Source organism: Carya illinoinensis, chromosome 2 (assembly GCF_018687715.1).
Source record: "Carya illinoinensis cultivar Pawnee chromosome 2, C.illinoinensisPawnee_v1, whole genome shotgun sequence".
Classification (NCBI taxonomy): domain Eukaryota; kingdom Viridiplantae; phylum Streptophyta; class Magnoliopsida; order Fagales; family Juglandaceae; genus Carya; species Carya illinoinensis.
Genome location: NC_056753.1, coordinates 15087338 through 15159426, shown reverse-complemented (window position 1 = coordinate 15159426; position 72089 = coordinate 15087338). Strand labels below are relative to the sequence as shown.

Genomic DNA, 72089 nt, shown 5'->3' with positions numbered 1-72089 from the left:
CTCTTTTTTCAGTTTCTGGGTGTCCATACAAACCAGTGAATTTCCACTCCAACCCTCCATCATTCTCACTAATTTTGGCATCAATGTGAAACAAAGAGTAACTTGTTATAGATAACTTTATTTCCTTCCTCCATAATAATGCCACACCACCCTTCCTTCCATCACTATCCACTGCAAAACAGCATTCAAACCCAACTCTCACATGAACTCTTTCCATCTGTCTACTAGTCAACTTTGTTTCCATTAAAAATAAAACCACCGGATCTTCTCTCCTAACTAAGTCACAGAGAGCTCTAACTCCTCGTGGGTTCCCAAGCCCACGAGAGTTCCAGCTTATAGTTTTCATTGTTCTCGGCGGGGCTGCTAAACAGCCACCACCGTTGTGCTTAAACTGAGATCCTCACTTTCAACCATATCTCTCCTACTACGTTTTTTAATAGAAGAAATCAGTTGAGTAGAAGAAGCCTTCCTCTTACCTTTCACTTCTGTTACCAAAGACACTCCAGTATCTGCATGAGGTGCGTGACACATTCTGACCCACTTTCTAATAGGCCTGCCCCTCTTTAATTTTGGTTGTGTTTCGACCATAGCCTCCTCTCCTATGGGCTGAAGCCCACTTGTATTAATCATCATTTGTTCAGCCACTATATTAGTATCTTCATATGATGGATACTGAACCTTTTCCATTCTTTCATGCTTTGAGGAATCCTGCTTAGTTGGCATATCAGTTATAACACCCGGAGTCATCATAGCCATATTATGACATGCTACGTTATCTCCCATTAACTCCTCCTCCCGTAATTCATGCATAACAGAAACATCAAATAACTCATTCTCTTGTAACGTCTCCTTGTTCTCCTCTCTCTTCTATGTTGATTCCATACCTCCCAGCTGGACACCAGTGGCCTGTCGTTCACTCCCTGATGAAACTTCTGGTGTAGACTTCCGATGAGCTGAAGTCTGAGGTTCAGTACTCTCCTTCCCTTTGCGTTGCAATGATCTAGCACGTAGCCAAGGCCCAAATGGTAATTGATCAGCAACTTGTGTCTCTTGAGGGCCAGCAACCTCACAGTCTTTAAGTTGATGGCCAAGTTTGCCACACCAGTAGCAAAAGTTTGGCAAGCATTCATAGACAAAGCGGATCCAACATATACCATACTGACCCAGATTAACTTTGACACCATGCATAAGGGGCTGTGATATATCCATCTTGACTCTAATTGTCATGAATTCTCCCCATGCAGCCTCGCCTTGTTCACCATCAACCTCCTCCACAGTTCCTATCTTGTTACCAATAAGGCGTCCCACCTCCTCATTCATTGCATTTAACGGCATCTCATGTAATCTAATCCAGAAAGAAGCTTCTGAAATTCTAATTTTAGTTACCTGTCGATCACCTTCCAGTCGTTGCAACAGAACCAAGTTTCGATCAAATGACCAAGGTCCCTCACGAAGAACACGTTGCTTATCACGCTCGTCCACAAACTCCACCAGAGTAAGCTTAGGCCCCAAATCCTTAAAACTCACTTTATGAACTGGTTGCCACACTTTCCTCATCATGCTCTTGAGGGCCTCACGATTATAATACCGATCCGACAACAATGACATCACTAGACAACGTTCACCACGTAGAATATTTGGTTCCAAAACATTAGGATCCACATGAATCTCACTTCTCTCTTTCTCGGATAGAGACATATGTTGGTATAAGGATTCAATCTCATCTACCATTGAGACAGGAGACAAAAGAAAAAGAAGAAAAAACCTGCACTGGGACAGGGGAGAGAACCTCTACGCAGAGAGGATAAGAGTCTACTTTTTATGTGCACTACTAAAAAGGAGATTACCGAGACGGACATTCTAATTCCAAGAAAGTGTTCATCACAACATGCCTCAAGACTGATTTTCTCTTTCTAATTTACTTTTATTATTTAACTTATTCTCTAGTTTACAAAGTGTTCGTACACACATATATAAATAAATATATATATAATCCATATTTTCTCAACAATAAGAACTTGATGAGAATCTTTTTAAAAATAGGTACTTCAATTTCTACACAAAAGAAAGGCACTCTCTAAAAAAAACCTAATTCATTATTAAACTCTCCCAGCTCGTTGAATTTGTTTCCATAAACAAAATTAAATTTGATTTAATCATAAGAGTGTGTTGCTAGTCCTCCAGTATGCAATGGAGTCCTCTCGTGATAATTTTTTTTTTTTTTTGGCAGGCAGAACTTCACTATCTATCCATACAAAAAATTGAATACAGTTTAAGCCGTCTAGATGATAAAATATTTTTCTTTTATTAAAACGGCTAGACTTGAGAGAAAATTTCCTCCTCATCAAAGGGATTCTTGTTCATCCATGAGGAATTAATGGGGATAAATATTTGCCTATGAAAGATCTTAATCTTTCTTTCTGATCATATCTTCGTTTATCTTTATAATATATTTCCTACCTCCTCGTAATCGAAGTCAACCTTCCTCTGATATATATGATAGAAGTACAGATTGTACAAGGGCCAATTTACATGGACGGATTTTTATCATTGTTGTATCTGTTGTGTTATGGATGTGTTTTGTACTCTCGTCGATGGCTTGATCAACAACCTGTATTAAGAAAATAAAAGGGGCTCGGTGTGGTGGAGGACACCTCTATAAGTCAAAATAGAGTGTGTAGAGTGCTTCAATTCTCAGATTGTTAAGAAATTATCTCTGGAATGTGTTTTGACCTTTATTTATATGATCGAATGCTTGAGTGGAACGACAATCGAGTGCTTGAGTGGAATGACTTGTAGCTTGACATACTCTAATCCTTATTGGACTATGAACTGTTAGGGCCTCAAATCTACTGTCAGACAAAGGAGAAATTGATACACTGGACAAATATCTTGGATGGGTATCAAGCCTGGGATTGCTTTGCCCATTACGCTAATTAATCGCCATTAATGATGTTTGGACTCAAATTTCACATTAATGTGTTTTGGCAGTTGGAGCTACAGTTTTTGCTGAGTAGGCTCTGTTTTGGGTTCATGGGCCTTTGAGATGTGATTCTAGCCCCTTTCCTTTAAGCGAATATTTGACCTAACATAGTGTATCTCTTAAAAAGAAGTAGGTTTTCTTGGTCCATGTAAATTAGTGCATGTAGAGTGTATGCTTATATCATAGAAATAGGATGAGAGTGAGATGAGGAGTAGTTTGTATCTTTTCAATATGCACAAGATACCTCTTTAATGTTGTCTCTATTTGTCTTCAAAAGTTGCCTATCCTTATATTTTTGATGTGATAATTGTTAGCCTTGATAGTCCAACGTGCATAAGAAATTATTTTCTTGTCATATTTTGGAAAGCTTATCAAATCTTGAGATAGAATATTCTTATTTTTATTTTCCTTTTTAAATTGCATAAAAAATTCATAACAAGGTTGACTATTCATAAAAAATCTCACAATGCTTGATAAGACGTGTTTCGCAACCTAGAAACCGTGTCCACTCTAAGGAGTCTCGTCTACACCTTGGGTTGAGAAAGCTTGGTCGACCTCTTTGACTAAGGGAAATCACCGATGCTAAAATTAGTTCCCATGTATTAATAGTTGAGAGGAAAATTGATAGCGGCTAGTAAAGACTTTTTTTTCCTCTTACCATTGGATCATTTGCTTCTTGCCTTTTGTATCCCTCACACTCCCTAGGGACCGAGTCCCATCTACTGTAGGCCAATAGTCTTTCGATTGACCATCCTTAGGGGGGTCATACTACTGCATTTAATGTGGTAAACCTTCTGGACTCTGAGGCCATTATGAACTGTCTCAGGCTCATTCTCCCAAGCATTCATATCCGTGCATTTAATGCAACGTCCCTTGCCATGGGTCTAGGTGAACTTCCACTTCGAGGATGCAGGATGTACATCCCGCGCGGATGCCCTTATTGAATTTAATGTGATAACCCCTTTAAGGATCTGGGCGAATCCTCCATGACATCGTAGGTCTGGCCTTCGAGTTAACCATGAGGCCTTCCTGTGCTGCTAACTTCAGATGACCCCTTGTGGCCTCGTCATGATGGCCTGGTCCAATGCCCCAACCGAGCCCTTATTTCTTGGCATGAATTTTGGGTTCAACAGTTACCCCTCAGATTCTTGTCGCGCATTTGCATGATGAAAGTCTCATTAATTACTTTTCATCTCTCTCCTCTTTCTCCTCTTCTTCTTCTTCTTCTTCCATCTTCTTCCTTTTTTTGTTGGATGGCACCTACTCATTGTCGTGTTTATTTCCCTCGTATAGAGTAACCCCCATTGATTCATTTTTCCCACATTCTTTCAAACTACCAATTTCGCAGACTGTGCACGCCTCACTTCGCGATTGGTGACACATGACCCCTTGGGGAAGTCGCGCATCCCCAATCCTCACTCTTCCTCTTGGGATTATATGTACGGTCACCCTTTTATTTCTTCCTACTAGTCCCACTGGCCTTCACAAGGATCTCTATCCCACCTTTCCTCCATACCGCTAGTTGCAGTCCTGTGCCAGACTTACTTCCTTGAGCAATGCAACCGTTAATGGCTTCCAACCACTCCTCCCATGGGAAGGTCCATGGTGGCGCCTATGGTGGGACCACCAAGGAGACTTTAGATTTTCACCCCAAGCCATCCCGCAAGCAACACAATGAACCCAACAATGCCAGCTTTCCTAGAGAAAGGGAGTTCGCAGGACACTTTTAGTCTGCTATCACCACGGTGTCGAACCTTAACCTCGTGTGGGACTAGTGCAAGGTCCCATATTCTGTTAAGTTGATTCTATCGGGTCCACACTAGGGCATAGTAGACCTAGAAGTGGCCCTTTATGTCAACATGTTCTCAATGGGGCTGTAACTTCCTTTCTACCTTGCCATTCGCTAGGTTTTGGATTACTTCAGTTTAGCCCCATCACAGCTCCTCCAAATGCTTGAAGGATATTATTTTCATGATGGGTGGCATGGTGCTTAGTTAAAGAGCCCACGAACAACGAGTATCTGCACTTCACAACCCAAGAATATATCTACGCCCACGATATTTGTTTTCCACATATTAAGGAGTGGTACATGAGGTTCTTCTTTGTCTCTGGGATGGTAAGAGAGTTTTTAGCGGACAAAGCGAGACAAGCAGAGTTTTTGGTGCATGCCATATGGGGAGGTGTTTCAAATGCTATTTCCCTCGACCCCGTTCCCACCCCCCCCCCCCCAATCTCTCTAGAAGCAGATTACATGGCCTTGGTTTATTTGTGGGTTGGGGATAATCTAGATACCACTTGGTACGGCGCCCTCCTTACCAAGAAGAACATCGAATGTTTCCTAATCTCCCTGAACCAGTCGTAGTTCATCGGCAACCATCCTTCAGCGTTTAGGGAAATCTCCCACCTAGTGCTCAGAAAAGGCTTGCTTCTCCTTCTTTGAAATGGGAGGGAAGAAGCCTTGTTCAAAGTAGGCAGATCCTGGTGGTCCTAGGGAGATTCAAGGTCAGAGTGTTTGGAGGCCATAGCCACCAATTCCCATGGGTCCTCTTCGGCCTTAGGTGCCTACTATGCCTTTGCCACTAAATGTATCCTCTGCTCAGCCCACGCTACCTCCTTTCAACCGCTTGTCAGAGATACTCAACCAGGGAACTAAAAATGTCAGGGTGATGACAGACTTAGGCCTTTTTAAGCCCCACCACTCTGAAACTACTCGGGGATTAGATCTCGGCTGTGAGTCCAGTTCCTAAGGTGGTCGTTCCGAGGTCCACCAGCTAGAGCTACCTTCTCCCCCTATTGCCCAGGTGCACATGAAGATGTTGGCATTGCAACCTAGTGACCTCGTGGGAGCTGCTAGTGAGGGGGAGAGCAATGTGGGCTTACTACACCCTGTGGCTTTTCTCCCATCAACAACGTGCCAGGATCGATTTGTGAGGCACTATTTAAGAAGTTCAAGACTTCATCGGCTAAGTTGACCATGTCGGCTAGCAGCTAGGGTTAAACTGCCCAACGAGCACCCTTTTTCTAGAGAGCCTGGTGGTTGTATCTGGAAAATCCTCCCCATCTACCCAATTGGCTCCTACTTAGACCCCATATAAAGTCGCTCCTAACACCCATAGTCTCCATCGGTGTTTCCCCAGGCTCCAGGTCCAGTGTAGGGAATGTAGGGGACACCGGGCCCTCTTCTCTTGGTTCAATTTCCTTCCACGAGAAAGGTCCTTTGGAGGGTTTGTGAGATCAATGCGCAAAAGAGGCGGAGCCTACGTTGTCCCCCGTCATCTTCCCTCTCCCACGGTCTTGTGAAGGATGCGCTTCTCCCCCTTTAGGCATATCGATGACAGGGCCAACCTCTCGAGGGTGTATGGCGACCCTCAGGAGGCTCTTTCCACATCCACCCCAAGAGTGAGCAAGACTACAGACCCACTACTTAAGGGAATTGTGAAAGCCCTCCAAGGCTTCTTGTCTTTAGTGAGTAACTTATCATCTTTTGCTTTTCTTTTCTTTTTTTCCTATGTTTGTCCTACTTATCCCCCTTGGTGTTTCAGGGAGTCTAACCGTTGGCTTAATGGATTTTTTATCTTCACGCTAGTTTAGAGAAAGAGGTCCATTCTCCCTTGCCTACATTGAGGGAGCTACACGGGAAGTGGAGCAATCGGAAGTAGAGAATGGGGAGTGGGTGGCCACTTGTATGAGTCAGATGCTCTCCTCCATCGCCAAGAAAAGTAGTTGGACGAACTGTTCTACAAGTTCAGAGACAAACAGGAGAAGCTAATCTTGAAAAATTACGAGGTTGATCTTTTGATGGAGGAGTTGGACTATGTGTGTGGTGTCAGTGATGGCCTGATGAATGATCTGACTAGGGGAAAGCCCACAAGCACTGGTATTTGGAGACAGCTCTACAAGCCAAAGCCTTTTACAAACTCTAGGGGGGGTTTCAGGCCCACTGTAGTGAGGCCATTAAGAGGGACGCTCGCCTTGAGTCCACCATGGAGGAGCTCGCTACCCTCCGACGAGAGTGATTCCGTCATGACCCCACCATGGCCCTATATAAGGGGAGCTAGCTTCATCTCACAAGAGATTATTCTCTTAGAGGCTGAATTTGCATCTTCTCAAGAAGAGGTTGTGTAGCTCTCTCCCCAAATCCGGGCAGCCCTTGATTGCAAATTGTTGAGGGCCCACCTACTAAGTCGTTTGGGGACCGACTTGTATACACTTCGGTTGGAGTCAGTGCGGCCCGACAACGATTTCTACCAATATTAGACTCAATAGGTGCCAACTCGATTCCCAATGCCTTATTGCCTCCAGCTGGAGATCCCAAGCCTTAAATTTCTGGGCATTTTGTTTAGGATCCAATGTTTTAGTTTGTGTACTATTTTCTAGAAAATTATAGTTTCAATCAATTATTTTGTTTGGGCCATTCCTTTTTAGTTGCATTTGTATGGCCTTTGTTCCTTTCACTTGATCTTGACTTGTTGTTAAATGTTTACCTGCCATTTATTTTCACTCAAAACCTACCGTGTACTCATTGAGCTTTAAGAAAGTAGTGTCACCCATGTTGGATGGAGGGGATTGATACCCTAAAGAAAGTGGCTCGACCATATTGGCTAGGATTGACACCTTAAAGAAAGTGCAACCATCCGTGGAGATTCACCGGGTACTCAACTTTGGTTCGGGAGGAGGAGGACTCGACCGCACTGGCGAGGATCAACATCTGTGGAGATTCACATAGTGCGAGTGTAGTGACCAATTGGCCTTAGTTCGGTAGGAGATGGACTTGACTGCACTATCTAGGATGGGCGCCTCTAAGAAAGTGGTGTCATCTTTGAGAATTGCTGGCTGCGAGTTTAGTACCACTCAACTTTGGTTTAGAGGGAGGCAGACTCGATTGCACTAGCGAGGATCAACGCCATTAAGAAAGTGGGGTCATCCGTGGAGGTTCATTAGGTGCAAATGTAACGACCACTCGATTTTGGTTAAGTGGGAGACAGACTCAGCTACATTGGAGAGCATTGGCACCCTTAAGAAAGTGGTGTTATTCGTGGAGATTCGCTGGGTGCAAGTGTAGCGACCACTTAGATTTGGTTTAGCAAGAGACAAACTTGACTATACTTGTGAGGATCGACATCCTTAAGAAAGGTGTGCCATTTGTGGAGATTATTTGGGTGTGAGTGTAATGACCACTCGGCTTTGGTTCAGCGGGAAATGAACCTGACCTCACCGGCGAGGCTCTACATCATTAAGAAAGTGGTGCCATTGCTGGTGATTTTTTGAGTATAAATTTAGCGACCACTCGACTTTGGTTTGGTAGGAGATGGACTCAACAGCACAGGCAATTGATAATATCTAAAGGATTCAATTTCATTATACTAGTAAGCTACACCACAAAACTTAGCGAAATACTTCTCGAGGTGCTCAGCATTCCATGGTCAAGGTAGTTCCTTTACTTCACTATCCTTAAGGTAGTAAGATCCAAGTCTGTGACTAGCCACAACTACGTATGGCCCCTCCTAGCATAGGCCAAGATTTCCTTCTATTAATGTCATTGCCTCGGTTTCTTTCAACACCAAGTCTCCAACCCTCAATGCTCTGGGTCTGACCCTTCGACTGAAGTACTACTCTATCCTCCTTTTGTGGGTGACCATCTTGATTTTTGTTTCTTCCATTTTCTCTTCCAACAAGTCAAGGTTCTCTTCTAGCCTCCGACCATTGGACTCCTCGTTGTAGTGCTTAACTCTATAGCTCAGTACCCCTATCTTAACCAATATTACTACATCACTTCTACAACCCATGGGCCTGTTAGGGTCTTTGCCATAGTCCAATATGCCATCAAGACTCCAGAGAGTTCTTCAGACCATGCTCGTCTCTTATCCTTCAGTATTTTCTTTAGAATATCGAACACTATCTTATTGGTGGCCTCGACTTGAACGTTAGCTTGGGGGTGGCCTTAAGAGGAATATTTGATTTTCATTCCAAGTTTTATGCACCAGTCGTAGTAGTGATCAAAATCAGACTGCCCCCCGTTATTGGAGATCAGGTTTCGAGGGACCCTAAATCGGCATACAACTGATTTCCAAAGGAACTTAGTGATGCTAGGCACCATGATAGTTACCAAAGCCTCTAACTCTGCCCATTTTGTGAAGTAATGCACTATGTCCACAATGAATTTTACTCCCCCTTTGCTCTGGGTCATGGATCCCACAATGTTGATCCCCACTATTGGAAAGGCTATGATGTCGTTATATGATGTCGTTATCAATGTCAACTCTTTTGGAAGACGATAAGGCATGGGCGCATGTAGCTAAAATTTTATGCATTTCCTAACAAACTCCTTTGCGTCTCCAAGTGCGCATGGCCAATAATAGCATGCTTTAAGGATCTTTCTTGCCAAGGCCTTCCAACAAGAGTGATTCCCACACATAGCTTCATGTATTTTCGCCATTACGTACCACACTTCTTCTGCTAAGATACACTTTGTGAGGGGTGTAGGGGAAACACTTGTACAGTACTCCGTCTACAAGATGTAGAATGAATCGAGTTGCTCAATTTCTTGCCTTCCTATCCTTCCAATTTTCGGTGGGGAGTTCTCCATTGGTAAGACACTTTGCGATGTCTAATGCGCATTCAGGAGTTCCCAAACTCACCCCCCGAAACTTTGCTCCCATATAAGGGGGTTTCCAACATCTAGATTTCTACTTCCCAGGGTAGGTTTGTCTCGTCCATGCCTAAGGTGACCCATGCTAGCTTGTCTACTTTCCAATTATCTTTTAGCGATACCTGCTTAATAAGTACAAGAAGCAACTCCTATACTTGTTGTAGATACATCCTCTATCTTTCTCTTTTTGTCTTGTACTCACCCTTTACCTGGCTTGCCACAACCTAGGAGTTGACCTGGACGTCAACCTCTTTTGCCCCCAGCGCCTCTGCCACGACGAGCCTTGCCATTAGAGCCTTGTGCTCAACTTCATTGTTGGTGACTTTGAACAATATCTTTATCACGTAATGGAATTCCTTTTTTTTTTTGCATCAGTCACGATGTGCACGCCTACCCTACCCTACCGTCTGAGTTGCAGGAGGAGCTTCCAACAATGACTCACTAGGGTTTTCCAATATGAGGCACCCGTATTTCTTTGAGGAAGTTGGTGAACTCCACCACAAAATCCACCAACACTTGCCCCTTCATGGTGCTCCAAGGAAGGCGTTTCTATTTCAAATTTTCTCAGTTTGATCAATCAATTCACAAGGCATCCTGACATATATGGCCTCCTCAATGCCTTTCCCAGGGGATTTTCCAGTAGCATCTTGATTGGATGGGCTTGGAAATAAGGCCTCTATTAGTAGGTCTTTAAGCAGATAGCAGGTTTTGGCTCCCTTTAGCGCACGGCTCGTGTAGCACATTGGTTTCTAGGCGTTCTCACTTTCCTTCATCAGGATAACTGAGATCGCATAAGAGGAAACTTACATGTACAAGTAAAAGGTTTCCCTATGCCTGGGTTGACTCAAGAGGGGCAGGTTGGACAAGTACTCCTTGAGTCTCTCGAATGCCTCATCACATTTGCTGTTCCAGGAGTGGGCTTTTCTCAATACTTGATAGAAAGGCAGGCACTTGTCTCTTGATATGGACTTGAATCGATTGAGGGCGATTATCTTCTCAGCTAATCTCCATACTTCACCGAGGTTCCCAAGCACCTCCTTGTTGATTATCGCCTTGATTTTCTTGGATTGGCCTCGTGGGGCATTTTGATATCATGAAACCCAAGAACTTGCCAGAATTCACTCTGAAGAACACTTTGTCAAGTTCAACTTCATCATGTACTGCTGCAGGATAGCGAAAGCCTTGCATAAGTCCTCCAAGTGATGCTGGAGTTTCTTGCTCTTCACAAGCAAGTATTTCACGTAGACTTCCATGTTCCACCCAATCTGATCTTTAAACTTGCGTCTTACAAACCTCTGATACTTGGCATTGATGTTCTTTGCTCCGAAGGGCATCACTTGATAACAATACAAACCCCTATCCATTATGAGTGAAGTTTTCTCTTGATCACCCAGCTCATCCGAATTTGATTGTAGCCGGAATAAGTGTCCACAAAACTTAACGTCCAGTGGCCTACTGTCAAATCAAGTCAAGTCAGGGGGAGGCTGTCCTTCCGGCATGCCTTGTTTAGGTCGGTAATGGAATCTTTTATACCTATTGTGACGCCACCAAATTCCGTTTGGGATCGGACGGACATTTGAAGCGTCGAGACATGCAACACAAGGTTACCTGCCACCGTTCATGACATATAAGATGCAATGTTCCTAACATACATCTAACATTATGCAATATTCGCAGGGGATAAATTTTTTTCTTTAACAATACTATGCACCAAATTGAAAATATCTCAAACGCTTAAAACATACTTCATAGATAAAGACTCATTGAAAAACTAAGATCACAGCACTAATCCAAACTGTTTACGATCCAAAAAGTACTGGAGATGCAACTCCATTGTACAAGTAGTAATTTACGTTAACTACTATATTAACATTGACGTCGCATCGTCGTTCAGTCAACTATATCTAGTTGGTCAGCTCCTGATTTCCCTTACGTCCTGTAACAAGATCTACCATTCGGGAGGAATGGTAGTTGGGACTACCACGGTGAGATTTGATTACAAATCTCAATAAGTTAACAAAAACTCCCACACAAGCTAATGATGCATGGATGACAGTAAAAACATGAAAGTATAATCAAATTCATAAGTAATTAAAGCATAACTTGATATACAACATAGCATAATTGAAATAACTTAAATTGAAACATGAATTGAACTTGACTTGACATGAACTTGATCTGAAACTTGACTTAACATGAACTTGCTCTGAAACATGACTTTTACTGCTTAAATACATACTCCACAGTTGTTGTGGCCCCATGTATTCTACGTGTCACAATGCAGTTAAATACATATTCCACAATTGTTGTGGCCCCTTGTATTCTACGTGTCAAAATTGATGTATCTCACGTAGTGTATGCGTCACAATTGCTGTGACCCCATACTTCGTGTGCCACAGTTGTTGTGGACCTCACGAAACTGAATGTAACTCAAGATGAAACATGACTGGAATACAAAAGGACAGAAGACTTGACGTAACATAACGTGACTTGAACATAACTTGAAAGACATGACCAACTTGAGATAGGGTTATATCGTGACATGACTTAAACACGTAATACACAATATTTCATAACATGATATCACATGTAACAGAAACATAATTAACCTGACATACTTGTAACAGTGAACATGACATGACATACATGTAATAGATGGCATATTTAACATTATGTACTTACAATATATGACAAAATATCTTGTGTAACATATGAAACTCATGACAAAATAAATTCTGTGTAACAGAGAAATATGTGATAACTTAGCATGGCATGGCATATATGATAACACACACACATACATTGTAGTTCCTTTACTTAGCACATATACACAGTAGACTGCTAGTAAGTTAAAAGCTAACTTACCTCGATCTCCACATTTCTTATAAAACTTCAAGCGCGATCACGAGGAACTGTAATTAATGATTCTAAAAGTTAGAAATAAATCACTAATAATTTGAAATATGGAAAATATTAACTTAAAGAGTAAAATTTCCATTTTACCATCTACATGTAGGAAAATGACCGTTTTACCCCTAACTTAAGGATTTTGCATGCTAACTCCAAAAGTTACCAAAATTTACATGCCTCATAGAAATTTTATCCTAAACTCAAATATCAATTTATAAAAATTTAAAACTAATCACAACTATTAAAACTCTATAGGGCCGAAATTCCCTTATGCTATTTCCATTGATTTTTGTTTCTAACTTGTTTTGATTAACCTTTTGATCTATGACTTATAAAGATGTGATCTTCAAACCAAACCATCACATCATTTAAAAAGATGTCCTAAAACATATATAAGCTTCTAATTCAAGATCACATGGTTAAACATTAACCAAAACATAAATTGAGCCAAGAACATCCACACTTTGGCCTATACGAACATCTCTTTGCATAATATTTTATATCTTTGAAACTAACTTCAAATATCTTCAAAATGATATTCTAATATGTATCTAAGAGGCTTAAAATCCTCTAATAAAATTATCAAAGCCATTGGAATAGGTTTAAACCACCAAAGATTTAAACTTTCTCAAAACAAAAACTGTTTTTCCTCTTCCAGTTTCTAAGTTTCTAGATCTAAGAAAATCTTTCACCAAAATCTTTAATCATGCAAAAATCCTCAACCAATAATCATATACACATGTTAACAATACTCCAGAAAAATTTCGGACCAATATCTATCCATTAGCTTGGTCAAAAACTTCAAACTATAACATATTTTTCAGTTTATCTTCCAGAATGACCTTTCTAGAGTTTAAACAATATTTGACTGATGAAATTATCTTCAAATGGAACAAATAAGATATCCATGTAAACTAGACTAAAAAACAAACAACTTGTATGAAGGAGACTTTATGATAAAATACTTACAAAAGTTTTGAAATGGGCATGCAAAAGAACACCTAAAAACTGTCTGAGAGAGTGTTTGATGTTCATGAAAGGTGTAAAGGAAAAAGATTTCGTGGGGAGTGGTTGGAGGTATTTATGGACAAAATATGGAAGAAGATGAAGTTGGAGTGAGAGTTGAGTGTAGGTCACTCTTACCCGGAGTGAGAGTTAAGTGTAGGTCTCTCTTACCCAATAATATTTACAAAAATCAACTCAAGATATTTTTACCCAATAATATCCATGAAATTAGCTTAAGATATTTTTATCCAATAATATCTACAAAAATTAGGTCAAGATATTTTTATCCAATAATATCTACAGTTTTGAACAGCCGTTTCGTCCGAAAATATGAAAAAGAGTTATTGCGCCATAAGACATTAAATAACCCACCGAGTCTAATGGCACAAACCATAATACATTTAGACACTTCTAACTATCTCCAATAATCAAAAACACACTTCTGATACCATAATGAGTAATAATACTAACTATGTAATTAGACTAAAACCTATATGATTAATGGATTCGTGAAAACTTATAGGGTCTTTACGAGATTCCTAAAGCCAATAGAAATTCCACAATTGAATTTCTAACGGGCTGTTACACCTATTGCTTTGTTAAAGAAGAAAATATTTTTCAAGGTGGGTAGCATTCTAGTCCTTCTATTTCTAAAATTAACACTATTCTTAAACCTTGGAAGATGGGGTGTTATAGTTACTAGGCTTGCCACGCTATAAAATGCGGTATCTATTATTGATACTAAACTGGTACCTACATCGTTGTTGTGTTTTTAGTGTATTCACTTCAGAGACAAATTGGTTTACTGTGTAAGTTTTTTTTTTAGTATACATACGATTTGCCGAGCTTAATAGGGTAAGTCCCACTATTGTTTTTGTCAGTTGACTGTCGAGATGCACAACCCTACCACAAGGATAAACATGGTCTTTATCATTTCTTTTAATGCATATGCCAAAGGTGTTTTCTATGTAGTTTTAAAAGGTAAATAAAAAGGGTTAAAACTGATAGAAATCTCAATAAACGATTAGAAAACACCGAAAGCTAGCCTATTAATTTATGGTTTTTTTGCCCCCCTAGCTGGAAAGCTTATTTGACAAGATAATAAATTACGCGAGCAAATAGGGACATTCTAGTAATTCAAAATTTTCAACATTTAATTCATTGTTATATGGTGTGTAGAAACCCCATTCTTCTCATGATCCCATATAATGCAAGCAGGCCTTACATCATTACTGATCAAAATTTTCAACATAGATTCTGCTGCAGCAGGTGGTAACAGCCTTCTAACCTTTTCTATATTCCACCATCTTGTGTTCTCATCAATAAGGTCTTCAACCATAAGTGTTTCATCAATATTTGCTTGTATCGAATGTTGCAACACTCTATATCTAGGTATCCAATGATCTGTCCAAACCTTTATTGACTTACCATCCCCAACTCTCCATCTGCAACCCCTCAGCATATCATCTTTTGATTCCCATATACCCCTCTAAACGTATGAAAGGCTAGATCCCAGCCTTGAGTTATTAAAATAAGAGGAAGGGAAATATCTTGCTTTATACAACTTATGCAGAAGTGTATTTTCATCTGTCATGATCCTCCAGGCTTGTTTTGCAAGAAGAGCTTGGTTAAAGATTTTCAGGTCTTTAAAACCCAGCCCTCCTAACACCTTTGTCTTACACATTCTCTTCCATTCTACCCATATAATTTTTTGTTCCTCCTGCTTCTGACCCCACCAAAAATTTGCCATTAATTGTTCCAACTCACTACAAAGAGTAGCTGGTAACTTGAAACAGCTCATGGTATAAGTAGGGATGACCATTACAACAGCCTTTAGCAGCACTTCCTTGCCTCCCTGGGATTAGGGCTGTTCATCCGGGCCGGATAAAATCCGGCCCGGACCGGAATCAGGTATAACCGGATTCCGGTTCAGGTTTTCGGCCCGAGTCAAATCCGGGTCGGTACCCGGATTTGAAAAACCGGATTAATCCGGTCCGGGTACCGGATTTTAAATCCGGACCTGGGTTTAAAACCCGGTACCCGGCTATATAAATGAAAAAAAAAAAAAAACCTAGCCGCCCCCCCCCCCGTGACAAAATTTAGACCCCTCTCTCTCTCTCTCGCCCGGATCTCTCTGTTCTCTATGTCGTTTCTCGCCTTCTCTCTCTCTCTCTCTCTCGATCGAGCGCCGAAACCACAACCATCGCCGCCGGTGTTATCTGAGGCCAACGTCCACGACTCCATAGAAGAGTTTTCGCAACTCTCGGTACTTTCCTCTCTCTCTCTCTCTCTCTCTCTGTGTTTTTTGAGCATTTAGATCTCTTCTCCATGGGGGGAGGTTCTTTCGTATCAAGAGTGTTTTGGGGAAGCCGAAACCCTAGCCATCGTCGCCGGTGACTAGCAGAGGCTGCCGTTTGGCTAGATCTGCTATTTTCTTTTTGGGTTTTATTTTTTCGCCCAGATCTATAACCTGTTATGTTGTGGTAGTGCGTGAGTAGTGTTTTGGTTGGCTAGATCGGCTCTTTTATTTTTGGGTTTTATTTGTTAGAGTTTTGTTTAGTTTAGATTCTTTGTTGTTATTATTTTGTTAGTTGTAATTGGTTGGTTAGATCTGCAGAGTAGCATAGGATTGAAGATTATAAGGCATGCTACAAACGTAAAACATTTTTTCAACTTTCTGCTTCCACCCTTTGGTGGTGGTTGCAGTGAGCATGAACCTGTTTGTTTTTCTTTCTATTGTTCAGTATATTTTGGTGCATGAGAAATTACTAGATTCTATGCTGATCAACTTTCTGCTGTTTGTTTATCTATATATCATGTTATGTATTGACTCTTATAACTTCTAATTAGGATTAGGGAAGTGGGCATTTATGTGTATACCAGAAGGTCATGTTCATCATTTGCTTGGGAGAAGAAGTGTCAATATCATGGAATTGGTTACGGTTTCTTTTTACTATTTTGCTAACTGGGTTTCTTTGTTTCAGGTGGTTTTCGGTTAGCTTGTTTAATTTGCTGTTAGGGGATACGTATTGTAAATCTGTTTAGGGCGTTTAACATTTCTATTTGCCTTTTTTATTTTTGGTTGTGGCAAGACGGGAATGTTTTAGATATTAATAACATTAACTTTAGTGGTTGTTTCTAGTTGCTTCATCGTTATTCTTTACTGGGATAGCCTACTCTCTGCATTTTTACATTGTAGTATGCTTATTGTTTATGATGGCTATGTTTTAAGGAAAATCTGAAGGAAGTGATGCAGATTATGATGTGATCAGCTTGTAATAAGTGAATGAAATAATCTGTTGAAAAAAATCTAATAATGTTGTAGTTGTTAAAAGAAATTATAGCGGATCTCAATCATCCTTGTCACAATTATTATCATAGCTAGAACACAATATTCCCTAATTTTCCTTAATATTTTCCCCCTTCACATGTTCCCTTGATGAAAGTGAATCAATTGCAATTAGTTATCTGGAGTTTGTTGTCTTGGCAAAGAGATAAGTGTTGTATACACTACAATTTCCACTAGACTTACTTCATAACTATCAATTATTGTAGGAAGAATTTACCCCAAATCTCCATTAGTTGGTTTCTTTGTATTGTTCTTTTTTACTCAATATTTAGTCGAGTAAAAATGGTTACTGAAATGTTTAGTTCTGCTTACTGATGAAAAAATAGATTTACTAATCAAGTTATTGTGATTTAGATCAAAATTAAGTCAGTTATGGCTAAGATTGTAAATAGCAGAGCTGAATACCTCAACAACCAAAAGATATTACCTTGAATCTTAGTTAAATGGACTTGGTTTCTTTGGTACTATTAATATTAATTCTTAATATTACATGTGAATCATGGACCACAAGTCTTGGCTTTGGAGGAAAAAATCTTTAGACAAGACAATTGTTTCAGCTGAAAGAGTTGTTGTTCCCTTGAGGAGAACTGAAAAAGAGGTAATGGAGGCTTCTCTTGATCATCTACCTTATGTTCTATTAACAAATTTCTTTCATGTTGTCTCACTTTTCATCTTTTGTTCTTCAATTTACCATGGAAGATTCCACATCTACATTTTCTATCTTGCGCATGCCTTTTCTATTTTCTGACTTATTTTTTTCTTTCCCATTGTCTGACCACTTGTGTGAGCACCTCATAGCCCATGGCATTTTAATTGGTGGAGGATGTGTTAAATGTGATTATAATAAATCAGTCATGTTTCTTTTATTAGATATGTATATTTCCGACACCACATGAAGGAGGACCAGAAAGACCTGTGAAAAATCTCAATGAGAAGTTAGCTTCAGTCCTCCTTGATTGTCATGCTAAAGATGACCTTGTGACAAAACATAGCCATCCATGCAATAATTTGTTGAAAAAAATCTTTATTAATCAACACTCTAGCTTGTTCTATTATAAGTGAATGAAATAATTTGTGTTTTTGTGAAACTGCAACAGATTTGGTAGAGTATAATGAGGTATTGTGAAATGAGGGGCAAGGACCTTTTGGATGCAGGTGTAATTACACCAGCAGATCTCTATGAATGGATGAAGGCAAAGAATATTGATGAATCAGCCATTATTGGCGTTGGCTTAGTTGTGTTTTGTATAAATATCAAATAATGTAATTAGTTAAAAAGGTAATTAGTTTTATTTTATTTTATTTTTGGAAGTTTGATTTATCTGTAATGAGGAATGAATGTTGATCCGACAGGGCTTATTAAGAAATTTTTTTGGAATGCTGTCACAATGTTTTTTTGCTGAAAAAAATTTAAGAATCAGGCTTTGTTAAAAAAAAAAAAAAAAAAAAAAAAAAAAAAAAAAAACCCGGGTCTAGGCCGGAACCCGGATTTTCGGGTTGTAAAAACCCGGATCAATCCGGGTTCCAGCCCGGGCCCTAACCCGGGTGTATCCGGGCCGGACTCCGGCCCGGATTTGGAATCCGGGTTCCGGGCCGGGTATACCCGGATACCCGGTCCGGTACCCGGTTGCCCAGCCCTACCTGGGATAATAACTTCTCTTTCCACCCCTTCAGTTTATGCCAAACCTTATGTTTAAGATTTGAGAAAGCTTGCTTCTTCCCTCTTCCAACCATAGGTGGTAGGCCAAGGTATTTGTCATATTGTTGAAATTGTTGAGCTCCCCATAAGTCCATAATCTCTTGCTGGTTACTTGGATTCACATTCTTGCTAAAAATCATTGAGGTCTTTTCTGTATTGACCTTCTGACCAGATGCCCTTTCATAAATGCCAAGTAGATGCTGTATATTCAAACAAGTCTGTACATTTGCTCTGCAAAATAGCAAACAGTCATTTGCAAACATAATATGGTTCAACTTGGGCGCACCATAACAAATCTTCAAGCCTTCAATCTGTTTTGATGTTTCTGCCTGCTGCAAAAGAGTGATTAACCCCTCAGTACATAAAAGGAATAAGTAAGGAGATAATAGATCTCCTTGCCTAATCCCTTGAGTTGGAAACAAAGGGCCTTTTGGTTCACCATTCACCAATATGGAAAAAGAGACAGACTTAACACACCCCATAACCAACTTAATCCACTTCTCATGATACCCCATTCTCTTCATCACAATTTCTAAGAAACTCCATTCCACCCTATCATAAGCTTTACTCATATTAAGCTTTAATGACATAAATCCTTTCCTTCCACTTCTTTTCTGTCTCATGAAATGCACCAACTCATAAGCAACAAGTATATTATCTGTTATCAATCTACCAGGGACAAAAGCAAATTGTGACTTGGAAATAATAGTTGGCAAGATCTCTTTAAGCCTATTAGCTAAAACCTTTGAGATCAATTTATAAAGGACATTACATAAGCTAATAGGCCTGTAATCTGTAATCCTCTCAACCTGTTTTTTCTTTGGAATCAAGGTAATATATGTATGATTTAAATCATTAGGAAACTGACCTTGATTGAGAGCTTGCAGAATTGCTTGAGTGACATCCTTGCCAATAACAGACCAGTATTTTTGATAAAAAAGAGGTGCCATTCCATCAGGACCAAGAGCTTTATTGGGATCCATTTGATGTAGAGACATAACCGCTTCCTCTTCCCTGAAATCCTTCACTAAATTCTCATTCATTTCAGCATTGACCCTGCCCCTTATTCCATCTAAGAAATCTATCTGTCCTTCCTCAGCTGAGGATTTAAACAAAGTACTAAAGTACTCAAGAATCAAATTATCCCTTTCCTCATTAAATTTCCAACCTCCATTCTCCTCTCTTAGTCCCTTTATCCAGTTTTTCTTCTTTCTTTGAGAAGCCTTATTATGGAAAAACCTGGTGTTTGAATCCCCCTCTTTCAGCCATAAGGATTTAGACCTTTGTCTCCACATGATTTCCTCTCTCTCCATCCAAACTTGCATTTCTGCTCTTGCCTTGCTATGTTCATCCCTTTTTTGAAAACAGGGATCAGTAGACTGCAACCACTTCAATTTTGATCTTGGTTTCTCTAATCCTTGCCTCACATGCCCAAACTTTGACTTGTTCCAGGAATTAAGCTTTTCACCACAACATTTGATCTTTCTCATCACTGCACTACATCCATCAGCAGCTTGTCCCTCATACCAGGCATTCTCTATAACATTCTTGCAATCAGGTGAGTCCACCCACATAGCCTCAAACCTATAAGGTCTCTTGCTTCTCCCTTGCACCTGTACCTCATGAGTTCTAAGAATAATAGGCAAATGATCTGAGTATGCAGCTGCACCATGTTGGACTCGAGCCATAGGATAATACAATCCCCATCTGTGATTTGAGAGGACCCTATTCAACCTCTCACTAATACTACATGCAGGTTCCCTTTTGTTACACCAAGTGAAAGGGGGGCCAATATAACCAAGATCCCGTAGTTCACAATCATCCAAAACATCCCTAAAATCTTTCATCTACCTTTCCACCCTCTGTAAACCCCCAGACTTCTTATGACATCCCAGGATTTCATTGAAATCCCCCAGCACTACCCATGCTTGAGAAGAAACCACTTTCAAAGCTCTGATTAGAGCCCATGTTTCATGCCTTTTTGAGGCCTCAGGATTACCATAAATACCAGTGAGGTACCATTCTGCATTTGTTAAATCTTCATCCTTAACCCGTGCATAAATATGTGATCTTGAATAGCTTTGAACTGTAATGTCCACATCCTTCCTCCACAATAAAGCAATACCACCCCTTCTACCATCACTGCTTACAGCCAAACAATTTTCATAACCCAATCTATACTTCAATCTCTCCATTTCCTTTGCATGTAATCTTGTTTCCTGCAAAAACAGAACCTCAGGAACTTCTCTTCTGACCAAGTCAAGAAGAGCTCTAAATCCACGTGGGTTCCCAAGCCCACGTGAATTCCAACTTAAGAGAATCATTGGTTCTAGCAGGGCTGTGTAACAGCCACTGCCAATTCATTTTGTGAGATAACATGTTCCTCTCCCACCTTCTCTTTACCCTTAAGTTTCTGTTTTTTCATAAGACCATCCTTCAGAATACCCCCACTGCTTCTCTTCCTACTTGGTAATTCAACACTAGGTGTAAAAGAATTACCTTGTACATGAGCATGTTTTTTCCATGATCTTGTGCTGTGTATAACTGGCATTGCAGTTTCAGATGAAAGGATCTGAGCATGAGAAAGAACTGGATCATGAAAGATAGGCCCAGTTGGTGTACCTAGATCATGCATGTCTGGTCCAAATGGAATGAAAGGCCCAGTTGCAATGTCATCAGTTACCAAGATAGGCTCGCCAAATGCTCCCCCCATAGCCATTACACCAATTTGAATATCATCATTTGCCTCATCTCTTTTATCCGTTACTCTAACTTGACTCTCTCCACCTTCAGTGTTTAACGTATGTTTGCTATTAACTCCATCATCAATGTCCTCTTGAATGTCACATACACCAGTGCTCTTGCCGTTACCATGAGTTGAGCCTCCCACATCTGCCGTGCTACCACCCTCAGCCACCCATTTTTCTGGTCTACTGGGTCTCCCCCACAGCCCCCCACGTATTCTTCTACCATCTGCCCCTGCACGCAACCATGTTCCAAATTGAGCAGGAACATTGTCTTCTTGTTTCACCACCCCACAAACACCATCCTCATGCAAAATTCTCTCCCAGTCAAAACAGAACCGAGACAATTTCTCATACTGGATTGGAATCCAATATTTCATATTATTTAGCATTGTAGTTCTTCCTCTTGCTAAAGGTTTAAACAAATCCAGTCTGACTCTAAGCCGCAGGAAGCTTCCCCATGCTACGTTATCTTCCTCAACATCCACATATTCTACCTCTCCCAATGACCTTCCAATCCTTCCACCACATTCTTTATTCATTCCCACCAAAGACATGTTATGGAGTTGCACCCACATTGCTGCCGAATCAAACTTCATAGAGCTCAGTTGTGTAAACCCATCAAATAATTCAATCACAAAAATATGGTTATCAAATAGCCACAGACGTCCCTCAATAACCCGACCACGATCAACATGATTGGCAAAAGAGATAATGAAGACATTGGAGCCAACTTCTATAAATTTTGCTTGTTTGCTCAGCCTCCAAATCTTGGCTATAGTAGTTTCAATAATATTCTTGCTAATAGATCTATCCATCCAGATTTTTCCAATAAGACATAGCTCCCCCTTCCTTTGAACCTCCCTTATCGCCTCATTCTCCAACGTGATGGATGTGTCTTCCTCTTCACTCAAATTGAAATTTTTCTATAAGGCTTGTAAATTCTCCATGATAGCACCACCAAGAAACTCTTGCCTTCTACCCGAAGATGGCAAGGAGATTTTTGAAACACCACCTCAATTCTCAGTTGAGAGAAAAGAGAGGAGACTTTTTTAGAAACAACGAATATTTTTCTATGTAGTTTTAAAAGGTAAATAAAAAGGGTTAAAAATGATAGAAATCTCAATAAACGATTAGAAAACACCGAGAGCTAGCCTATTAATTTATGGTTTTTTTGCCCCCTAGCTGGAAAGCTTATTTGACAGGATAATAAATTACGCCAGCAAATAGGGACATTCTAGTAATTCAAAATTTTCAACATTTAATTCATTGTTATATGGTGTGTAGAAACTCCCAGAAGGTCTAGTGCCAACGAAGAGCTTGAATCGATTCGGAGCCAAAAGGTTAGCTGTTCCATCTCCAAAATTCTAATTCGTTGCAAATCTGATCCTGGATGCCCTCGTTCTTCTTCATTTACTATACTTCTCTCACCACTGAGAAAATTTCTGAATTCTTATATGTAGGCTTTTCTGCATTGCTGTACATCGAACATTTCTACTACTTTATTGGGAAAAAATTCGGATTGGCTATCCAGAAACTAAGTTCTCAGATTGGTGTCTGTGTAAATTGGAATTGTGGGCTGTGTAGATTTTCCCCTTTTTAGGGGGAGTTTCTTCAGTTTTCTTGATCGGGGCCTTTTAATTGCTGAATTCTTGAGTTATTCTTGTAGAAATTGTAGTACTGAGTTTATATGATCCTCTTCGAAGCACTTTAGAGAAAGAACAGATAAAGTAGAAGGGTTGTTATTCATGGGGAGGCCTTTATTCTATGAGATATTGGAAAAACCAGCCACAACTTGTATTATAGGCGTATGTAGTGCAATATGGTTTTACATACAGAAGAAAAACATTGGGTATTCACATGTGGGTTTTAGTTATGAAAACGCCATTGAAGGACACCATTGGCGGATAATAACTTCAACTTTTTCCCATATAAGTGTTCTTCATCTTGTTTTCAATATGAGTGCACTTTGGAGTCTGGGGATAGTGGAACAGTTGGGGAATATAGGCCTTGGTGTGGTTTATTACCTACATTACACGTTGGTCTTGGTCGTGTTATCGGGTGTGTTAGTTTTTGGGATGTACCATACGTTGATTATTAGATTCAAGCTTGAGCATTTCCGGAGAGTGACAGCTGTTGGATATTCTTGTGTTGTTTTTGGGTGGATGACAATTCTTTCTATGAAGCAACCCTCTTCAAAGTTGGATCTTTTTGGATTTCTTTCACTTCCCATTAGTTTTGCACCATTTGAGTCCCTCATTTTTACTTCACTTATAGTTCCACAAGCAAGTTTTCTTGGTCATCTATCAGGAATCATTGTTGGTTATGCTATTGGATGGGGTTTGATTAATGGGATGAACAATTACTGGGCGGTTACCATGTTGGGATGGATTGTGCTTGTGTTTGTGTTCAGTTTGAAGCGATCTGGTGCATATGATTTCAGCTTTTTCGAGATTGAATCTATCACAGATCCTTACTTGCATTCTGTGCGGTTTCCAGCATCAGGTAATGGTAGAACCTTGCAGATGACTGCATTGCCAGTTGGAGATGTTGAACTTGTGTAATTTCTATTCAGGATGCCATTTCTATGGATGTGGGATTGGCTGACTCAGGAGTTGTGTTATTGTATGATTTTGATCTGCCAAACTGGACAATTGCATGTGAAATGGCTATAATGCTCATGGGTCATCAAAATATATATATTTTTTCTCGTGGTAATGCAAGTTTTCAGGTGCAACTCTTGAACTCATTTAGGTGGCAGTGCATGTTGGTGCTCCTCATTGCAGTATGGAAGTTTTCTGGTCATTTTTGCTGACTAAGAGAATTTGTTATGGTTAATTGTCTGTGTAGCTTTTCTTAGTTAAATAGCTTCCACATACCATTGTTTTCTCTTGGCAATGAAAGTGCATTTGTTTATGACAATGAACTTGAATTTCTGAGTGTATTTTTCTACGATTAAAAAGCCTGAAGGCAGAGATCTAGCCTTTTCTGTTCAACCACCTATTGCTTCTAATTTCATTTTTTTTGGTCTGTATTTATTTAAATTGCGAAGAAAGAATCATTACCCCCAAACTGTTAAAAAACAAAAATCATTTTTTTTTTCCCTTTATTTTTGAATTGGATCTTTAATTTCATTTTTTCTTAGTCTGCATTTATTAGATTTTTTCAGTCCTACTTGAAATGTATATGTATAAGATGAAATCATGAAAAATGAATCTGGTTATATGACAACGGTAAATGAATCAATAGTCCATCATCTCTCTGGTTAAATAACTTTGCCGAATTGTGTGGTAAGACAATTCTGCTACTTTTAATCCTTGAAGCACTTCCGCTGAAACTCAGAAACTTAAGCTTTGGTTTGAAAATGGGGTTTGAGTTCCTAATTATGACCTTTTGAGTTGATAGTTGAAGTTATAATTGGTATTGTAATTTGGCTAGACATAGTTGTTAAATCTATATCTTTTCTGGTATAGTGACCTCCAAACAATAATGTTCCCCCTTCTCCTACCTTATTGATAGATATATATATGTATATATATATATATATATATATGTTCCCTGGAAATTTTCATGGTTGAATTGAATGTCTGATTGGTGACCTTGTGTTGATATTTGGATTCATGCTCCACAAAGAAGATTTCAAGGGTTAGATTAGTTAAATTAAAACATCATAGAGTGTTTTAGTGAACAATTCTGGCGCAAAATACATAATGGAGTTGTTCTAGATTAACAGCAGCTTTGAACTGTGAGCGTGCCTTTCCACCTTTTCTGTGAAGACTGAATATCGTGGGATGGCTTGTTGGCCATAAAATACTAACCTCCACAGATTGGTTCAGAGAGAAACTTTTAACAGAGAATTAACTGACGAAAATGGTCCGACTCCAAATATTTCAACAGGTCAAGAACTAACCTGAGCACTTACATACTATTGGCATTATTGATTACACTCATCCCCTGATGTTCTTCCCCTTTTTATTTGTCTCTGTATTTCATTTATTTATTTATTTATTTTAGAGTGCATGAAAAGATCAATTTCTGCTTCCAAGAAGGTGGAAAAGTACCTGACTCACTTGATAATTTGATGGTTAACACACAAAATGCGAACAAACATAATATAAGGTTATTTTCAGGCTTCAATTCAAGGCTCACTTGAAAAGCTTTCCGAGGATAAAAATAGAAAAGAATATATAAAAAAAAAACACATCACAGTCTCTCGTTGGTCATAGCACAAGGTTTCTAGCACGGTCATGGTAATCGTCAGCACCAATCTCTCTCTTGTGTCTGGTGACCAACATTTTCTGTTGAGCAATGATACTGTCGTTAATTTCGTAAGTACGTTTTGAAAAAGAATAAAATTTATTTTTAACAAATTAATTTTTTTTATGTCAATTTCGTATTTATTCATTTTTTTAAAGTGATTATGTTGCGCTTCTACAGTTACAACTGTAATTATTATTTCTTTTTTATGTTTGATCGTTTTTACTTGGACTTTTTTTTGTTTGGTCGTCTTTATTTGGACCCTTTTTGTTGGTTCTCTCTTGTGAGGTGAAACGCAATCTTTGTGAAGTGGTAACATAAAAAAACAAACAATCACACCATTATTCGGAGTGTGACAAACCTGTTGATGTATACAACAATCAAAGGTAGTTGAAAATAATCGAGACAGATCAATGTGGGATCTCCCTCCCAATTGCTCTGCAACTCCCCTACAAAATGACACATTCTCTCTCTCAGATAGTAGATTACACTTGACGAATGAGAGAAAGAAGAAAGAAAAAAAAATCAAAATTCATGCTTATTGCGCTCTCTTTTATTCCCAAAATGGTTATTTGTTGGCGTTAGTTCTTTTGAGTTGTTAAAGTGTGTGTACTTTCTCTAGGTTCGGTCCATTCTTGGCTAACAACATCCCATCCGGCCTTCAATTTATATGCTATAATTTTGAAATTATAAATCTTCATCTCATGAAGCCTTGAAATTATAAATCTTTTTTTTTTTCGATTATTTTTTGTGATAGATGTATAAAATGAATCTAAAACATTTTATACATCTTTAAAAAATTTAAGACTTATTAAAAATAAACAAATGTTAAAAAACTAAATAATTTATTTTTTTAAAAAAATTCCTTATATTATTCATGCATGCTCGTTGCAAGGGTATGTAAATATTATATTAATAATTAAAAATGAATAATGCTAGGTGCAGTCCTAAATGTATAAATTTTATACAAGTCTGTTGTAAAAATGTGAGCCCCATACAGTCATGGGATACGCAAGTTCTGTATACTCATTTTGAACAAAAAGTGAGATTTCACTGTAAAAAGAAAATGATTTTTCTATGTAGATCTTATATTTACCTACTTTTTTAAAAGGAGTACGCTATACTTGTACACTCTAGGACTGCAAATATTATTTTTTTTTTTCATACTTTTCCAAGGTGGGGTCCATTTTTTTTATAATGAGCTTGCAAAAGGTTTGTGCATTTGAGACTTGCATATATCATTTCTCATTAAAAATTGGATACCGTGTTTTCATTTTAAAGAAACTGATCGATAAGGATGATAAGGTTTAAGACAAACTAAACACAGGTGGTGACAAGTAGTGTTTAAAAAAAAATAAATAAATATTTATCTGAAAAGTGTAAATAAAAAGGGTTAGGTTTGGGGATGATGAGTCCCGGCCATTATTCTGTTGAGTTGATATTGAAGTCTTAAAATCCCTTCTTCAGAGGGAAATGCCATGCCATCTGTATGTTTAGTGTAGGTAGTAAGAAAGAATGCCAACAATAGACAAGAACAGAAAGGTGGATTGTTTTGGTGATATTTTTCAAGATTCTGCTGAGCTGATATATATTTAATTGATGCTAATTACTTTCTCATGAGGAAATGATACGGATACCTTTGTGCATGTACGTTTGTTTCCTTTAGTAAAAAAGAATGCCAGCCACATGGCCAACAATAGACAACCTACTCCCAACCACAAAGCCCATCACATTATAATGCATGCTAGCTATCAACTTCTTACCGTATGAAATTCTGCCAAACTAAAGTACTATCCATCACCATTTCCACCCTCGAGTCTTTAGATAATTCTTGATCATCATAAAGACCTGGAATCTCATTTTTCAACATCCCAGTATGGAGAAGATCATCAAGAAAAACCCACTCAAAGATGAAGCATTACTTCAGCATCCAATCCTTTTTGTTCTTGTTTTGGTCTTGGGTTTTGTTATAATGGATCCTTTCAATATGGGTCCCCTAGGAAGCCATGAGTTTATGCCTGTGAAGCACACAATTGCACCATACAAGCAAGTCATGGAGAATTGGCCTAGAGACAATCAAAGCCGGCTAGGACTTGGAAAATTGGAATTTGAGAATGAAGTCTTCGGCCCTGAATCGTTAGAGTTCGATCACTTGGGGCGTGGCCCTTACACAGGATTGGCCGACGGACGTGTTGTTCGATGGATGGGTCAAAGTGTTGGGTGGGAGACCTTTTCACTCGTGACACCAAGTTGGTGAGTCTCATTCATGCTATATCTCGCATGTTACCATAACTCTCTAGTTAATGTGTTCACTTATTGCTAGGACATGTTCAAAAGATTTGCATTATTGCATATTCGAAACTTATACAAATCATTTTTCATAGATGATTGGCCTTCATAGATGCTAATTATAATGTGTGACCCTTAAAAGGTCAGAGAAGCTTTGTGCTAAAGGTGTCGATTCAACCACATCCAAGCAATGGAAGCATGAGAAAAGGTGTGGCCGTCCCCTTGGCCTAAGGTTCGATAAAGAAAGTGGAGATTTGTACATAGCCGATGCTTATCATGGCCTTATGGTTGTTGGGCCTGAAGGAGGACTTGCAAGATCTCTGGCAACTCAAATAGAAGGGAAGCCCATAATGTTTGCCAATGACCTTGACATTCATAAAAACGGTTCCATCTTCTTCACAGACACTAGCAAAAGATACGACAGAGTGTAAGCTTTCATATGCCAAAAGAAGGAAGCATATTGCCAAAAGCTTTCAGAAGGATTTATGTCTTTTCTATCTCTTTTTTTTTTTTTTGTTTTTTTGGCAGGAACCATTTCTTTATATTGTTGGAAGGGGAAGCCACTGGTAGGCTTCTCAGATATGACCCACCAACTAAAACAACTCATGTTGTCTTGGAGGGGTTGGCTTTTCCGAATGGAGTACAATTATCTAGGGACCAAACCTTCCTCCTCTTTACTGAAACTACCAACTGCAGGTACTTATCCCTCCCCTAGCTCTTAATCCATCCCATTTAAAGCTTTTCTTCAAATGTGGATTTTCCACTTGTAGAAGACTTTTGGGGTATGACAACAATTAAATAACTTAATATGAGCTAACATCATATCATAACAATTGTTTATAAAAAGGGATGTCAGGTTGAACCAAGATTTTTCATTACAAAGTTGAAATCTCTTTATTGCAGTCCAACCAATCTGCTACTACTTTGGACACTCAAAAATCATCCACCCATTTTTCTTGACTATCTTACAGAAAGCCAATAGCCTTCCGGTCGAATGGCACCGCCACCCATGATGATTCTTAGGGATCATTAGGTCCATGCTTTGGGGGTTCCCCACACTCCTAGAACGGATTTCCCTAAAAGAAAGTACCTAGCCAAAAAAAAAAAAAATACTATCTCAGAAAAAGCAATTATTATATGTACTTCATCATAAATTCATGGCATTGTGACAGGCTAACAAAATACTGGTTGGAAGGTCCAGAATCTGGAACCACAGAAGTGGTTGCTGACTTGCCGGGTTTCCCAGACAATGTAAGAATAAATGAGAAAGGTCAATTTTGGGTAGCAATAGATTGTTGCCGAACTGCTGCACAAGAAGTTCTCACACACAATCCTTGGATACGAAGTGTCTACTTCCGACTGCCAATTCAAATGAGCATCTTAGCTCGATTGATGGGGATGAGAATGTACACAGTGATCTCACTCTTCAATGAGAAAGGAGAGATTTTGGAAGTTCTTGAGGATAGAAAGGGTGAGGTCATGAAACTAGTTAGTGAAGTAAGAGAAGTAAATGGGAAGCTATGGATTGGCACTGTGGCTCACAACCACATTGCCACCCTCGCTTACCCCTTGACTAATTAAGGCGTTAACTTCAATTTGATGAAAGGGGTTATTGGTGTTTGTATTTATTGTTAGATATTAGATGTTTGACTTGATTTATGATTCGGGTAACAATATTGGTGTTTAAATGACAAGCATGGTCTCTTATATTTGTAGCTTTTTGGCCTAGCCCCAACATTTTATATTGATTGTATGGTCAAAATGTGTTGAATTATGAAGCACTACTTGATAAATGCCAAAAACCAATGCTACAATTCATAGTGCAACAATGAATAAACTAAATTCCTGTGCAGAAGGAATCGCTGATTTAAAAAACAAAAAGTAAGAATCTGGTAGTAGTCATTCGTTTGAGTTTGACCACCATGGCACAGCCCCAAACGGCTAGTGAATGCCCCTGCTCTATGCTTTCCCGGAGCTAGTTATTCAAGAAGACCAATGATTTAAATAGGCCTTTGTTTCCAAGAGCATTCAATCTTCTCCATATCCTAGTCCTAACTAATGATTTAACTAATGACCTCATCGTCTTCTAGTCCTAACTCTACTTAACCTTCCTATACTTCAAGACCATGAATTAGGACCCCAATGAGGTCATACCTTTCCAACATTTTACATTCAACATCATGGTCTTACGCCTCCCTTGCATCCTTCTACATATATCACACTCCATTTCTAATTCATGAAGTGAGCTCCTATGCTTCACCTTAACATTCAAAGCATCACTCTAGCTTTCTAACTTAATCCCACTACACCATGAGATCCATGCTACAAATACAAAACCCTTCTTCCGTACATACACAATTCAATCGAACACTTCCTGACGTTGATCAATCTCAACTCAAGTCTCATTCACTTCTTTGTATAGAAACTTATAACACAATTCAAACCAAACATACATGTACAACCAACCAAAAATAGATATGTGCTCTACCCATTTATAAGATCAATATACAATCCATCAAAGCACACATTTGGTCTTACAAGCTTCATCCACACACAACACATTCAATATATAAAAATCTATTCAACATAGTAACTCCACGTTCTCATGCATTTTCAATCCATAAACCACTTCAAATAAGCATACCTTGTCCAATTCTAACATAGAAATTAATACACGCTCATATATTCAATTCATCATCCATTTAGACTCAATATACAATTCATCAAACACTTAATACATAAATTTGTCCATGCCATCAATTTCTTGCACATTTAAACTCAATATACACCAAGCTGCCAATTTACATATCTTTGCAGGCTCAAACCACAACCACCTCTCTTAGTCTATGAATAGAACACCGCATCATTCAGCCACAAACATATATTAGCCCATAAAAGAGATATATTATAGGGTGAGGCTACTGTGCTGCCCAGCTTTTATTGCTGGGAGTGCCCGCTAGTGTAATCAGTTTTTTTTTTTTTCTAAACATTTTTTAAACATTTAAAAAAACAAAAATTCACTAGTGGTAATTTTTTGTAAAAATTTTTTAAAAATTAAAAAATAAAAATTCATTAGTGGTCAAATCCGAAAGGCAAAGCCAGGAAGAAAGTAGCATTTTCCAAAGAGATATGAAGGGTTACCCTAGTGTTATTCTAAGAGTTGAGTGTGCAATGGTGGCTGAACAATCTTTACATGTGCAGAGAACATAGCCCAACCGTGGCCAAGCTACTGATTTGGTGGCTTATACAAAACAGAAAAGTAAAAGGGAAAGAGGTGCCAAGAATACAGGACTATGTATTGAAGCTAAAAGCTTGATGTTTAGGTCCATCAACAATATAAAAACCATCTTACCAACCATTTTCCAGTTATTAACTTGAGCAACATGGTCTCCCCTTAGCATGGTCATACACATACTTTGGCTCCTCTCGCCATACCATAGGTAACGACTGCGTGTATGACTTCGTAATGAGCGACAAATGGCTTTGTGCCCCGTCCTTGATCATGACTTTCTCTAGCCTTTGCCAGCTGAAAGATAAAAATTTTGACCCAAGAGTGTTACATCTCACTCAAGTCCGTTATCCTATGTTGACAACCCAGAAACCTCACTCAATTCTTAGATGCTCCTGAGTAACCGAAAAAGCTCCATCGAGATAATGTCCCCTCTCGGCTTAGGTCGTGACTCACTCACACACTCACATACTCCTTTTACAACAAGGAAATAAGAATTTATTTTTAAAGGATAAGATCAACAATTTAGCAAAAATGACCAGTAATTCATAGTGATATATTATGCATGTGGGAAAATATAAAAAATAGGACAATAACGTAGTAAATCATAACATGGTATACTTATAGTCATTAACCGTCATTGTTAGCATTGTCCTGGAGAAGAACCTATCTTGGCAGTGAGTTCTTACTGAGTCGATCGTTGCTAGAGTGATCTTCCTTGGCTTGGTGAAGACTCCGAAGTTCGAATACGTGATAGCATGAGCTCGGTTTGTGGAGTTAGGGTTCCGCTTTCTCTTTGAAGATGAGAGAGAGAGAGAGAGAGAGAGAGAGAGAGAGAGAGTTTATGAATTTTCAGAGATCTCAGTGCATGAGATTTAAGATTTAAGAGTGAATTTTCTTTGATGACATACTCATCTACAGTAAAACATTTTTTTGACCATTTAATTCACCTACAAGTTGTTTTATTCATTCTCAAACAGCACCAACTGTTTGCCACGAAATCAAAATGCAGTTTTGGAAATTCTGAAGTAAGCCATCATTGTCATTTCTTTTGTAAAGAGAGAGTTAAAGCAGACCCTGCTATAAAGAGGGTTCTTAGGACTGACGCATAGCAGCTCCCTTACCTTCCCTTTTAAAAAGAAACTCTTTTTTTTTTCTTTTTTCTTTTTTATTTCATGGCAGTTCAAAAAAGTTGCAATATTCCATAATAACTGAAAGGAGTCAAAATCCAACCACATTTTTCTACCCTCAAGCAGAACTTCAAAAACAGAAATCAACTATATTCTCTCTCCCTTGCTCTACTGTTGTCGAGCTTCGACTTTCTTTTTCTGCCAGAGACGATCCAGCGCACTGTCAGAATCTCCCTGAGCACAAGCGAAGCCACACAGAGCAAAGGTGGAGAAATGGCCATTTTACACGCCATTCTCATCCAAATGCCCAACGTTGATCTGAACGCAAGCATGGTCCTTTAATTTGATGTAATCAACCTGTTTGTAGCTGAACATTGTTGGGAGCTATTCTGACACTGAGACGATTCTAAATAAAGGAGGGACGAAATTTAACGTGGTTCGACAATTGCCTACGTCCACAGCTGCTGTAATTTCACTATAAAATGATTTTTACAGAAAACTCTCTCTCACCCACTCTCTACACTGTCTGCACACACGCAGCACACACTCTCTTCTTTCTTCTCTACACTTCTCTGCTGCGCTCTCTGATACACACACCAACTGAGCTCTCTCCTATTTATAGAAGAGAGCAGCTTACATTTTTTTTTTCTTTCGGTGCAGTGATTTACGGAGAGAATTGAGGCGTCACTTGCTGCAGACACTGTGCGTGTCTGTGAGTGGCGCCTAATCTGCCAAGGAGAGAAACGGTGCATGACTCACTGTTCACCGTTTTGTCTCCATCTGCAACAATCTCCCACTTGGAGACAAATGAGTCTACATATCTTCATAGCAACCATCACAGCAACTTCAAGTCATGCCTTTAAGTACGAAAGCCAACTGAAGCTATACACAGCTTCAGTTTGTCAGCAGTAACTACTTTTGTAAACATGTCTGCTGGGTTTTCTGCTCCTCGAATCTTCTCAAGTATCAGCTGTCCACTATCGAGAAGAGATCGGATAAAATGATATCGCAAATGTATGTGTTTTGTTCTGGAATGAAAGGCTGGATTCTTTGCAAGAAAAATAGCACTCTGACTATCACTGTGCAGAATGCCTTTTTCATTCTTCTTTCCCAATTCCTCCAAGAATGACTGCAACCAAACCATTTCCTTCCCTGCTTCAGTTATAGCAACGTATTCCGCTTCTGTAGTTGAGAGAGCAACAATCTTCTGTAACTTAGAAGCCCACGATACAGCTGTACCACCCAGCGTATACACAAATCCAGTAGTACTTTTTCTGCTGTCAACGTCACCTGCTAAATCAGCATCTACATATCCCTGTAGTTTTAAACCTGCTTTTGTAAAGCATAGTGACGTATCTGAAGAGCCTTGTAGATATCTTAAAATCCACTTGACTGCTTCCCAATGCTGCTTTCCTGGATTACTCATGTACCTGCTCACAGCTCCCACTGCTTGTGCAATATCTGGCCTTGTACAGACCATGGCGTACATAAGACTACCAATAGCAGATGCATAGGGTATTCTGTTCATGCATTCTTGCTCTTCCTTCGTCTTTGGCGACTGATCCTTAGTTAGTCGAAAGTGACTAGCTAAGGGTGTGCTTACTGGTTTCGCCTTGTCCATGTTAAACCTTCTGAGCACCTTCTTTACATACTCCTCCTGGGAGAGCTTGAGAGTATCATTAGACCTGTCTCTAATAATTCTCATACCAAGGATTTGTTTTGCAGCACCCAAATCCTTCATCTCAAACCGCTTTGACAACTGCTTCTTCAGTTCATTGATTTCCTCGATGCTTGACCCTGTAACGAGCATATCATCTACATATAACAGTAGGATAATATAAGAGTTGTCAAAGTTCTTCATATAGCAACAATGGTCGGCCTACAGTCTTGTAAATCCATTACTGCACATGAAGTTGTCAAACTTCCGGTACCATTGTCGTGGAGCTTGTTTTAGGCCATACAAGCTCTTCTTCAGTTTGCAAACTAGATTCTCTTTTCCCTTCACTGAGAATCCTTGTGGCTGGTGCATATAGATGTCTTCCTCCAAATCACCATGAAGGAATGCAGTCTTCACATCTAACTGCTCAAGATGTAGATTCTCTGCAGCCACAATTGCCAACACTAGCCTGATCGTTGTCAATTTTACAACTGGAGAGAAAATGTCTGTGTAGTCGACACCTTCTTTTTGTTGAAACCCCTTCACGACCATTCTGGCTTTGTAGCGCTTGCTACCATTGTGGTCTTCTTTAATTCTGTACACCCATTTATTGTGCAAAGCCTTCTTGCCTTTTGGAAGCTTAGTTAGCTCCCATGTCTGATTTGACATCAGTGACTCCATCTCATCTTGCATGGCTTTCTCCCACTTGATCGAATCTTCAATTCGTAGAGCTTCATCATAACTTTCCGGTTCACCACTATTTGTTAGCAAGATGTAGTATAGAGATGGTGAGAACCGCTGTGGTGGCCTAATTGTTCTTGAAGATCTTCGAGTAGCAGTGAGTGGTGTACGTTGTTCGATCTGTATATCATCATTTTCTTGATCCTCGTTCTGATCAGTGTTGACTCGAGTAACATCAAAGTCAACAACCTCAGGTTTCTTTGGCTATTCCTCAGATTCAGCTTGTGACTTAGCTTTGTACAGAATCTGCTCATTAAATATCACATTTCTACTTCTGATGATTTTGCGATTTTTATCATCCCAAAATCGATAGCCAAATTCTTCATCACCATAACCGATGAAAAAACATTTTCTAGATTTGGCTTCTAACTTGTTACGATCAGTAGAATCTATGTGAACATATGATAAACAGCCAAAAACTTTCAAATGGGAAAGATTTACCTTCTTTCCGCTCCAGACTTCCTCTGATAGATCGAACTTTAAGGGAACTGAAGGTCCCCGATTAATCAAATAGGCTGCAGTGTTAATTGCATCAGCCCAAAAACATTCAGGCAATCCTGAATTCAGCCTCATGCTTCTGGCACGTTCGTTGAGAGTTCTGTTCATGCGTTCAGCTACGTCATTCTGCTGCGGTGTCCCGGGAATAGTTTCCTGAAAAATGTTAGAACTCCAAAATCTACAAAGTTGGAGTTGGTGCACACAGATTTGTGGGGGCCATCTCCAGTCGCTTCTCTTGGAGGATCGCGGTACTATGTTTCATTTATTGATGACTCAAGCAGGAAAGTATGGGTTTATTTATCTGTGTATAGCTTCAGTTGGCCTTCGTACTTAAAGGCATGACTTGAAGTTGCTGTGATGGTTGCTATGAAGATATGTAGACTCATTTTGTCTCCAAGTGGGAGATTGTTGCAGATGGAGACAAAACGGTGAACAGTGAGTCATGCACCGTTTCTCTCCTCGGCAGATTATGCGCCATTTGTTGCGCCTCTGGCCGCCCAGAAATCACACCCACAATAGATAGAGACAATATTTAAGTGGTTCGGCAACTGCCTACGTCCACTGAAGCGGAAATTCGATTTTTCAATATGTTTGTACAATTTTACAAACACTCACAACATCTCTCTATCTCTCTCAAATGGCCTCCGTTCTGGGTTTCCCCAGAACCCATTTTCGCCCTCTGCCCTCTGCCTGATCTCTCACCTCAGTGAGAATAGTTTTCTCTTCAGAATTCATCTCCTTTTATAGGAGAACCATGGGGGACAAGAAGCATGCAATTTCAAGTCTTCTTTCGGTGCAGATGAACTTTTGTCAATATTTGCTGCAGAATTCGGTGGATGGGTAGATGGTTGGTGGCTGCAGTTGGTGCCTAATACAACCAAGAAAGAAAACGGTGCATGTGCAGCCCTTCATACTTGGGTTGATTCAACAAACATTTCCTGGGAATGTAAAGCTCGGTTATAACTCCCTCTTCGTTCTGCATCTTGGCTTCTGTTTAATGCTTCGTCAAACGCTTACCGATCAGCGAAGAAGAGATGAGCAAACGGCGACAGAGAAGACTGCGGGCGAGAAAAAAAGAAACTCCTTTATCTGGACAGAAACAGCCAAAGAAGCCTTTGATAACTCAAAAAAGCTGTGACTAACCCCCTGGGACTAGCACTTTCAGATTTTACTTAACCTTTTATTATTCAATGTGATGCTTCTGGGTATGGTGTTGGAGTTGTTTTGATGCAACAGGGAAGGCCAATCGCATTGATGAGTCAAACATTACATGGGAATGCCTTACAAATGTTTACATATGAAAATGAGTTGATGGCTCTATTCCTAGCTGTGAAGAAGTGGCGATCCTACTTGTTGGGCCATAAATTCAAGGAGCAAACTGACCAACAGAGCCTAAAGTATTTGCTGGAACAGAATGTAGGAACTCCCCTTCAGTAGAGATGGATCACCAAACTACTGGGCTTTGATTTTTCAGTGGAATACAAGCAAGGAAAGGAGAACAAAGTGGCTAATGCGTTATCTAGGAAAGTTGATGAATGATGAGCAAGACAATATAGAGCTGGCAGCCATCACTACTCCAACAGCAAAATGGTTGGACTCTCTTAAGGCTTCCTACAAGACAGACTTGGAATTGCAAAAATTACTACTACAAATGGAGCAAGGATTTTTGGACCCTAGCAAGTACAAAATCCATGATGAATTTCTATATTACAGAGAGACTCTACATCGGTACCACACCAGAATTGATGTCAAAAATTTGAGGACCAGACTAATATGAACGACATATTAGAAGAGGCAGAGTCTTATTCTAGTGATACTATGTCCGACCCTTCCACCGATGAAGACCTGCTTAAAGACACTAATGCAGAGACCGATGCTGAAACTAGTTCTATGGATGACACCGATTGACCATCTAATTCAAACTAGGGTCCTAAATTGATTGCTGTTTCATAGGGAATGAACAGATGACTTGATTTTTTTGTGTCTTTAAGTTTTACAATAGTTATTGTAATGACTAAGCATCACATTTCTGGTTTACAGATGTAATTGTGGATGACATTTTTGTCTTTAAGTTAAACAAGTGATCTATAGCTTTTGCCCGCTTGTGGTGAGTTATTTAAGATTGAAAATAACTTTGTTCTATTCAGTATGGAAGTTGAAAGTGTGGTTTGTTACTACTACAAGAAGTTTGAAGTATAGTACTGAAAGTTGGACGTATTAAGTTATAAGCTTGTCAGTTTCTAGAATCTGTCTTTAACTTGTTGTTTACATTGTCAATTCTTAGGTGACAATTAATGACCTTTAATTCCTAGTCTGTTTATTGCATGTCCACTCAAAGCTGAATGATGGGTGCAGATGGAGAATTGGTTTGGGGAACACTGAAAGTGTGGACTGATGTATGGGTACCAGGGTTTAAAAGGATTGCTGATATGAACTCTGTGTCTGTTATAGGTGCAGAGGAAGCTACTGTGAATTCATTATTTGTCCCTGAGCAGACAGAATGGGATGTTAACAAAATTACAACCATGTTCCCTCCTGCAATGGCACTACAGATCGTTAAGATTGTGCTTAGTCAAGGAAATTCAGATGTGATTTGCTGGACGCTTGAAGCTCATGGGAGATACACAGTCAAGAGTGGCTATAGACTTTTCTTATCAGCAAATATGGTGACATAAAGTGGTGAAGCATCAAATACTGCTCTTATTAGAAAATTGTGGAAATCTATCTGAGCTATGAAACTCCATTCTAAGTAAGAGTGTTTGCATGGAAGGCTGTCAAAGGAATATTACCTACTAAGCATAACCTTCGGAAGAAATATGTTAATATTGCAAAAAATTTTGTTTTCTATGATGCTAGTAGAGAAGATACTTTGCATGTATTACTCTCCTGCCCAGCAATTAGAGAAGTCTGGATTAAAAACTTCCCAAAGCAGCTACAGATTAATGAGTCCAGCTTGTTTATTGATGTTGCTCTTAAACCGCTATATTATAATTGTGCAGAGTTGCTGGAGTTGTTCTTTTTAATATGCTGGAGCTACTGGTATAGAAGAAACATGAAGATTTTTGAGGAAAAAGATGTACATGCTGATGCTATGCTGGGAAGTGCCTAGGCTATGCAGAAGGGTTTTCGTGAATTGAGGAACAAACCTCTATCTGTAATTAGGCAATGCAGATGGGTATTCCCACCACGTGGCACTTTCAAATTGAATGTAGATGGAGCCTTTTCTCAAGATGGATCTGTTGCAGGTATAGGCTCTGTATTAAGAGATTCAAAGGGTGAAGTTATAATGGCCGCAGCAATAAGAGAAAGGGCAAGTCTAAATGTAATCGAGCTTGAAGGCCTTGCAATCCTTAGGGGGCTACAGCTGTGTCTTCACCTTGGTATCCATCATATCTCAATTGAATTAGATTCTCTCTTGGTTGTAAATGAGTTCAATCGAAATGGATAGTCTATGGCCACCATGGGAAACATTGTTAGTGAAGTCAGGAAGTTAATTCATCGATTTCAAACATGTGCTCTAAACCATGCAAACAGAGCTGCAATACAGTAGCTCATACTCTTGCCAAGCTTGGTTTGAGTGTCTCATAAATTAGTTTATGGTGGGGTTCTTACCCGGATGTAATTGCTAATTTCCTTTGGATTGATTCTTCTTTGTAATCTGTTTTATTATATGAATTAAGATTGGTTTTCCTATAAAAATAAAATAAAATAAGATGTACGCGGTTACGCAAAACAGAGGCTTAGTTCCAAAAATCCCTTGATTTCCTTCCCTACTCAAGGAAGAGAGGATAATTCTTTTCTCTTTTTGAATATTATTTTGGCCATTTTTACATGACTTTTGTGTAATAGCATAGGCCAATATAATGTCGAATTGTGGATGTTTCCTTTTTGCATGATATGGTCTGTGGGGAAGGAACTAAATGCATGCGAGGATCTTTGAAGACACTATGAAGTCAGTGGATGAGTTTTGTTCTATACTGCTTGAGACCCTTATGTCTTGAACATTGACTTAATGGTTGTAGTTTTGCTTACATAAATTTTATGTCATCTTGTTTTTGTTTCATCTTTTGTTAGATGGCTCCACTACCCTTGTATACATCAGAAGAGGAAAGGACCAATGAACCGAAACTGAAGTTGAAGAAGCTGTGCAAAAAGCTTCTTCGATCGACAGGTTGGTCTTCCAAAACTTTGACGTGTTTTAATGTTGCAAATTCTCTGTCACTGATTGAAGGCTGATTTCAGTTACCTAGAGAGTCATTGAAGCTGAAACAGCTTAAACTTCTTATTGTTGAGCATTCATCTTCTGTTTTTTCAAACCTCTCTTCCAGGAGAGATGCTGTAGCTTACCTGAAACAAAAGGTATTGTGTTTTAGGCTGTGTTACAATTTTATGATTTTTATCCTTGTAAGAAAAATGGAAAGATGTAAAAAATGAGGTTACACTAATAGCGAAACTGCAACATGTTAATCTTGTGAAAGTTTTCGGATTTTGCATCGAAAGTTTTTATATTAACAAAGTGTGATCTACAAGTACATGCCAAACAATATTTATGTCTATCTGTGTACTGTTGTCGAGAGGATCAGTGAAACATGACAAAAAAGAAAACCATTAAGGACTCTTTCCTGGTATACTTTTGTTATGTTTTTTTTTTCCCCCGAGCAAGTAATCCTTATAATATTTATGGTTTGAATGGTGTTTATAAAGTAATCCTTATAATATTTATGAGCCAATTGAATGACGGTTTAATTGTATGATGGCTTATATTTATGTAAAGAATGGTGGGGCCATAAATTGGGTGTTGTTCAGAATCTACATTTGAAAAGCTTTCATGTTGATATTTGTCATCAATTGTCGTCAAGCCCGCCGAGCAAACACCCCTTTCAGCACTTTAATTACCATGCTCATCTTGCTAAGCTGGTATGTTGTCATTGAAAACCACCAAAGTGTGAAACCAAAATAGTCCTAATAGGTTGCTCTGCACCATCCGAGTTTAATGCTCTGCACCCTCCTATATAGTTGCAGATTGAAGATAGCTGCTGCAGCTCACCATTTGTCATTAATTTGTGGTTGATATTTAGTAGAACTTATCCTATAAAAGGAGAGCTATGATGTGTAAACGGAGTGAGAAAAATTCTAAGTGTTTGTAAACTTGTACAAACTTAGTGAATTTTTACTTTAGTGGATGTAGGCAATTGCCAGACCACTTGAAATATCGTCTTGGTGTGTTTCCGGATTGTTTTTAGCACAGCATTCATTTACAAAATCAATCGATGCATGCATGGTTGTAACTAATATGCCATATATTCCTTATTTCTTCCTCATTTTTCTCCCTTTACATGTTGTAATAACTTTCTTGCTTCAGGCTGGTATCCCAAATGGAGTTCTAAAAGTTGTCATGAGATTTGGACCGACTGCTAGTGCTGCCATTAGCTCTCATATAGACATTGATGGGGTAATTTTTAGTATTTAATTTGTAAAGAAGGTACCAAAATGACAATTTGTGAAGAAGTTAGTGGAAAAGGCAAAAGATTGGGCAGTTGGGGATCCATCTGATCCTAAAGTTAAATCAAGTGAGTACGTATTAGTATTTCCGTCTTCCTTTTCTATATTTCTAGTACCGTGTTAACACAACTATCTTCAAGTTAAATCAATTGTGACACCCATTTACGACTCTCCTTGGCTTTGAATCAGTGTGGCTAATTCAGTTTGGCAAATGGCCATAACACGCTAGCTAGCAGAATCTCAAATTAAAAGATTTAGATTTATTTTTTTCTAATCTTTTTCATAATTGAATAGAAGATTGTGACTGCAATATGTGGACCATTCGATTCAAGCATATTCCATAATGGTAATTTGATATAGTCTATAGTTATTTAGTATTAGAATAGTATTACCAATACCAGTAGTATTACTATATACTAATAGTATTATTAATATTTATATATGTTAATAATATATATATAAATCATACTATATTAATATAAATATCATAGTATAATATATATCATTGAAATCTAATTGTAAAATTAATAACAAATAATATAGTTTAAATCCCTTAATTAAAATACTGCTAAATAACAAATAATGTAGTTGTAAATGAATAATTAAAATAACTTAAATAAAATATTATCAGTCCAATACCATATAATTCTTTCAGGCTGAAAGATAATACCCACAATATTGATAAAAAGACCTTGCCAACTAAAGCAAATCCACTGCAGAATTTAAAGTCCACGTGAAACACTAATCAACACACACAAACTGCTCTAATATGTATAATAAAGGTCATAACAGTATAACTGGAAAGCCGGACCGAATCGGATCAGAATCGATAAAACCGAAAGTACCGATTTAGAAAAGTAATCAGTTCAGAATCGATTCTTGAAAATGCAAAACCGGTATAACTGATTTGGTCCTAAAATTTATATAAAACTGGACCGGTTACACCCTAGTCATGATTAGAAGGTGTTTATCAATTATGACGTGCAGGGAATTTGAATGTGGTAAACACGGTGTTAACATCACTTTGTGCAGGCAAATTTTGAATCAATTTTTACAAGTCTTGGAATATATTTTCTAAAACTAATAAAAAACTAAAAATGAAAATTATTAAAAACAAAATATCACTACAGGAAATAAGTTTATTTATGGCGACTTTTGTCGCCAGAAATACTATCAAAAATAATTCTGGCTACTTTAAGTCGCCCTCGAGTAGCCGCTTCTAAAAAGCCAAGTAAAATTTTTTCCAACGATTTTATAAATTGACAGAAATATCCATCATTTCTTGTGAAAATAATAGCAGCTAATTTGATAAAATTTTGTCGCAAAAAAAGTTTGCCAAATTTTTTTAATTTCCGGTGATGAGTATTCGCCACAAATACTCTATTTTCACTGGAAATACTCTTGCCTTTTCCAGAATAATTTCCTAGCATTTTGGAACCAACAAAATTTATTCCTAGTGTGTGGTTGTTTTTTCCCATGATATTTAATTCTTTTATGATAGGTAATTGCTTACTAATAAATTAAAAAATACTAAATTTAAAAAAATTTATATTTACTTGCCAACATCATTCAAATTACCACAACGTATATATTTGAAATTTACCACTTTTTAGTCTTAAGTTTTACACAATACCATCCAAGATATCATAATGGAATGTAAATTTACAAGTGGAATTCTTTTTTCATGGGTTTCAACTTTGATTCATTCTTTGACAGCTTCTGAAACATTTTTGCTCTGTATTTCTCGATTCCTTAGTTCAATCCTATGAGAAACAAGAGCACCAAATAAATGAGAAACCATCGATCATAAATAAATCATTATAAAATCTAGGTGCGAATGAGAGCGTATATATTAACTTTTATATGGAAACACAATTCTATACCGCACCTCCCAAAATAGTCATTGGCTTCCATCCTTTGACATCTCACTCTTCTTGTAATAATCCGTTCATTCTTTCTTTTATAATTACAAGCCTCATTTTACGTGTCGTACCTCGATAGCGTGTTCTAAAAGATACCAAGCGGATTTTGAAGCAAACCTATTATTTTAAAAGCTTTCGAATATTTTAAATATTTTGAAAATATTTACATGTGATATTTTCAGTGTTATTAGACTAAACTTGTTTTTAAATAACACAATTATAATATTTTTGAAGAGCTCCAAAAATGTTATGCTCTTTAAAAATATTATAATTGTGGAAAATTATTTAAATTAAATATTTTAGTCATTTAAAAATAATACAAGATTTAAATTTATGTTGAAAACTCTAAATTAATTTAAATGGTTTTATTCTATTTAAATAGCTAATGAGACTTCATCATTTTAATTAATGATGAAGGAATATTATTTTATAAACTTTAGTTTAAATAAAACGCTTACGTGTTTTCAAATCAGTATTTAAACTCACAATTAGATCGTTTTGAAGATCCTGAAACGAAGAGCCTGGATTAAATATCCAAGCCCCTATCTTTTTTCCCTCACTTCTCCCTTTCCCTTCTTTCTCCTCTCGCTCTCTCCCAGCCGACGTGCACTCTCCCTTCTCCCTCACTCGTGCGGCTTATCTCCTCTAGCTGGCGCCACCACATGCCGCCCAACTTCACCTCTACCACTGGCAGCTCCCCCTCTTTCCAGCAAGTCCAACCCCACTGATGGTGAGTCCCACCCGCAACCCTCTCTCTCCCCTCCTCCCTTTAACCAAATGGGTATGAAAACCCATTTATCTCCTCCTAGCACCACCTTACGCGGCCAACGTGGCCACCGAGCACCACCAACAGCTTCACCACCTCATGGGCTTCCCCTCCATAGCCTCATCCTCCTTTAGTTCCCTCTTCTCCCTCAGATTGCTCCTCACGAAGCCACGACCAACCCACACGGGTTTCACCCCGTGCGCCACCGTACACTGTAGCTCAGGCCTTCGCATCTCACCAGCAACCTCCCCCCTTAATCGGTGACCAACCCCCACCAAACCCACCTCCTCTCTCTCTCCCCATGGCACACACGCACATGACCCATAAATGGGTCTCCTACATGGCTTCACCACCACCAACGGCCTTAGCGCCGCCATGCGTGGGTGATGGGCCCCAAAGCGGACCAAGTCTTACGAATTAATTACAAGATTAAGAGCTACAAAAATCAAGGAAGCAAAACAAGAATTGGTATAATTCAATTGGGATGAAGCTAACAAGAGCCCGACACTTATGATGGACTTGAAAGAAGGAGAACCAGTTTTGATCCACTTGATCCAAGCTATGGAAAACACGACTTGGGCCTATTGTTATTGAAGGCCTTGGACTTATTCATTTCATTAAAAGAGCTTATTTTGTTAGTTTAGAATAAGTGGGCTTGAGGATATCAACTCACACATATGTCTTATTTTAATGAACTAGGATTTTTGGGAAGACCTTGTAGTTTGGCTAAGGGCATATTTGAAAAGTTATTATTTTATTTGAACTAGGGTTTTAGATGCTATAGTACCTGCGGCACTATTCTTTTAGGGATTTGGGGATTGTTTATTTAAACCACTTGTAACCTCATTTAAGGAGGAAAGACATTTTTTTATTGAATTTTCATTGTGAATGAGTTTTATCCTCTTGTTCTTAATTGAACTCTTGAACTTATCAAAAGTAGATCACAACTTTTGTGGCGTTCCTCCTTGTAATTTAGGTTCTTGAGACGGGTTCTTCAATGAGTCTAGATTTTAATATAATCTAGGTTCTTGAAACGAGATCTCAACGGGTCTAAATTCTCCATCCATAGACTTGAGTTTGACGTTCTTGGGTTTGTTTTTCCAATATTGTTGTTGGGTCTCAAAGCGAGTCGATTGGGGTTCACATCATTGGGTTCTCACCCCACCAAGCACTTCCCCTGACCACCATGGCTCCTCCTTGAGCTCCTCCTTGCCAACCAAGCCTCCCTCTCCATTTCCCATACTTTGAAATACATGGCCCAAAACACCTCCACGGACCACCGTGCCTCCTCCGTGTGCCAGTTCGGCACCGTCTTGAGGCCACCACTCTAAAACCACAACCAAACCCTTCCCCGCTCAAATCCACACATGTAGCCACCTCTAGTAACCCAAACAGCCACAATACGCAGTGTTAACCGCCACATATGACTACTCCGATGCCTTGATCGTGATGGGCAGCGAGCAATGCATGGGTTATCCTGTCGAGCCAAAAATTTAATCAGCTTATAATTTTGTCTTCCAAGCGTAGAAGCTGTCAAAGTAATACAAGGATAAGTCCAGGATCGTATTTCACAGGGACAAAGAGTTATCAAAGTGTTTGTGAGATTTTCTTTGTGTAAAAGATGTATCGATTATGAAAGATGAAAATAAATGTGAATCTATGTTTATAAAATTACCAAAACTAAGAAGTTTAGAGAAAATGTGTAGCAAATGAATTAAATTTGTAATAAACAATAAAACAAACACTTGGGATACAATTTTCACCCACTGATTTGGAGAGGTATTTACTTCTCTTTTCATCTTCTCTCAACCATGCTCTCATTCCTAGAAGTCATGCTCGGAAAATATAACAACGAACCCCAATTCTTAGCCTAATAAAACCACTTGACAGATTATATAACAATTATAAAATATTAGAAGAAAGTCATCAAAGTGTTATTACTTGTTCAAGTATTAATTGTGTCTTTACGTCTACAACTAATTTAAACTAAGAACAAAGAACTTCAATCCTTTCTAGATGTTAAACTGAAATATCATCCACCAAGTTAATCATTGAAATCACATAACATTGAAGAAAATCTACCCCAAATCAGTAATAGGTTACTCATTGAATCCCAAATCTAAAATCTAACCTATCATCTCTAAATTAGTAAAATGCTCAAAAATGATGAATCCTAACATTTTAAATTGCTGTATAAAAAATAAATGCAGAAGATTAAAAATAACAAGCAGAACGAAAATCAAGATAATTAAAAGAAACAAGTGCCAAAAGAAAAAAAAAAAAACTGTAGGAGAAATAAGGAAATGCCGAAGAGCCAATGTTGAGCTAAAGTTCTAGCAGACGAAAATGTATAGCAAGAAAGCAAATAAAAATAACTAGCTGACGCCGAGAAATAAAATGCAGGAATGAAAATCGCCCCCGTAAGCTAGTCTGGAACCTCCAAAAATGTAAAACAAAAGACTAGAAATAAAACTAAAAACAAGCCCAGCAAGTGAGCTTCCGCCCGGTTCTCCGTTCGAACCAACAAGAAGAAAACTCAAAACTAGATGAATCCAATCTCAACCCGAGAGAGAGAGAGAGTTCCGTCCGAAAAGAAACTAAACTAACAACAAATAAATTCCAAAACCAGCCGACTAAGGTCTGGACATGAAACCTCAAGACGTGAAGACGAAAAACAAAACGAAACGGAAAAAAAGTAAAAACTCAAAACGAGAGCTCCGCCACCTCCCTCGTCTGAAAACGTAAAAGGCTCTGCTCTCGATAAAAAAAAAAAAAACTGAAAGCTTCAGAGAGAGCCCCCGCCTGAAACGAAAACCAGAAAGGAAAAAAAAAATAGAAAGAATAGTTCCGTCCGTCTGAACCGTTACCTCTGTTTTGGTAACTAAGAGAAAAGAAAGAAATGAAAAATAAAATCCAAACGAAAGAGTAAAAAAAATTGGAAAGAAAACTAAAACGTAATCCCAAAATGACTAGCCCCTCTGGTCTGGACTTCAACGTAAAGAAGAAGAAAGAAACAAGTTCCGCCGTTCCACGGTCTGGAACCGAAAAGAAAATAAAAATGAGAGCTACTCCTACTGCCTAGGTCTGGAACCGTAAAACTCTCCAGAGCAAGAAAAATGTGAAGTAAAAAAAAAATAAGACAAAACGTTCCGAGAGAGAGGGACCCCACACCGTAGACTCCAAAACTAAAAACAAGTAAAAGTAAAAATTAGTCTGCCTCTTTCCATGCATCAATCTTCTTTGAAAACTCTGAAATGCCCCTGCTTTGAGTGAATTTACTCTGCTATGCGTGAGTGTCTCTGCAGCAGCTTGCAACTTGTAGCTCCTTTTGCATTTATTTATGATTTGTCAAAATGTCCTGCAGCGTATAAACATCATATGAAAAGAATAAAATTAAAATATTTATTTTGATGTGAAATAATTGTGTTATAAATCTTTTTAAGCACAAAAAATATTAAAATTTATCAAAGGACTCAAGTATCATGATCTACTACATAATTAAGTACTTAAATCATTTTTGGTTAAACAATTTATTCACTTAAGTAGCTTAATTATGTAGTTTTATCACTTCATCAAGTATAACCCTTTATCTCTCATTATTTATGATATATGTTAGTTAATAGGTTGTGGACTGTGCTGTTAGTAATTGTAGAGTTCGCTGTGTAGTTGTGAAGTGAAATGTGGCTGTGTAACGAAGTGTTGGACATAACTGTGTAGTGTTGTGAAATGTGATGTGAAGTATGGGAGTGAAGTGTATGCCATAGTTGTGATGCGGCGTGATGTGTGAAGGGAATACACATGGAGTGTACTCCATGTAGTGCAGCGGCGCACAGTGTGATGTGCGCCGTAATGACGTGTGGCGTAGAGTGAGGAGAGTACACATGGCGTGTGCTCTGTATTGTGTAGCGATGCACTGTAAGGCATGTCGTGCATAAAAGGATGGTTGTGTAGTCGATGAGCGTAGAGTGTATTGTGTAGCGTCGGAAACTGTGTAACGGTGTCCTGAAGTAGCTGTGACATGGCCTATAGTTCGAGGTGAAGGATGTCACCTTGTGGTTGATTTACGGCTGGGAGTATATGTGAAGTGGTGGAAATGTGTAAGAGTAGTGCAGCGGAAGCATGACGGGCGTCGTGCTGTAGCTCAGGATTAGTCTCGAGCTACATGTTGTGATAGAGGTGTATTTGTGGATGCAGTCATCTTGTTAAGTGTCGGGATGAACTTGTACAAGGCCGAAAAATAGGAAGAGTCCTATCAATCGAGTCTGAATAAGTTGGTATCGGAGTATGAAGCTTATTTATACAAGCGGACATTCATTGAACTATAAGTTGATCTTAGGTAAAAAATGGATAAGGTACATGTGCCTCTGGAGAGACACGTGTGCCGGACATGTTCACCATATATAATGGGTAATTTGTTCTCAGTATGGTTGCACGATATTTAAGCCTCAAAGTTGGCTTAAAGTCATGTGCCCTGTATGGATGGGAATGAGGATTGAGTAGGGGCTTAGATACATGAAGGTAGTGATGAGTATATCGCCTAAGGTTGGAAAGCGTGACTCTGTCGATCGGAATCATGCATCGGAATGTGGAAATAGAAGAGTAAGACAAAAGTCTTAGTGTCTTAACCCTAAGGTGAATTACGGAGGTTCACTTTAAGGAATAGGATTCCAAAGGTTTTAGCATAGTAAATGGCACGTAAGAGCCCAGAGATGGATGAAGAGTGTTCCAAGTGAGCATAGTTCTATTTCTAGTATAGTTGCTTATGCATTAGATAGAAAATGACGTAAGGTTATGTGTATGTATGTAGGTTGCCATCTAACACGCACACGAATGGACTGCATGAAATGAGTATGGGATGAAGTCCAGGTAAGTATTGTGTTCGTACTCTTCTAAAGTTTTCTAAATAAATGAAAATGAAAACGAAATGCTTTTCTTTAAAATGTTTTGTGAACTAATGCAAAAAACTGTTTTAAGAAAGAATGTTAAGTATAAGTTTTCAAGTATACGTAAGTAACGACCCTCCTTGGCAGCCACTTTTCACGCTCACAAAGTACGTAAGTGTACGCATGTGGATGGATGCTATAAGTGGTATGTATTGTATGTATATTCATGAAACGAAATGAACTGATACTTTAAATGATGCACGAACTGACGTTTTAAATTATGCCAAAGAAATTGTTTTAAAATGTCTCATGCTTTTAAAATAAATTTTTATGAATGAAAGTACTGAAGGACTGTGAGAATTGTTTTTAAAATGACTTTTATGAACGAGCATTTAAAATGACTTTTATAAATAAAAGGATTGAAAGAACTATAAGAACTGCAAAGAATTGTAAGGACAGTAAAGACTGAAATGAATGAATGGACTGTAAAGAAATGAAATGATTGAGCTGAAAGAAAATATTGAAATGAATGAATACTTAATGTATGAAAATACGTAATTGATGGGCCTCAAGGTGGACCAAGTCTTAAGGATCAATTACAAGATTAAGAGCCATGAAGATCAAAGAAGCAATGCAAGGATTGGTACAATCTAATTGGGATAAAGCTAGCAAGAGCCAGAACCAGTTTTGATCCACTTGATCCAAGTTATGGAAGACACGACTTGGGCCTACTGTTAATGAAGACCATGAACTTATTTATTTCATTAAAAGAGCTTATCTTATTAGTTTAGAATAAGTGGGCTTGAGGATGTTAGCCCACACATATGTCTTATTTCTAATGAACTATGTTTTTGGGAAGGTCTTGTATTTTGGCCAAGGGCATATTTGGAAAGTTATAAATTAAAGTGAACTAGGGTTTTAGAAGTACTGTAGCCCGGGCACTGTTCACGCTACAGTACCCGCGGCTCACTTTAGGGTTTTGGGAATTGTTTATTTAAACCACTTGTAGCCTCATATGAGGGGGTAAGACATTTTTTATTGAATTTTCATTGTGAGTGAGTTTTCTCCTCTTGTTCTTAATTGAACTCTTGAACTTATCAAAGGTAAATTACAACCTTTGTGGCGTTCCTCCTTGTAATTTAGGTTCTTGAGACGAGACTTCATTGGGTCTAGATTTTAATATAATCTAGGTTCTTGAAACGAGATCTCAACGGGTCTAAATTCTCCATCCATAGACTTGAGTTTGGCGTTCTTGGGTTTGTTTTTTCCAATATTGTTGTTGGGTCTCAAAGCGAGTCGATTGGGGTTCACATCAGTAATGGTCATATGAATGGAATGGAAAAGGTACCAAAGGAATGGACTAGGCAGATTGCAATGCCGGGTAAGTAGTATCGGTAGTACACCTAGTGATGCACCCTAACGGAATAGATTCCCAACCCGTGGCCACTGGTGGAATCAGGTCTAAAAGACTGCTACACGGGGCGCAATAGTGTGTGACGGCCAATGAAAGCGATAAGAAAGAATGTATGCATGTTAAGAAAGAATGCATGTATGTATGAAAAGATATATGCATGAAAAGACTTTTTAAGAAATGAAGGTAGCAATGCGTGAGGAACTGTTTTACAAGAAGAAAACGTTTTTAAAGAAAAATCTCACCTCGCAACATTTTAAAACGAATCGAATATCCATGCATGATAAGTATATGATATGTATGGAGTGATGAATGCATGACTAAAAACCCATATTATTATATTTTAACTGTATGAAGTAATACTTACGATTCATTGACTCATTTTAATTTTAATGTGTGCCCTCCCAGGGACAAAATGAGCATGACGCATTAGGACGGGCACAGCCCAAGGGGAAGAGCACGAAAGTCTAGGCATGTTATTTTTATATGAGAAACTCTAATTATAAAGTTTTAATGTTTTCCATTATAACCTTTTAAATTAAGAAAAAAAGTTTTATTTATAAACATTAAGTCTTTTATATCTTGGCACGAAATGAAAGAAAATTTCAAAAGGAATCGTAATTCCCGTCTATTTTCTCATTTTCTAAAGGACCCATCACAAGGACGGGCGTTACACTTCTACCAACTGATACACCATACATCATTCTACAAAGAGAAAATCTTCAAAACGGTCAATCTGTTAATTTTCAATAAATAGCCCACCAACAGTTAACTTACATGTAGCCTCCTCACCATTCATATCCTATGCCCCCACCACACGCACGCAATGGATCCATCCCCTCTCATTCTCTCCCTCTCCCCATAACCCAGATTTGCGAAATTAGCCACTCCCCCTCCTTGCCACCCAAATCGCTTCCTCTCTCCGTCGTCTCACGAGCCACACGGCCCACTTTGCATCCTCTCTCTGTTGTCACACGAGGCTGCTAATTCATTCTCTTATTTTTCCTACAGATTTCTAAAGTCCTTTTGAAAAAGTTGGAATTGCAAAGGACAACTGAAAGTGGAGTATGACTCATGTCTCAGTCTTATCTTAAACAGAGTGGGGGGAAAGCTAAAACCCAAATTTGAAAGTATATTGAAAGTCTATCACCCAAAAACTAATTCTTTCAAATTCTAAAAGTATGGTCTGTTGAGACAAAGACAAAAAATAGATTCTTTCAAATAAAACAAAATGTGTGTGCGCCCAGGCGTTTTTTCCTCTCTTTTATTTATTTATTTATTTTTTCTGTATCCAATCCTGACAATTGGTTGTCTTGGTTTTCCCTTAACCATCGGTGGGTTATTAAAGAAGCTCCTGGAAGTTTTGTTTGATTACAAGTGAGAACTGAGAAGTTTTATGCGAACACCTTCTATTTTTACTCAATCACCCCAAACTTTATCTTTAGATTTTAAGATACATTATCATTCAAAAAATTATTTGTCAAATTGCTTTAAAAAAAACAAAGCAAGCTTTTAGACACTATAATGGCAACATCACAAGCAAACAAACGTGAGGGGTGATCTAGAAGGAGCAAGTTTGAAGAGATAAAAAACATACCATCAAGAAACCTAGCAAACGACGGCAAATAAAATGGGCAACGAAGTTGGTCGATAGCGAAGATGGGCGACGGTGGTAGAGAAGAGGTGATCCAGCACACAGGGCGTCGAACATGAGGTGTGGGGGTACGAATGTTGCTATGGAGAACAATAATTTAGTGTGATGCATCTCATTTTGCTTAATGTGAAAAATGTAACGTGTCAAAATCTGATTGGCGGATGTTAATCCCTCTTCACCAGCCCAACCGTCCCAAATTGGAACTCTTCTACAAAATGTCATGAAAACATGATACATACCTGTGTGTGTGTGTGTGTGTGTATGCATGTGAACCCTGTGAAATCCATGATTGTATCTAATATTATTACTCATTTTGCTTACAGTCAAATTTGTATATATAGATATAAAGTTTTATAAAATATATATAAAAAAAAAACTTTATATTGAATGTGGCATATTAATGCGTTGTCCATCTTGAATAAGGCGTAACTCCTTCCTTATATTGAAATTGGAAAGGTCACGATGTGCATTAGAATGATCTTTAGTTTTGTCGGAGATATTCATCAAAGTCCCTAAAATGTTGTCACATATGTTCTTCTCAATATGCATTACATTTAAATTATGTCTAATCTTTATAGTCGACCAATACGATAATTGAAAGAAGATACTTTTCTTGGTTGAATTGAACTCCTCTGTGGTACGCTTTCTTCTCTATATGACTTTGCCAAAATTTGCATCAGGAATATTTTGGAGTTGAATACGTATATCTTCTTCTAAATATATTGTAGGTGGGTCGCGATACTCTACATTGCCATTCAAAATAGTCTTTTTCTTTCTCCAAATGTGGCTTGGTGGCAAGAATCGGCGATAACCCATGTAACAATGCTTTTAGCTATATGGTAACCACATAGAATTTGTTTCTTCCTTGCATGATGGACACGCCATAGTCCCCTTAGTGCTCCACCCAGAGAGATTTCCATAAGCAGGAAAGTCATTGATTGTCCATAGCAATGTTGCATGCAATCAGAAAGTCTCTCTGGCCTTTGCATCCCATAGATCAATCAATTGATCTATCAGAGGCTGAAGATAAACATCGATTTCATTTCCTGGTGATCTTGGTCCAGAAATATAGAGTGAAGTGATAAAAAATGAATCATTCATACATAACCACAAGGGCAAATTGTAAGGGAGAAGAATCACTGGCCATACACTATAAGGCTTAGCCAAATTGTTAAAAGGGTTGAAACTGTCACTAGCTAAACCGAGCCTGACATTTCTAGGATCTTTCGCGAACCAAGCATGCTCTTGATCAAATGTTGTCCACACCTCAGAGTCAGCAGGATGACGTAGAATACCCTGCTAAATGATGTGTTGATCCCCTGTGCCATCGCATATCAGTTGATTTTTTTTGTGACATAAACAATCTCTGCAACCTTGGCTTCAACGGGAAATGTTGTAAAACCTTTTGAGGAATTCGTCTCTTCTTAGTATCACCGACTTTCCACGTTGGGAGTTTACATTTTGGGCACTCATCTTGATCTACATTTCTCCTCCAATAAAGTATGCAGTCATTTGGACAAACATGTATCTTAGTGTAAGTAAAGCCCAACCCTTTTTCCAAGTTACATGACTCTTGATATGAGTTTGGCAAAAGGGCATTGGGAAAAACTGACTTTAGCAGGTGCAAAAGCATGTCAAAAGACTTTACACTCCAACCACTAAGTGTTTTAATGTGCACCAACTTGACAGTGAATAATAGTTTAGAATATTTTGTACAACCTTCATAAAGAGGACACCAAGAATCAGCCAACAGCTGGTCAAAAGTGCAAGATGAATCAATATCGACCGATGGCGAACGCTCAGCATGGAACGACTCGGTTATGGGAACATCAGGAAATCCCTCAGCTTGAATATCTCATAACATAACATCAACGTCATCAATGAAGTCATCCCCTTGTTCGGGATCATGTACATGATGATCATCATCAATTATAATTAAATCTTCTTCCTCGCCGTGAAAAACCCACAACATGTAATTCTTGCCAATACCTTTATTGAACAAGTGTCTCTCTAGTTGGCTTATAGGGGAAGTGATTATTTGAACATCGGACATATGGGCAACGAATTTCCTTACTTGTAGCATAAGTTTTGGCCAAGGTAAGGAACTCCTTAACTCATTTAGCATATTCCCTAGATCCAAATCTGTTAGTGATTTGCATCCAACTCTTGTCCATCTAGAAATAAGTAGAGGTGCAAAAGTTGTTTAGTTAAGAATAAATAAAATAGAGACCTGTGTCCAGCAGCTTGTTTGAATCTTAAGGACTTAGTTTAATGCAAAAACAAGTTGTATAAAGTCCATGAGGAAGTACACAACTTTGACTTTAAAAAAGTATTTCAATAAATGTTAGATTGTTTTTCTAATCATTGATATTTTAAATTAAAATCTACATATGCAAGATGATAATAATAATGATATAATATAATATTGTATAATAATAGTAATAATAAGCCACACATGCTGGTCAGTAGGAGTATTGAGTACTATAGTGAACAAAGAGACAAGAACAGGACGCGGTGAAGCCCAAAACACCAATAAAGAACAAAACAGCAGCAGAGAAATAGAGAGAAAAAAGAGAGCAGTGGAACTAGAGAAGCAGAAGAGGAACCACCCACAAAAACAGGGGAGCTCTCTGCAAGTATGGGTGCTTATTATAAGCATTAATTGTATACATGACAGGAGAGACTCATGCTTATATATGGCAAGCAAAACAATTGTAGTACAAAAAATTTAAAAATACGGGAGAGTGCGTGAAACTTGGGGTGATGGAGAAATAAAGGGAATAAAACTTGGGGTGTTGCTTATATTGATGTTGTTTATTACCAAGAAATTATTTCTTTATTGAATCTAAAGAGTTGCCCCACCTTCTGTCACACAGCTCAGGATGCTCTAGTCTTTGTAATTAGATGGATGTCAAGATTTCCACAATACAAATATAGAAAATTCTACATTTATTTTATTTTATAAAACGATTAAGGTGATACATCTAAAATACTTTTATTATAAAATATAAATCTATCGCACTACATTAAGTTACGTTAATTTATAAAATTTCATTTTATACTCATTACTCACAACTACTTTGTACATACCTATCTACAAACATTACATTGTCAAAGGGTATGATTAGCATTACAAGCAAGCCATTAGCATGGGAATATCTAAATAGCTAGAGAATAGGGAGGGATTGCCAAATAGAAAGAGAAAGAAGAAAAACAGAAAGGATGTAGGTGGAGACTTGGTCAAGATGGGAGAGGCCATGAGAGTCCTCCTCCCTCCTTAACTCATCAACATGGAAGACCTTAGATTCCATTTGTTAAAGTCAACAAAGATGATGACAAGTCCATCTTCCTTTAAGCCAAAGAAAGAGGTAAACGTCTTGATTGATTCTTAAAAAGCAACTTAATAAAAATGTGTTTTAGCCTTCAAAAATTATTATCATATATAGTACCACCCAATGTCAAATTCTATGGCTTTCTTTTCTAATACTCTTTCAATTTCTATAAAGACCTTTTTTTTTTTTCCCTCTCTAAGGTCATGATATCCAGTGTTTTCTTCTTAGTTTTTAAAAGAATCAGAGGAATTTGTGTTAATCCGTCAATATATCTGTGTTAGAATCACGTGTTATTTTAATAATATAGACTCTACCAATTCATGGACTAGAAAGGAGAAAAACATCTCTCACGTGTTCAAGAGACACATGTTAATTTGATAGAAAAATTCACTCCATCTTTTGAATTATGAAAAAGAAAACTCAAGTTGTTGGTATTAATCAAACAAAGTGCAAAGAGCATTAGTTGTTTGCTAATGTTAATTTGTAGCACACTGTTTTAAGTTTTTATTTTTTTGATAATTTGGACTTTTGTATGTAAGATTTCTATTCAAACCAATATTATCTATTCAATAATAACACAACTTCTGAGAGTCAAAGGCTAACAAAATATAATTAAGTTGTTCTAAAAAAGCTAGACCCCAACCCTAAAGCAAGCCCTCCTACTCGTTATCCTTACACTATACTTGATTTTTTATTTATTTTATTTTATTCTTGCTAAAATAACAGATAACTATTATGACAGCATCGGAACAGTGACGTTTTGGTGGAGCCATGCAATAATATCAGACACAAGTATTATGCAAAGTCGATTCTTTGGTATTGCCATTTCAAGGAGGAAAAAGCGTCTCAGCAATGTGATGATGCAGTAAATTATGCCATGAATTATGAGTTTGGAGACATTGATCAATATAGCATATACATCATCTTGCATAGCTTTGCCTAAGAATACCACGAAGCATCTAAGGCTTGGAAATACCCTTTTATGTCGACGGGTTTTGGGTACGATCCATGTATTGAAAACCATGCTGAGAAATATTATAAATGACCAGAAGTGCAGAAGGCAATGCATGCAAATATCACAGGAATACCTTACAAATGGACTGCTTGCAGGTTTTCAAGGCACTCCTCTTCTATTTTTTTGCAACTTTATACAGAAATCAAAAGAAAACTAAGGATTTGGTATATAAATTTGTTTTGTTCAGAGATGTTCTCATAAATAAATTATTATGTTGTTCTCACTTCTTATTCATCCTATGCATTTAGAAGGTTGGATTCATGGGTTAGTCCAAAGGGTAGAAGCTCAAGGAATTTTCTTAAGTTTTGTGACTTGAAATGGGATTTCTGCAACTTTCGCATGTTTTTTAGGGACCACACTTTCTTAAGTTTTGTGGCCAGAGTTTTTTAAGTAGAATTTATGTTTGTTTTTACCAACTTCATCTGAAATGTGAGTAATTTGCTTCTATTTTTTATGCAGTGGAGACACAGATTTAGTGATTCCTGTCACTGCCACTAGGTTCTCTCTTAGCCATCTCAATCTAACTATCAAATCAAGGTGGTACCCTTGATACTCAGGTGGTCAGGTAAACAAAAACAATTTCATAACAAAATTAATGGCCAACTTCCCCAAACAGAGAGATTGATATTCATGAAGAAATATCTGAAAAAATAACTTGACAATTATGACTCTTTTAGACATTTCATGTCATATATCTGTATTTTCTTTTTGGTACCCCACTTTCACTCTGTTTAGTTTTTATTGTAATTGCCAGGTTCTATGTTTTTGTATGGTTTGAATGGCATTAGAACTCTGTCCATTCAATATTGTTGTTCAATGGAAGTGCGAATTATTGTGTTTGGAACAATGTTCATCAAGCATATGCATTTGTCAAGGAGAGCTTGAACACAGGGCTCATCTCCACCTTGATAACAGGATCAGTATTCTCGTAATGTTCAAAACAAACATCGTTGACCATGTTTTCTCTCTCCTTTTCAACCATTCTTCTATATTCCTTCCCACACATCTTTATCTAAAAAATAAACAAGCACAATACTAAAAAATAAACAAACACAAATGCTAAAAAAACACATTTCAGTACAAAAAATCGATATACACAGGATTACATCCTTTTTTATTCTCAGTAAAGTTTAACACAGGATTTGAACTGCACAATATATCTTAGAAAAAGGAAATCAAACAATCAAGCATGCGCAGAACATGGGGGAAATACTCCGACACACCCATGGAAAAGCCGAAATGCCATAGCAAAATTTGGAAAATTACTCTAAACCTAAGCTCTACGATTTATTGCAGTAGCTAGCTGTTGTCTTGAAACATTAGTCAACCAAGCACCATGCGTATGTAGAGAGAAACGAGCGAGAGTTACAAAGAGAGATTGATTGAGTCTAAGAGTTTGTAGGAGAAACTCAACAACATCGGCAAGAAGCACAAAAGGAGGTGAGAAGACGGTGGCACTAGCAATGATCGGAAACCCCCGTGTAGAACCCGAGAGAGAGAGAGAGAGAGAGAGAGAGAGAGAAAATGGGGAAATTGTGAGAAAATAAAGTGGGGGAATTAGGAAGATAACTTATTAAGGCGACCTATAAGTCGCCGTAATAAGTGAAAATTTTCATCCTAACAAATACATATAACGGTGGACACGTTATTACGACGATACCAGCATTACCAAACAGATTTATTTGCGTCCATATTATTTGCGGCAAGCAAAAATACCAGAAATGGTGACTTTTTCCGGTGAGTTTACAGATTGACACAAAAAATAAAAATAATATTATGGACTGTATTTGATGGAGTTAAAATTTCCATTCTTTTCATATTGTTAGATTTTGATAAAATTATTATGTTATATTTTAAATATAAAAATAAACAATATGTTATGAGTTTTAAACAATATTTCTACGTCGTTTCACCCAACTCAGAAAGCATCCATAGCAATCCCAACCCATGGGTGAGCTCGACTTTCGGTTGATTTGGACCTCAAGCGACTATCAACTCGTGAGTTCACTTGATAGGCGCTCGACATACCGTTCGAACGAAGCACTAAAATCTTCATAACTATGAGTGTATTTATCAGCAACTAATAGCAAATAATTATAGAACTAATATTTCTTCATGAATCATTACTATTGTCAATTAATTGTATATCATTTAAAATTTTATTTGATCAATGATAATAAATATAATGACAATAGAAGAAAGGATCAGAGAAAAAAGGAAAAACAACCTGTAGGCCCTAACAAACTTAATTTTGATCTAATGCAGTAAAGTTTATGAATGCGTTTACCAAGTAATTATCATAAAGAAAAATAGGTTAAAGAATATTCATAGCTAAAGATTTTTCAGTTTAAATTCTTAGGATAGCATATATAGCAATATAGTGTGGGTAGCTTGAATGTAGGAAACCCATTCTCACATGCATAGGTTTTTGGCAACAAGCTTATGAATCCCAGCTATATTGTATGGAGGAACTGCGTCCATGGCTTGGGAGAAAATTAAATAGCATTGGTTGTTAGGCAGTTTTGATTTTGTATACAATTGATGGAAGAAAATGTGTATAATCATTTTCCCTACTTAATTCTTGAATACTGTTTGAAGAGGTTACACAGACCTCATTCCTAGGTTTAGTTCAATCTCATGGGACATTACCATTTCCCATTCATCAACAACTATTCTAAATTTGTGATGGTAGTTTACCTATTTTATTTAAACTACATCTTCATTTAGATGAAGTTTGAAAATCCATTTAACACATCACAATGATATAACTAGTATGAAAACACCAATGACTATCAGGTTTAGAGCGTTTCAAATATCTAAACCATATAAACTCTTAAGGAAATTCTAGGACTATTCCATTGTGGGTGCTAAACACAATGTGTGTGGTTGATACCTTTTTAAGAGCAAGGTATACCTGTGTTTTATTGCTCCCAGCCCACTGTTAGGATATTTACTGCAAAATATCCTAAACTATTGAACACAACTTTGAGAGGGTGAATTTTTCTCATTTCCTAGCTGTTCAAGCATGTCATAAGCATTAAGTATTTTCGTGGACAATTATTGTGAAGCGCACAATTCTATGTTTCCATATAGATGGTCATGACTTTATGAACGCAGCTAAGATAGTATTAGGGGTAACTGGTTTCTCAGCCACGATAGACACGGTGTGAAGTATAAGAAGAGGAGTACATGGATAGGGGGAGGCTTTAGGGCGATTTTAGTGCACATGCCAGTTATACAAGATGAGCCATCTCCACCATAAAATGTACCGACACTAAGAGATAACACTGACTCCTCATTGGATGACTCAATGCAACCACCCGATGTGGTATTTGAAATTGAGTTCTCGAAATAGCATGCTTGTATAGTTAGAGATGGTCCAATTTAAAAATGATTTTAAGTAGATCTTGTAACGTAGCTAGAAAATATTTGCCTACACAATGCATTTTAATATGGTGTGCACTTATATTTTGTTGGGACTCCGTGGTTATAATATTGACCTTTTTTTACTACTGTGAGTAAGAAACAAGGTCGGGGACGAGCAAAGATGACAAAATTTGACATGTTTCGGAAGATTGGACTGATTTCGTTGCTGATCAAGGATGGGGGCACTAAGATGTCATGCCAGAATGCAAGCGTATTTAGTGGAAGGGTCACCTGGATCATCAAGCATTATGCTAACATGGGTTACCAACGTTCGAATGATGTGCTAGAAGCTGAACAAGAGGAGTAGTGTTCTTGTGTCCGAGTAAGTAAATTGAGGATTACGCATTGTGAAGTGTAATGTGGGTCTTTTTGTATACTTCTTACAATAGTTATATATGCTTTTTTGTGGGTGTTTAGGTTGACTTTATCACACAACGGGAAAAACAAAAACATCATAAGATGGTTATCAAGAAACTACGTAGGAGGTTCAATTCTTTCTACTGCGGCTTACACAAAATATACCTAGGGTATGGAAGTCATAAATTTGTTGTTACAAGAGGGACCGAGATGGTGGATAAAGCAGTTTGGAAAAAATTGTGCATGCACTAGGGTATCAAGGACTTCAAGGTAAAATTGTGTGCTTGGCGTAGAAAGAAGTTGTTTAACGCTGGTTGCTAACTAGAAAATAACAAAGTTCTATTTTAGAAATGTGATGTTTTTCAATAATATGTAGACAGTAAAACCAAAGTTTAACTGTTTTGCATGCCTATTATGGACCAAGCCTTGTCATTGCAAAACAAGGCAAATAGGGCACCACACCGAACCAACCATACTACTGGCAGGAAGTCCTTTGTTCAAATACTCAGAGCAAGTAATAATTTTGTGGTTATTTGATTAGTAAGTTGGCCATAGTTTACATCCACAGCTTCATTCTTCTGCTGCTACTCAGGTTTTAACTCAAACAATGCTGGTTGGGTTTATAGACAAAGTTATGGTGATGAAAAATCAGTTAATGATTTGTGCAACACTTTAATTTGGCAGTTGTTGAGGTCTTTATAATAATATTTACAGCTTATAAAAAGGAAAATTAATGATCATGATTAGATCATACAATATTAAGCTCTGCTACTACTTAGAAAAAATCTGTGATGTTGGCATACTATTATTGGGACTATCTGCTGCGAAAATATTTCTATTGCCACAAGCAAGAGGGCCTTTAATTAGTCCATTTGTGTTGAAGGTAGTCAGTTGGGGGGAAATTTCTCTCGCCGCTAATATTCCCGATCGAGATGTTTATTTGCACGGCAAAAACTGAGACCTTTACCTGCGCTTCTTCAAGTTTTTGTGACACATAAGAGCGTCAGTTACTATTCCATTTGCGGCTCTAACTTAATTTTTTGTGGTGTGAAATATGAGGCTGCGTGCACTAGTAGCTCAAAATGAAGGTCATGAAGATCATGAAAATGAAGTTCAAGTCTCCATATTAATTATATATAGCCTAAATACAAAGTACGTATATGTATTGAAAATATTTTTTAATTATAACAACTTAATTCTCCGCACACTCTACAATATATAGTAGCTGATTTGAGTTTAAAGTCTCAACTGAGGTAAACCCTTTTTTTTTTAATCTAAAAGTACATATATAAACCATATATATAGGAGCAATACTGGAAATTGAGCAGCAGATCCTCGAAAAAAAATCATCTACTGCACTCTAGAAAACTGCACTCAATAAAAGAAAGGGAATATAAAGGTAAAAATAAAATTAAATAAATAAAAATAAAATAAAAAATAAAAATAAATAAATAAATAGAGAGAGAGAGAGAGAGAGAGAGAGAGAGAGAGAGAGAGAGAGAGAGAGAGAGAGAAGCCATCTTAGTAATGTAGACACAATGCAGGGAATTGTTTATTTATTTATGAGAACTAATCATATAAAGACATGTCAGTTTGTGAGATTAGCCGGAAGTTGGTTGAAACCGGTGAGAAAGTTTAATCTCAAAGTTAAATACCCGAGAGTCTCTATACTTATATTCCCCATCCATTTTGGAACTTTGCCATGAATTTTGTTTTCACTAAGATCCAACTGCTCCAATCAATCTTGGTACCTTAGAAACTCTGGGAACTCACCCAAGTCACAATCAGCTATGAATAATATCTTAAATTTTGGAAAAGTTGAGTTGGCATTGGGCTTTGTAAGCAATATTGTTATTAGATAGCACGAGAAAGGAGAGGTATTTGAGAATAACCTTTAGATTTCTCAAAAATAACATCTCCTGAAATTTCCAGCTTGTTTGTTTTAGGATTCAAAAGGCAATAACTTTTAGATTCATCACTATAGCCAATAAAAATATGCTTTCCCCCTTTTCATCAAACTTCTGTCTTTCTTAAGACGGAATGTGAGCACATGCAATGTTTCCAAACACTTTGAGCTGATATACCAATGGCTTTTGCTTGTGCCAAGTTTCAAATTGAGTTTTATTACGAGCAGCCTTTGTTGGAGAGCAATTTAGAATGTAAATTGCTGTGTTGACAGCTTCTGCCCAAAATTTATTGGGAAGTGCTTTCACTTTAAGCATACTCCTAGCCATTTCTTCAATTGTTCGATTTTTATGCTCAGCAACTCTGTTCTGTTGAGGAGTTCTTATAACTATCCGCAACCTTTGAATGCCATTTTCTTTGCAATACTGCATAAATGGTTTATAAATGAACTCCCCACCACAATCTGTTCTTAGTGTCTTCATTTCATAACCGCTTTGCCTTTCTACATGAGCTTTAAATTGAAGAAAGAATGAAAAAGCTTCTGATTTTTTATTAAGAAAGAATATCCACATCATCCTTGCATTAATCATCAACAATTAAAAGAAAACACCTTTTTTTATTTAAAGATGGAGTTCTAGTTGGTCCACATATATCAGCGTGCACAAGCTCTAAAGGAACACAAGCTCTCCAAGCTGTCTTTGGAAACGGAAGGCGATGCATTTTGCCATAAATGCATCCTTCACAAATAATGTCCATTTTTTTTATTGAAGGAAGGCCAAGCACCATATTCCTTTACTTCAACAATTGAAGGCCTTGATAATTCAGATGACCATATCTTAGATGCCAAAGACAAGATTCATCTACACTCCATTTTTAATGCTATTTTCTCATTTGATGACATGCTAAGAGGAAAACATTATTTTGAGTCATGCTTACCTTGGCCACAGTCAAATTATTTTTCTTATCATATATTGTGCATTCACCATCATCAAATAGTAAAGAATAACCCCTTTTGAGTAGTTGACCAACACTAAGGAGGTTTTGGGATAAATATGGGACATAAAGAACATCAAAAATAAATTTTCTACTACCTCCATTAGTGTCGACAGCAATGATACCTTCACCTTCAACCTTTTTAAACATTCCATCTCCAAGCTTTACTTGAGAAGAAAAGCTGCGGTCAAGCTCCACAAAAAGTCTGTATTCATTGCCATGTGGTTGCTGCAACCACTATTCAGAAACCATGTATTTTGTGTTTCTAGTTCAGCATTCATGCAAGAGTAAAATAGCTGATCTCTTGGTCATTTTTCACAAAATCTGCATCACTTTTTTCTTGTTTATCACGGTACCAGTAATCTCGTTTAGAATGATTAGGAATTTTACATTTAGTGCATCTAAAATGACATTCTTTAGATCCATGACCAGATTTTTTGCAAATGAAACATCGATTACTGGAGGTACCTGTTTTTTGCTGATATTTTTCTCCTTTTCTTCCTCTTCCTATGTTCTGCCCATCTTTGAAGTTGCTACTACTTTTTCCATATTGATCTTTCTTTTGGTTGCTGCCTTCTCTTTTTCTTTCTTTGATGAAATCCTTCCGTGAGACATAAAGATTGGATTGAAATGCTTGCTCCAAAGACTGATTTGAGAATCTGCTCATTCTTCCTTCATGTGCTTATAAGGGATCCCATCAACCCAATTATCGTGAGTTTTGATAAATCTTTTGATTCCTCTACTGCTGCTACTATATGTTCAAACTTTTGAGGCAAACTTCTAAGAACCTTTTCAACTATCTTTTTTTATTCAATGGTATCTCCATAGCTTCTTATTTGATTAATTATTTCAGCAACTCCTGAATGGAAATCTTTGACAGATTCACTTTCTTTCATTTCCAAGTTGTCACAGTCTCTCCATAAGTTTTGAGGCTTAATGGATGAACTTGCTTGAGCCTTGAAATTCTTTTTGTAGAATCTCCCATGCATCTTTTGCATTTTTTACACCAAATATTACGGGATCAATAGAATTGCTTACCCCTTAATGAATAATCCTTAAGGCAGTAGCATTTCTCTTCATATTCTCCTTACACTGCTTCTGATTTTCTTTTGTCCAAGATGAACTCCCAGCTACTGGTAAGTCTTGAAAACCCTCTTCAACCAACTCCCAAAGATCTTGGAAGATAAATATCTTCATCATTTGAGAGCTCCAGTAGTCATAGTGTTCTCCATTAAAAATAGGGACTTGCAGGTTTGATGTATAGGCAAACAAGGTGTCTCCACAATTTGCTGCCATGGAGACTTGCATGAGAGTGTTGCTAACTTGGAAAAACTCAGGCGTGGGATAAGCATGCTTTGATACCAAAATTTGTTGGCGCATGCAAGAAGCAAGGTGTGAAATATATATTTTCTTATTGATAAGAGAACAATGGATTAATAAAACTGTCTTTTACTTAGGCAGAGCTGTTGCACCTGCAGTTGTACACGTTTTTCCTCTCTTTCTCTACTACATCATAGGCTGACAACTACATATATTTATACTTAAAAGAGAGCTCTAGATACATCTAGTCAACCTTGAGAATATTAAAAATCTTATCTAGAATTTATTTTCTCAAGAAATTTCTATGCAAAATTACAAATTAACTTCTAACAGCCAAATTGCAAACATCTTCATAAACCGACCATACTTCTTTGATATCATTTGCCCAGACACAGCTCCACACACAAATCCACATCCATATCCCATCGCGACTACTTTCCAACCAAATTCAAATGAGAACTCTGAGTTGTGGCTTGAAAATGGAGGCGGTGAGTCCTCAGGATTCCCACATTTTTTTTACAAAGGGCTTCCGCATAATTCAGGGTTCTCACTAAACGAACTGTTGTCGAATGTGTCGAATTGTTTCCCATGTGGTATAGGTCCTGTCAAATGATTATGGGAGACATTGAAGTATGAAAGGAAAGTGAGTTCCGTTAGTTGCAGAGGGATCCCACCAGACAACTTGTTTTGGGACAGATCCAATGCTTCTAACCCTGTCAAGTTTGCCAATGCAAATGGGATAGGCCCGGTGAGAAAGTTTGAGGAAAGGTTGAGCAAATTAAGTCGTTTTAGATTCCCAACCACTTCTGGGATTTCTCCTTCAAATCTGTTGCTCGAGAGATCAATAACTATTAAGAAATTAGGGACTCTCTCGTATACCGTTTCAATCCCTTTGTTGATCATTGTCATTGAGTAAGAGTAGGTATGGTTCAATGTATATCCTGCAAATGTCACGGAAGTTTGGCGTTCTTCCACATACTTTAAGCTCGCGGCATCGACGATTTGCATGGCTTTCCAATTTAGGAAGTGTTCAGAGGGCAACTTGCCAGTAAGATCATTATTTGAGAGGTCAACGATGTGCAATTTCGGGAAATCGAAATTGCTATCAGAACTTCCTATTGCACCATAGAGTTTATTAGATCTCAAAATGAGAATCCTCAACTCTGGAAGATTGCCCAACCAAGAAGGAAAAATATCATGTATCTGATTGTTACCAAGATTAACAGCTTCAAGCTTGGTACAATTGGCCAATGATCTCGGTACACGCCCTTGTAAATGATTTTGGCTAAAATCAATAATCAGCAAATTGTTTGTTTCACCGCAAATCCGAGGAATACTTCCATGAAAGTTATTACCGTGTAGGTCCAATGAGAGAGAATAACTCAAGTTGCCTAAACATTGAGGAAGAAGGCCACCCAAGTTGTTGCTCGACAAATCGAGATTAGTTATTAAACTTAGATTGCAAATCAAATGTGGTATTTCTCCAGTCAGTCTATTGTTTGAGACCGAAAAGGAAGCAATGGAAGGAGGTGGGATTGGCAGTGACCCTTGAAGCATGTTAGAATCAATCTCAAGATACCTTAGATAGTTAGATTAACGTAGGGGAGTACAACCGGAAGTTGGTGGAAACCGGTGAGAAAGTTGCGTTGCAGATCTAAAGCCCAGAGGGTTTCTATACTTACGTTCCCCATCCATTTTGGAACTTGGCCACGAATTTTGTTTCCACTAAATCCAATAACTCCAATTGATCTTGGTTCCTCAGAAACTCTGGGAACTCACCCAAGTCACAATCAGCTATGGATAATATCCAAAATTTTGGAAAAGTTGAGTTGGTACTGGGCTTTGTAAGCAATGAAATATCGTTTCCAGATAACTGGAGACGAAGGAGGTTCCTGAGTCTCAGAAACAACTCAAACTCCACCGTGCCACTCAAATCGTTATCATGGAGATATATAACTTCAAGATTTACAAGCCTAGATATTGACTGTGGAATTGAACCGTGCAACCTATTTGATTGAAGTCGTAAAACAATTAGATTTGTAAGGTTACCTAGTGAAGATGGTATTTCGCCTGAGAAATTGCAATAAAATGCATGAAATTCAACCAAGGACTTGAGGTTACCAATCGAATCTGGTAGCTCACCATAGAAGTTCGTGTATCCAAGTTTCAATGATACAAGGGGGCTAGTTCTGTTAAATTCTGGGACACATCCCGTGAGGTTTTCATTGTACCGTATATCAAGAAGCTAAAGATTAGGTAGATGGAAAATTCCCACTGGAAACTCACCATGCAGGTCACAATCGCTTAGAGATAGAGATGTTAAAGAAGTTAAGTTTGCCAAGATATTGGGTACGTTGGATGATATAACAACCTGGTCAAGATGTAGTACTTCCAAGTTTGTGAAGTTTTGAGCTATAACTCTTAGGCCAGATTTTTGGAGCTTAAACAAAGGATTATATGAGAGATCCATGAAAACTAACTTGGAGAGCTCTAAAATTTCTGAGGGGATTTGGCCAGAAAATATAGAGTAAGAGAGGTTGAGCTCTGTTAGCCTTGAAAGCTGCCTAAAACTAGTCGGAACTGGAGAAGAGTTAAAGTCATTGTCGGCCAAATTGAGGTTTTGGAGGTGAGCAAGGCGGAAGAGGCTGCTATTGGAGTTGAGAAAACCTTTGAGACAACTGCTACTGAGATCGAGGGCGATGACATGACCAGTGTCCTTATTGCACTCTACGCCGTCCCACTTGCAGCAATCACTGATTTGATCGGGCTTCCATGACAAAACCTTTGGATAAGCAGATGCATCTTTGGACGCGGACTGATTGATGATGAAGCTTTCCTTGAATTGCAACAAGACAAATCTCTCATCATCATGGCAAAGGGGATACACATCAGAAGAAGAGGCAGCAAGTATAAGATGAAACATCATCAATGAAACAAGAAAGCGCACGATCAAGATGATGAGAGGAAAGGATAAACCCATTGTCTCAAATATTGAAGTTGGGGAGAGATCAAGAGAATCAGAAATCAAATTGAGTAAAGGAATTTTAGATGACTTCATCGACTCAATGAGGTCGTGAAGTATAAATTAGTCAAGTCGTCATCACGTGTTCAACCTAAGCTAGCTTACAATAAATATTAATGAATGATACATACGTAACACTACCTGAAATCTGTCATCGTTTTTTGTTCACATATTCTCACTTCATTAGCATATATACTGATAAAGAGTTCAAAAAACCTCACTTTTTCATGTCAAGTTCTTTCCAACGCATTGAAGACTTGTGAAAGTCATGGTTGGCGTCACATGAACCACCTAATGTTTTGACCAATCAGCCTCTAAATAACAACTTAAGACATTTAGCTCTTAAAAAATATGACAAATTAACCAAAAAAATTCTAAATCACGTATGGATTCGCACTTACAAGAAAAAGAAAAGTAATACTTTATAATATTATAATTAGAGTATTTTGTAAACCATATAAAAGCTCAAAAAATTATTCTTATATTCAGACTTGATGCAGTCTCTGTCGTTTACTAAACTCTAGTCAATATATGATATTATTTCAATTTCTTTTCTCTCAAAATAAGAAATAATCCATTATTGATACCAAACATTTAGCAATAATATTTTAAAAACCTTAAAAAAATAACTTACCAGGGATGATATATCTTAATGTTTAAAAAACGTTTAGAAAATCAGTTTAATTAAATTAACCAAAAAAATCTGTGAAAATAAGAAAATTCTGAAAAAACACTAAAAATTAAAAATACAAAAACTACTTAAGTAAAGCCTAAAAATAATTTATAAATATTAAATAATTTGTTAATGTTAAATAAATTCTAAAATGATTTGCTGACACGTGTCACATGCACAAAATGTTTTATTAAGACTTATCTCATCTCATATAATTATTGTAATTTTATCAAATTTTCATACAAAATATAATAAACAATTCAACATTTTCAAATTTCAAAATAAAAATTATATTAAAAAATTATATTCTAATAATATTTAAATCAACTTTTAGCTTTTATCTTATCTCATCTTTATAACCTAACGAAACCTTATTAACTGACTAACGGTATTTTTATGAAATTAGGAATTGCATGCGAAATTTGAAATCTTAGGATAAACATCGTCAATAAAATAAGAAAAAGTGCACGATAAACCTATTATTTAAAAAGGGCGGTGTCGTATGAAACACGTAATGTTTTGGTCAATTATCATTTGTCCCTAAATAACAATTTAAGATATACATGTATTTCCCAAATAAATTATTTATACAATCTCATGAGAAAGAGAAAAAGAGAGATACATATTTAAGGGAAATCAGGTATCTACGACATGATAAATTATTTATACATGTTTGTTATAAAAGTAACCCTCTTTTGGTTGAAAAAGGTTTAATGTTATTATGATATTATAGACTATAGTTTTATTTTATAAAGCTATTCTGTTTTTACCGAATATAAACCCTCTGTTATATTACCAAACAGAAAACATAATATTCATAATAACCACAGTTTGATGATAATCAAAACCCTAGAAACAGTAGTATACCAATAGATATCCAGATTACCAATATACACCACGATATTTGAACAGTTATACAGATCAACAAAATGATGAATATCTTCCAATATTATCGCAAGAAAGCATCAAGAATCAAATATGAACAATAAGAACAATAAAGAAACTAAAAGCAAGGAAAGAACACACCAATATACGTGGTTCGACCCTAATGGTCTACGTCCACGACAGGAATGGGCCTCAGAGCTTTTATTGATGAACAATACTTTACAGAGAAGCCTCAGTACACATAGAGTCACAAATCCCTCTCAGAAACCACAAGAAATCACTCTGATTTCTTCTCTCTACAAGGAACACTCACCGAAACCCTAATCCCCCTCTCTGTTCTCTCTCTCTCTCTGAAACGGCCGATATGTACAGAATGAATCAACTAGGGTTTACACCGTATAGCACATATATATATATATATGTTACAAGAGATGCCGACACGTGTAAGTAATCCAGCGGCTCAACTCTTAAACGTTCTGAAGGAAGCACGAGCCTCTCACGTGATTTCATCAGCTCAGTTTTAAACCACATCAACGATCCAGATTTGGCCATTTGTACATCATCCTTTAATCAAACGCTTCAAGAGAGCACATTAGAAGATTAAAATAAAACATAACAGATAAATGTATTGACATACATATTACAATGTTGTATGAAAAATATTATAAATTAAAATATTGTTTGAATATCATTTTTTCATATAATTTTTTATTTTAGAATTTGAAAAAAATTGAATTGTTTTTAATGTTTTGTTTAAAAGTTAAAAAAAATTGTTAGAAGAACACATTCGTTCCTAGGCAGGTTGGACCTAGTCCGATTATTAGAGTTAAGAGCCCAATATCGAAAAGCTCACCATACAGCAAGAGAAGTCTCGAGCTAGCCTGGGTTGAGATCTCTAATAGGGAGCACCGCATTAAGTGTAAAGCGACATTGCCCCTAGACACAAAGGCTCAAATGGGTCGAGAGCCCCCCGATAGGGAGTATTGCATTAAATGCGATTGCATGCCACCTCCAGACACAAAGCCTCAGCGTGCATCGAAACACCTTGGTAGAGGATGCCGCATTAAATGCGACGGCATGTTGTCTAGAACAAGGGAGACACTCCAGGCATAGGAAGAACAAAGCTCCACTAGACAATGAGAGTATAAAAGCCTCGATACAGGTACAATTTGGGAGATTCATTTTCTCCAACTTTCTATCTCTCTTATTCTTAAGCATACATTGACTTAGGCATGAGAGGTGCTTCTTGGCATTTCAAGCCCCTCAAGCATTCTTGCCTCAAGTGATCAGCAAAGTACAGAGAGGTGAAAGAAGTCCGTGACAGTTGTAATGATTAGATAATGATTAAATGAAAAAGTTGACAATTAGAAATTAAAAAATATTTTTATTTGTGATGTTTGGATATTAAGATAAAATAAGATGAGACTACCTTGCAATCCAAACGAGGCCTTACTTTTTCAATTTTTTCATGTAGAGAATTGGGCTAGACTACTAGCTTATTGGTCACAACATCTATGATTCTCACACTACAAGAAAAATTCTTTTTTCTAGCGACAAGAAGTAGCTGGAAAAAAACATAAAATTAGTCATAAAAGAACATTTCCAGCTATAAAATGATCAATGCAACGTAGTTGTAATTGTTGCGCGCAAACAGTCTATTTCTGGTGAGCTTGTGGAATAGTAGAAATAATAGAATTTTTTCGACAAAGGAGCTCACCTGGAAAAGACATAAATCTTGTAGGAGAAAATAGATAACCATGTTCATTTTCGCTAGGACAAAGTGCTACCTTTTTTGGTAACTTTTTACTGCCAACAAATATTATTTCCAACTACCTATAAGTGTCGCGAATAAAAGATGTAAAGTATTTTTTTTTATATATATATATAAGTAAGAAAACACGTGAACTCTTCTTACGGCATTGGATTTCTTAAACCATTGGATTTCTCAAACCGAGAGTCACAAAACTTCAACTTCCACGGGAAGGAATTCTTAGATGTAAGCGCAATTATATTCCTCCTCAATGCTCCTTGCTCATGGTATTTAACAAACTGTAAACTATAAACACAATCTTTATTGTAAAACTTCATTGTTAAAATCAGTTAACCTCACAATACACACTACCCATTGTGAAGATATCTGCAAAGAGTTATTATCAAGGATTTAGATTGAATAAGTGAAGCCACTATAATCAAAAACATTGACAAGCTCAGGAAGTGTCGTGGCAAGAAAAGCGTTAGGGCTTGTTTGGCCCTCGAGATGAGATACGGAAATCTCAATCTATTTCAACTCTGAGATGAGATACCTTTACCAAACATCGTCAATTTTTGAAACTGAGATGAGATATCTGCCCCTTAAAATATTTTCCTACCGTTTATAGACATGACCTTTGTACAGAATTGTGCAGTAATGGCGTTGAAAACCCTTTCTCTTTCGCCAACTTTCCCTTCCCGTAAATTCCCATAGGCTTGCTTTTGTCCAACAGCATTGCCCCAAAAGTGCACAAGCCCCAAACCCCCACTCTCGAAATGCCTTCATTCCTTCAACACATTCCGGTCATCTCTCGTCTTCTTTAGTAAACAAGGTGGAAGTCTTCATCGTAGGGGAGGATTGATGCAGTGCCCTCAACTCAAACAGTCGTTATTACCCCGTCCGAATCGAAACTATATGTGTGACAGAAGCAACGACTTTGTTTCATTGAAACGGACCTTAGGAAGTCCCTAACCTGCAACCCATGTGAATACTGGAAAGGCTGGACGTCGAATCTCTGGCTCTTAATACTTCCCTCTCGTGAGCTTGACATAAAGGAAATACGTGCGAATCTCTGCCGATTCTGAGAGAACTTTGGCAGGCGAATCTCTGCCCCAGACCCATTTTGAATCCCCCTACAGAACATCCTCACCGAAGACCAAAGTTTGTCCCTTCATACAGCGTCTACTTTCCTTTCATTGCAACAGAGTACTCCTATCTCCACTGTCCATAGAGTGGACGGTTGTAGGGAAAATGGTTTATAAAGCTAAACCTCTCAAACCCTTCAAAACCATCCCTCTAAAACACCGGACGTCTCACAGCTCTATCATTGTTTCTCCAAAGATACGGCGTTGCCGTCATACCCCCACCACCACGGCTCCCAGGCCCGGTCGTACCGGGTAAGCATTTCTCCCCCATACCTCTTCAACAGTCAAACAATTTGAACACTTTTGGATTGGCATTGTTTGAGATTTTTTATCTATTTAATTGTTGTGTTGGGAATTATTGAGTTGTTTAGGCAAAAAATCAACATTTGTACTTTGATTTTCAAGTCTTTGATCAAAGGAATTATGGATACATCGAGCGTGGTAAATTTCACTTTGAAGTTGGCCATAATCTATCCTGCTAACCCAAAATGCCCGAACCTATTGTGAGTTAACGTGAGGAGCCGAAATCATTTCAAATGTTTGATGCTTCTGTCTGATGGGGATGCATAGTTTTTATTTTAGAGAAAACATAAGCAATTCTTGGGTTGTAGGATAATATTAGACTGTTTTGAGTATTAATTTTTGCAAGATGGAAGCTTTGTCGTGGCTGGTTTTTTCTGATATGCATAGTTTGAATTCGGCTCTTCAATCACAGTCTTGCATGGTTGTTGCAATGCAATTGACTGGGGAGCTATTATGTTCAGCAACGCCTCTTCAGTCTTTTACTGGAACTTGGCAGGATTGGTGCACATGGTTGTCTCTAAACGTGCACGTCAATGTCTTTCTATTAGCACGATGAGTACACGCGGACATATGTTTTGGCAACCCATTTTTCTCCGACCTGTAATTCTTTTTGCATACGTCTGTGGGGTCTATTTACACAAAGTAATGATGGTTTTACGCATTCTGACCCAACACAGTTGATTTC

The 72089-nt window shown here is 37.8% G+C and overlaps 2 protein-coding genes, 1 long non-coding RNA gene and 1 pseudogene across 3 annotated transcripts; 2 read left to right on the top strand and 2 right to left on the bottom strand.

Annotated features, from left to right (window-relative positions):
* The first annotated feature begins 22526 nt into the window (after positions 1 to 22526).
* Positions 22527 to 24335, top strand: LOC122300159 (RHOMBOID-like protein 13). The gene is made up of 2 exons (XM_043110620.1): positions 22527 to 22682; positions 22803 to 24335. The coding sequence occupies exon 2, from the start codon at positions 23088 to 23090 to the stop codon at positions 23901 to 23903; it is 816 nt and encodes a 271-aa protein (XP_042966554.1). The 5' UTR covers positions 22527 to 22682; positions 22803 to 23087; the 3' UTR covers positions 23904 to 24335.
* Positions 24336 to 27225: 2890 nt separating this feature from the next.
* On the top strand, positions 27226 to 29600 carry LOC122300157 (protein STRICTOSIDINE SYNTHASE-LIKE 13). The gene is made up of 4 exons (XM_043110619.1): positions 27226 to 27849; positions 28028 to 28312; positions 28414 to 28581; positions 29058 to 29600. The coding sequence occupies exons 1-4, from the start codon at positions 27473 to 27475 to the stop codon at positions 29464 to 29466; spliced, it is 1239 nt and encodes a 412-aa protein (XP_042966553.1). The 5' UTR covers positions 27226 to 27472; the 3' UTR covers positions 29467 to 29600.
* LOC122300158 lies at positions 28685 to 32614 on the bottom strand. Its single transcript, XR_006239935.1, has 2 exons — positions 31804 to 32614; positions 28685 to 28975 (listed from the first exon to the last, which is right to left on the bottom strand). It is a non-coding gene; the product is annotated as an uncharacterized LOC122300158 (long non-coding RNA).
* A 31324-nt stretch (positions 32615 to 63938) lies between these two features.
* Positions 63939 to 66702, bottom strand: LOC122301728 (annotated as a pseudogene).
* Between the last annotated feature and the right edge of the window lie 5387 nt (positions 66703 to 72089).

Coding starts and splice junctions, on each gene's coding strand:
- LOC122300157 (XM_043110619.1), top strand. CDS start 27,473: ATGGAGAAGATCATCAAGAAAAACCCACTCAAAGATGAAGCATTACTT. Junction 27,850..28,027: donor TCACTCGTGACACCAAGTTG/GTGAGTCTCATT, acceptor GACCCTTAAAAG/GTCAGAGAAGCTTTGTGCTA. Junction 28,582..29,057: donor ACTGAAACTACCAACTGCAG/GTACTTATCCCT, acceptor GCATTGTGACAG/GCTAACAAAATACTGGTTGG.
- LOC122300159 (XM_043110620.1), top strand. CDS start 23,088: ATGGGGAGGCCTTTATTCTATGAGATATTGGAAAAACCAGCCACAACT.